Source organism: Histomonas meleagridis, assembly GCF_020186115.1.
Source record: "Histomonas meleagridis strain 2922-C6/04-10x chromosome Unknown contig_30, whole genome shotgun sequence".
Taxonomy (NCBI): Eukaryota; Parabasalia; order Tritrichomonadida; family Dientamoebidae; genus Histomonas; species Histomonas meleagridis.
In genome coordinates this window covers 24,241-85,188 of record NW_027150858.1, presented here as the reverse complement: position 1 = coordinate 85,188, position 60,948 = coordinate 24,241, and the positions used below count along the sequence as shown (strand labels likewise).

The 60,948-nt window shown below is 28.5% G+C and overlaps 10 protein-coding genes across 10 annotated transcripts in view; 6 read left to right on the top strand and 4 right to left on the bottom strand.

Annotated features, from left to right (window-relative positions):
- Window positions 1-17,701: 17,701 nt before the first annotated feature.
- GO595_004821 (histone-lysine N-methyltransferase SETMAR-like protein) lies at window positions 17,702-18,046 on the bottom strand (the record flags this gene model as incomplete). The annotated part of the gene is made up of 1 exon (XM_067917995.1): window positions 17,702-18,046. One exon carries the CDS (start codon window positions 18,044-18,046, stop codon window positions 17,702-17,704), a length of 345 nt encoding a protein of 114 aa, XP_067774839.1.
- Window positions 18,047-19,246: 1,200 nt separating this feature from the next.
- GO595_004820 (Cap protein) lies at window positions 19,247-19,663 on the top strand (the record flags this gene model as incomplete). Its single annotated transcript, XM_067917994.1, has 1 exon — window positions 19,247-19,663. One exon carries the CDS (start codon window positions 19,247-19,249, stop codon window positions 19,661-19,663), a length of 417 nt encoding a protein of 138 aa, XP_067774838.1.
- Window positions 19,664-26,721: 7,058 nt separating this feature from the next.
- Window positions 26,722-27,630, top strand: GO595_004819 (uncharacterized protein; the record flags this gene model as incomplete). Its single annotated transcript, XM_067917993.1, has 1 exon — window positions 26,722-27,630. The coding sequence occupies one exon, from the start codon at window positions 26,722-26,724 to the stop codon at window positions 27,628-27,630; it is 909 nt and encodes a 302-aa protein (XP_067774837.1).
- A 7,593-nt stretch (window positions 27,631-35,223) lies between these two features.
- Window positions 35,224-38,430, top strand: GO595_004818 (isoleucine--tRNA ligase, cytoplasmic; the record flags this gene model as incomplete). Its single annotated transcript, XM_067917992.1, has 1 exon — window positions 35,224-38,430. One exon carries the CDS (start codon window positions 35,224-35,226, stop codon window positions 38,428-38,430), a length of 3,207 nt encoding a protein of 1,068 aa, XP_067774836.1.
- A 1,653-nt stretch (window positions 38,431-40,083) lies between these two features.
- On the top strand, window positions 40,084-41,667 carry GO595_004817 (uncharacterized protein; the record flags this gene model as incomplete). The annotated part of the gene is made up of 1 exon (XM_067917991.1): window positions 40,084-41,667. The coding sequence occupies one exon, from the start codon at window positions 40,084-40,086 to the stop codon at window positions 41,665-41,667; it is 1,584 nt and encodes a 527-aa protein (XP_067774835.1).
- A 440-nt stretch (window positions 41,668-42,107) lies between these two features.
- Window positions 42,108-45,632, top strand: GO595_004816 (Kelch motif family protein; the record flags this gene model as incomplete). The annotated part of the gene is made up of 1 exon (XM_067917990.1): window positions 42,108-45,632. The coding sequence occupies one exon, from the start codon at window positions 42,108-42,110 to the stop codon at window positions 45,630-45,632; it is 3,525 nt and encodes a 1,174-aa protein (XP_067774834.1).
- A 516-nt stretch (window positions 45,633-46,148) lies between these two features.
- On the bottom strand, window positions 46,149-46,820 carry GO595_004815 (ubiquitin ligase; the record flags this gene model as incomplete). The annotated part of the gene is made up of 1 exon (XM_067917989.1): window positions 46,149-46,820. The coding sequence occupies one exon, from the start codon at window positions 46,818-46,820 to the stop codon at window positions 46,149-46,151; it is 672 nt and encodes a 223-aa protein (XP_067774833.1).
- Window positions 46,821-48,444: 1,624 nt separating this feature from the next.
- On the bottom strand, window positions 48,445-50,919 carry GO595_004814 (uncharacterized protein; the record flags this gene model as incomplete). Its single annotated transcript, XM_067917987.1, has 1 exon — window positions 48,445-50,919. One exon carries the CDS (start codon window positions 50,917-50,919, stop codon window positions 48,445-48,447), a length of 2,475 nt encoding a protein of 824 aa, XP_067774832.1.
- Window positions 50,920-51,526: 607 nt separating this feature from the next.
- Window positions 51,527-52,693, top strand: GO595_004813 (cysteine proteinase; the record flags this gene model as incomplete). The annotated part of the gene is made up of 1 exon (XM_067917986.1): window positions 51,527-52,693. The coding sequence occupies one exon, from the start codon at window positions 51,527-51,529 to the stop codon at window positions 52,691-52,693; it is 1,167 nt and encodes a 388-aa protein (XP_067774831.1).
- A 7,083-nt stretch (window positions 52,694-59,776) lies between these two features.
- GO595_004812 (GNAT family N-acetyltransferase) overlaps window positions 59,777-60,948 on the bottom strand; it is a gene marked incomplete at both ends in the record, with an annotated part of 1,731 nt that continues 559 nt past the window's right edge. Inside the window, one exon of the mRNA XM_067917985.1 lies at window positions 59,777-60,948. This exon is cut by the window's right edge and continues 559 nt beyond it. Coding sequence (XP_067774830.1) covers window positions 59,777-60,948 — 1,172 coding nt within the window.

The window sequence follows — 60,948 nt, the reverse complement described above, 5'->3', positions numbered from 1 at the left end:
TCTTAATGTTAATATCCCAATCCCAGATTATAAAGTACAGAACGAAGAGAAAAATGTTATTATACCTAAATTTAACCTTACAGAAAATGAAACAAATATCTCAATACCAAAATATTTTAGACAAGATCTTAATATTAATATCCCAATCCCAGACTTTAAAGTTCAAAATGAAGTAAAGAATGTTATTATTCCAAAAATATAATCATGCTGAAGAAACAATTGATATTCCAAATCTTAAAATAAATCAAGTGAATGAAAATATTAATGTCCCTATACCAAACTTTTGTTATTCAGAAAATAAAATTAATATTCCAAAACCCGAAATTAATGTTACGAGTGAAAATATTTATATTAAAACACCAAACTTCAATTATATCGATGAAAATAAAACAATAACTATTCCAAATATCAAAGTTAATGAATCGCAAACAAATATTAACATTACAATCCCAAAAATCAATTATATTTATAAAGATATTGATATTATTGTACCAAGTGGAAATTATAATTTCATTCAAAGCAAAAATGAAGAAACTAATAAAACATTGAATAATAACAAAGTAACTAACTTCAAGGATGATGATGTTAAACAAACAGTAGAAGAATCACAACAAGTAAATCAAAATATCGAAAGCAATAATGAACAGAAGAACTTTATCTCAACCTTAAAAATATTAAAACAACATTAGAGTTAAAACAAACAATTGATAAATGGAGAAGTTATGAAATTGATAAAGATCTATTCTTAAATAAAACAGATGAAACGAGAATACCCATCATAAATCTAATGTTAGTTTTCGATAAATTCCCAGGTATTGGCCCATTTATTTGCCATAAATGTGATTATCAAGCTTTCAATGCAGTCACCGACTTAAAGAGGCATGAAAATTCAGCCCATAATGGAAAAAGAAGAAATGGGAATATTATTTATGATTGTTTAGGATCGATATTAAGGAAAAAAACATATTGGATGCAATTTGATAAAGGTAATAAACAACTTTCAACTTATCGGAAAACTCTTTATGCATGTCCTTTACATAATTGTAATTATATTACAGATTGTGAAGACACATTTAATAACCATATAGTGAAAAGACACTCCAATTATAATGAAGATAAAAGAGATTTTGGATGGATGTGGGCTTTAATTTTAAACTATATTCAAAGATATGATATAAATCCAACAGCAAATATATTATTAAGAAAAAGGAAAGCATATATTTGTGATTTTTGTAAAAAAGCATTAGCAGAAACACATAAAAATATAATTTTACATAATAGTCATGCGCATAATATTTCAAGAAAAGAAAATATTAAGATCCCTATACATCAAGTTAAATTTAAATCAATTGTTTTTTAATTATCCTGATAAAGATGAAATTAAAGAGATTGAAGAAAAGATTAAAAGAAATGAAGAAGAAACTAAAGAAAACTTAAACAAATTAGCAAAAGGTGAAATTGAAATTGAATTTAAAAATAAAGATGATGTAATAAAAAGGAAGAAACAGGAGAATAGAAAACAAGAAAAACGAATCAAAAAAGCAAATATTAACAACGTAGAAGTATTAGAAATCAACCAAGATAATGATACAAATAAAAAGTGAAATTAATAACACTAACTCATTAACAGCAGACAAGATAGTCACAAGGAACCAACCAATTAATGATAGAGAAACTTTACTTAATAAATGCAAAAAATGGATATTTGCGAATGAATTCCAAGAATCACATATAATCAGATTACCAAGAATTAATAAAAATATTAAAAATAAAAATTATAAAGAAATTAGTAATGTTTTTGAAAACAAAATTTTACCTTTGCTTAAGAAATGTAAAAAAAAAGAAAAAACAGAAGAAGAATGGATTATATTTCAAGGTTGTTTATGCAAAATTAATAAAAAAAAAAAAAAAACTATTAGGAAAACTCTCAAAATCCCATTAAATCATATGTTAGGCTTAAGCAACAATAAAAAGAAAGATAATAATGATAATATTCATAATACAAATTTAAGAAGAAAATATATTCAAGAAAACCAATTATTTAAAATAATATCGCATATGGAAAAAAAAAAAAAAAAAAAAAAACTTCAAGAATCAGATACAAGAAATAATTCCATCTCTTATTTAGAAGAGGCAATAAAAGAAGCATTAAATAAGATTGACAAAGAAATTTTAATGACTACATTTGGAGGTGATAATATAGATAATATCAGAAATATCATAGATGAAGAACCAAATCATCGAGAGCAAAGAATGAAGTATATTGAAAATTCATTAATCAAATATCAAAACGAAATTTCAAAAGAAAGGAATAAGAAATATACACAATTGGTGCAAGATATGTACGCAGAAGACCCAAAAAGAGCCATGAGATGGTTCATTACAAATGAACCAACACCAGAATGCAACATTGAATTTGAGAAAATAGAAAAGCATTTTAAAGATGAATGGGAATTCCTCCCAAATTACCAAGAAAACAATATTCCAGATATATTTTGTTTGAATAAAAACTTAGATAACAAAGATGAAGAATTACTTAAGCTAATGTTACTAGACAAAGACAGAATCAAACAAGCAATTATTACAAGACCAAATTTATCAGCTACAGGTCCAGATGGTATTTCTAATACCATTTGGAAAATCAAAATTAATATTACAGTCAAATTAATCAGAAACATAATTAAACAAATAATGAGATTCAAGAAAATTCCAGAATTATGGAAAATATCAAGAACTATATTGTTATTTAAGAAGAATAATCCAGATGAAATCACCAATTGGAGACCAATTTCAATATCACCAACTTTATACAGAATTATGATGTGCCACTTTGCACGATGCATTCAAGATTTAAATGTTTCTTCGCCATTCATAAGTTCAGTACAAAAAGGTTTTAAAACCAATATCAATGGGATAACTGAACACATTACGAATATAAATGAAATAATTGCACAATCAGTGAGGTCAAAAGATTCGATTTATATTACAACATTAGATTTCAAAAAAGCCTTCGATTCAGTACCTCACAAGCTTATTACTTGGTCATTAAATCAATTAGGATTCCCGAATTATTTTATCAAATTAATAAAAGACTTATATACAGATACCAAAACAAGAATAGAACTAAGAAATAAACCTTCAGATTGGATTAACATCAATAGAGGTGTCAGACAAGGTTGTCCTCTATCACCAACACTATTTAATTTATGTCTTGAACCTTTAATTAAAGCAATACAAAATTATAATAAAAAAGATGGAGTAATTATAGAAGATCCAATGAGAGAAAATGAATTTTTCTTTTTTAATATTCAAGCTTATGCAGATGATGTTATATTAATTTCTAATACACAAGATGGAATGCAAAATATGATTAAAACAGTAGAAAAATTTTTGTAAAATATTTAAACTTTAAAATAGCTTCACAAAAATGTAAGACTCTATCTTATATATATTTTAATAATACAAGACCAACTTTAAATGAATGTTTTACTATTAATAATGAAGAAATACCAAATCATCCATTAATGGAATATATAGAATATTTAGGTGCACCAATAGCAATAAATCGTGAAAGTAAAAAACAACATTCTCAAACTAAAATCAATAAAAATTAAACAAGAAATCATACAAGTAATTAATTCTCCTTTAGAAGTTAGTCAAATAATAGATGCAATTAATAGAATAATTACTTTTCAATTAGACTTTGAAATGTTAAATGGTTTATGCTCTATTAAAGAACTTAAAAAAACTTGATGAATTTATTAGAGGTTCAATAAATCAAATATTAAATACAAAAGGTTTACCAAAAGATTTATTTTATACACATTATAAAGAAGGAGGTTTAAGTTTAATGTCTTTTAAAGAAAGAAATTATGTGTTACAATTAAGAACATTTATAGGTTTATTATTATCAAAGGATTTAAATATCAGGAATTTTATTAGAATGACAATGTACAAAGAATTAGACTATAGGAAAATACAAGTAGATGAAAACTCACCTTATTTTGGAATTCCTTTTGATAATAAAGGTAAAATTATACAAAAAAAAAAAAAAAAAACAAATAGTACATTTTGTAGAGCAACAAAATCATTATATAACTTAAAAGTAGGTTCTAAGCCAAATTTAGAAGAAAACAATCGTATTATTTATCAAATTAAAAACAAAGAAAATGAAGAAGAATAAGAAGAAACAGAAGAATGTATTAATGAAAAAGATATCACAAAATATCCAAATAAAATGATACGAAAAAAACACCTAGACAACCTTAAGAAATTACCATTTAAAGCACATACTTTCTGTACAATGGATAAATCAACTGATTCAAACTTCTTTTTATCTAATTTTAGAGCACCAACAAGTAATAATATTATTAAGTTCGCTATTTTAGCAAGATGTAACAATTTACCAACAAATGAAATCTTAAATAAGAAAAACCCAAATATAAATCCTAAATGCAATAGATGTAATTTAAATCAAAATGATTCATTAATGCATAGAATTAATGGTTGCTTAAAAATTAGAAATTTAACTACTAAAAGACATAATGCAATAGTAGAAGAAATAATTAAAGGAATTAAAGAAAATAATTATGAAGGTAATAATATAATATTTAATAGGAACACCAAAGTAATAGACAAAGATTACAAAACAATTGGAACATTAAAACCAGACATATGGTATATTAATAACAATAGATTAACTTTAATTGAAGTCAATTCTCCGTATGGTACGATCAGAAATCTCGATAACAACTCTGAATCAACTCTTATTATTAGAAGAAAAAGAAAAAAGAAGAAAAAATATAGAGATTATATAGAATTATGCAAAAATAGACTTAATATAGAAGTAGATTTTTTATATAATTATTATTTCATCATTAGGAATTATCCCGAATCAAACTACTAAAGACTTAAAGAAATTATTTAATGGAAACAAAAGATTAATACATTTAGTTTCAAGAAGATGTGTTATTGCAGCATTGAGAGAATCTATGTTAATATTTTACAGAATTTATGAGAAAGATAAAAATCAAAATAAGAATAATAACAATAATATAAACAATATAGAAAGAGAAGAAGAAGACTTTAATGTTATTGATGAAGATAATTATAATCCTGAAGAAGAAGAAGAAGATAAAGATGAAGATGAAGAATTAGAAGAAGTACCTTTTTCAGATATTTTTTCAAACTCAGAACCATCAGATACCAATGAAGAAGAACAAAAGGAATACATGAAATTCGCATTAAATGAAGCAGAGAGGAAGTACAATAAACCGATCAAAGAAGATAATATACAAAAATCTATAATAAAAGGAAAGATCTTCATTATAGACAAGAACAAAAAGAAGAAGAAAGAAGATAACTTGACGAAGATGAACTCAATACTTAAAGGAAAAAGTATTAACGAGTTAAAAAGACGAACAAGAGTTGTACGATCATCTAGACTTTTGCAATACGCGATCAATACAAAAAAGAAAGAAGAAATAGTTAAAGATTCTACTATTAAAAAGAATAAGAAGAAAACAAAAGTGACACGTTCTATTAAAACGGTTTCGACCACCCCCAAAGAACAGTTCTAACATTGATCATAACAGTAGGGTTAACCTACAATAAATTAAGACGGACGCGTCATTATACAACACATACTCATTCCAAATGAGCACTAACACACGTAAATAAACACCAAATTCCAGCAGCGCGGATTTTTTTTATTTTTTATCACCTGAGCAACTTAGTAAGGGGAAAAGTGCACCACTAGAGCGCCCTGAGAGGAGCAGAATCATAATATAAGTTCCGATGATTTTCGGAGAATCTCGGAACATATCAGATTATCTCTCCGAAATATGCAACAAAACTCAAAACAAGAAACATCAGGAGACTCAAGACCCAGAATAGAACACAGTGATACCTTTTTTAAAGTACAAAGACCATTTTTTGAGTCCGGCCATCCTCGACCGAATGCAGAAGAAAGTTCAACGGAGGACACAACAATTTGGTACCAAAATTCCAAACACACCCATAATCAGCACCAATTGTACCCCTCAATACGGATAACATCAGAAATTCAATTGTTGTGTACGGAAATTCTAAAAAATCATTCAATTTTCGAGTAAACTACTCAAAAAGTGAAAAATAAGAGATAATTGATCGTCGTTAAAGCGATAGGAAAGTGACGGATGCATTTATGGGATTTTTTGTACACCAGCTGTACGGAAATTCTCAAAAATTATTCAATTTATGAGTAAACTATTCAAGCCAAAATTTTCACTTTATCGTACTAGCGACCGTTAGAGGCTGAAGAAGGACCTTTGTTGAAGCAGCAAATGCAAATCAAATTTAATTTGGCAACTCAGCGCTGAATCTCATAAATACAATGAAGAATATTTCTTATGTATTATAAATGATAATTTTATATAATACAATACAATTTTTAATAAATCAGAATTCTCTCTAGAGAGTTTGTAACAAAATATTATAATACAAAGTAAAATTTATGAATTCCTCGAAAAAGTGAAATTCAAAATATTTTATTCAAAGTTAAATACATACAGTGACACAAAAAATGTGAAAATTTGGTGAAAAGAACTGAAGATTTGTGTGGGCCACCCCGAAACCGTTAACGATCGGAATACACATGAAACTTTTATACAAAGGTGTAAAATAGAATGCAACAATATCTTACACACAAAAAGTTAAAGGGGTCATTAATCCATTTGTTTCATATGAGACAAAACGAGTATACAACTCTACAACGAATTTTTTCATGCGAGCGCCTACGGCGCGAGCGGTTGTGATCGTATTTCATTGAAAAAGCCCCGCTTTTTCAATGAAATACGATCACAACCGCAGGGTGGGTTGGAATGTGATTGAACAGTTTACATCGAAATTGAATGATTTTTGAGAATTTCCGTACAGCTGGCGTACAAAAAATTCCAAAAATGATTTGAATGATTATCTATTCAAACATACTACACAATTATTTTATAACGTGAACGAAAATCAGTTCAATTTCCACTTTTTGAGTGGTACTCGAAAATTGAATGATTTTTGAGAATTTTCGTACAAGACACATTAGAAATTCAATGAAGATAATAAATGAACAAGAATATTATGCATAATATGATGAAGAAACCAGTACTGAAACAGAAGTTGAAGATGCAGCATTCAGACCTAGAACACTCACAGCAGATGAAATAAACTTAATGAGAAACGAAATAAGATTCACGTTCTATAACTTACCGATAGCTATACAAAATAATATGAAAAATAATATTATTATTTTGTCCATGGTTTCCTCTTTGTACTTGACAGAGTGACAATAAAGAAGAATTATTTATACATTTAAACAAATTTCACAAAGGAAAACGAATTGAATTAGCACCATACATGAATTTTAGAAATATAGACATTGTTAATCTACTTGACATCAATAATAATAAAATAGAAGAAAGTGAGGAACCCGGGACAATTCATAATATAATATGTCCATCTTGTGGAAAAATAAAATTAAACAATTCTGATGATTATGGATTACACCTTGCTGATCAAGCAAATTCAAACGTCTACTATAGCAATATGCTCGGAAAATGCTGTTTTCTTGATGGTTTCTATTTTTTTTTATCGAAAAACAATAAATTCCCAACGTTAGGAACTATTATAGGAGATAATGAAGAAAGACACTTAAACAACAACCAAAATTTATAATACATAAACTCACAAGATGTATATTCAAAGATATGATATAAATCCAACAGCAGAAATATCATTAGAAAAAAGGAAAGCATATATTTGTGATTTTCGTAAAAAAGCTCTTGCAGAAACACATTACAATATGATCTTACATAACAGTCATGCACATAATATTTCAAAAAAAGAAAATATTAAGTCAACCAATTAATGATAGAGAAATTTTTTTTAACAAATGTAAAAAATGGATATTCGCAAATGATTTTCAAGAATCACAACATATAATTAGACTACCAAGGTCAAATAAAAATATAAAAAAAAATATAAACAAATAAGTAATGCATTCGAAAATAAAATATTACCCCGCATTAAAAAATGTGAAACTAAAGATAAAACAGAAGAAGAATGGATTATATTCCAAGGTTGTGAATGTAAAATTAATTCAATATTAAGAAAAACAACCAGAGAAGCTTTAAAAATTTTAATAAATCATATGTCAGATTTAAATAATAACAAAAATAAAGGTAATAATGATAATATTCGAAATATAAATCTAAGGAGAAAATATATTCAAAAAAATCAATCATCTAAAATAATATCACACATGGAAAAATAATTAAACTTAAAAAACTACAAGAATCAGATACAAGAATTAATCATATTATTTATATAGTAGAAGCAATTAAAATAGCTTTAAACAAGATTGATAATGAGATATTAATTAATACATTTGGAGATAATAATATTAATAATATTAGGAATATTATAGATGAAGAACCAAATCATTGTGAACAAAGAATTAAATATATGAAAAATACATTAATCAAATATCAAGATGAAATATCGATATAAATAAATAAAAAATATTGGAGATTTGTATTTTTACGGCAAATAAACGGTCTTCATTCAAAATCAATCAACATATGTTAATAAATTGTTTTGGCGCCAAAGTCATTCGATATATGAGCAAAGTAGAGAATCAAAGAGCTGCAATAATATCTGAACATCCAAATTTTTTTTCTTTTGATCATCCAAGTTCTTCTTCTTCTTAATATCAATTAGATTCAAAATTTCTAATTTATGCCGAATATCAAAGATGAATCGTTCTGGGTTTCAGCAATTTTATATTCAATCTATACGTAAATTTCACACAAACAAAAAAACTGGTTGTAATTCGAAATTCAAAATTTATATCAAAAATGGTATTATTTACGCATGAATTCTCGAAACATTTATCACAATCATAGCATGAATGGATTATATATTGAAAGTCATATTCCACTTATTACAAGTGAAGAAAAAGATATTTTAAGACAAGGTGTATTGAAAGAAATTTATTTCACGAGTTTGAGGAAAATGATTAGCGCAAATTTGGTGCAAAAGCAAATGTATATTGTTAGGAGAAATAATAAAAAAGAATATCTATCAAATAAAATTCATAATTTACAACATTATGTTGAGCAGATTATAGGTAAATTTGATTTTTTTTGGAAATTTGATTCTGACAATAAATTTCATAATCTATTATTAATTAATTTTAGAATTAGATTATGTTCATATGCTCAAGATATTATATTGGCAATATAAGAGTATTTTTAGTCAATAGGCTAAAATTTGCCTATTGCTAAAAAAAATATAATTAATAAGATTTTTCCATTTTTATCAATAGTTTACTGTAGATTACATATTGAGAGAAATATTCAAAAACAAATTGATGTTGTTAAGTCAGGGAAAGAAATTCTTCAATATTTTTTAAACTATGTTCATGTAAAAAATAAATAGGGATCAATATATTCGATATTTGCAAAGTATCAATTGCATTTACTCGAAAACTAATAAGCTTATTACCAATTTAATTAATGATATTGATCATTATGATCCAAAAATTTTCAATACCCTGATTCTTAGTGGGCATACGACAACTAATTCAATTGAGGTGCTTTTCGGAAATATTAAAAAGCAAACAGAACATAAAAGATTATCTTCGGAAGAAATTACATGTTCATCAGTAAAGCAATGCGAATATCTAATCAAACAAATTATATCTTTTGAACAATCAAAAATAACTAATATAAATAAAATGATTCAGGTGAATATGCAATTTCATATCTCAACAAAAGATATGAAGTATGTATAAAAATAACCCAAATGTTACAAAACGAAAATCCTTTAATTCGTCAAAAAGCTCATGAAAAAATTGATATATGCAATTGCATCAAAAATGATCTACCATGTGTACATATTTTATATAAAAGAATGATAGATTAAAAGAGATGAAATTCCAGAAAAATATTATTCACATTCATTAACTAATAAAAATTAAACAAAGGCACTTATTGAAAAGGTATATTTACCAACAGATGAAAATCGGTTTTATAATAATTTGATGGATCGATTAACTCTATATATTTCAATTGCTACTAAATCGAAGAGAAATAAAGAACAGTTTCATTAATTGCCGTACGATAGGGAAAGAAATTTAACGGCCCCTAAATCGTCTAATATGGCCACTTTTTGAGTAGCTTCTATCGTCAAAAGTGGAGTAATTTTTATGTAGTGTAATTATATGACATAATAACGTGAGAAAATAAATATCGTTAATAAATCTATAGCCAAAGAACGTCCAAAATTACCGTTTAAATGTCTGATGTACTTTTCACAGCAGGATGAAAAAATACGTATTTTGATACAAAGACATCTAAATGAACCTTCCATCGCAAAACAATTAAACAAACCTCCATCTACAATTAAATCGTTCGTGAAATCATATTCCATAAAAAAAAAGTTATTTCCGAAAAGAGGAAGAAAATTAGTTGTTTGTAAGGTTTTCAGAAAACCTTAGAGCATCAATTAATACTGAATTCAGATCATGATCGATGAAAATCCATTTTTAACATTGAAAGATATAAATCAGAAACAGAAATGATTTCTCAATACATGTATGAAAAAGGTGATTGTTATATATTCGAAAATAAAAACGTCTACATTGTACATATTTATACTGTTACACACGAAGAGAAAAAGAATTCAATCAAATATTGTGATTCTTTAGTCATCGATGGTACATCAATTTTCAATTTTATTGATCGGACAATAATATAACTTTCACTCCAGATAAATAATATGGAATCGATGTCAGGCGGAGTTGCTTTTTCTTCATCGAAGAATTTTGAATTTTATTTTTAATTGATTTGTATTATATTATCAATAGCACCCAACTTAAAATGCATAATAAGTGATGAAGATCCTGGTATTTGTTCAGCAATGGATGAATATCCGAATTTATGTCATCTTTCATGCTTAAAACACGAAATTGCCACTGTCCAAAAATTGAATATCGAAAAATCATCGAAATAACAACCGATTTTTAATGTTAGTTAATTTATTTTTATTCACGTTATTCTGCTCAGTTAAATCAAGCCTTAAATAATTTTTATGAGGAATTCCCTGAAATTATTCACTATTTTGATACCAATATATATCCAATTATATCAAAACTTTTGGTTTCATTAAGACCTAATGTATTTTATTTTAATCATACTTCTTCACAACTTGGTGAAACATATAATAGTATGATTAAAAGAGATTTGACAAATTCTCTATAGCATCTCTATGAAATCCGTGATCACATATCTATTAAATTATATCAAAAAAAAAAATTGAAGAAAATATTTGAAGAAACGCTTACTTTTCATCATCCATAAACAGAAGATTATAAACTTGATATTTCTAAAAAATTATGTTCAATCATAGATGCTGAAATCCAGAATGTATTACAAATTGATATTAACGCATTGATGATCTATATATTGCTATTGGTAACAATTATAATGAATTTAATATAAATTTTCTTGATTGTGAATGCCATTATCCTGCACATGCTGGATTACCTTGTTGTCATTTGAATAGCTTAATTTAAAATAACAGGTAATACATTCTTTATTCATTTAATAGATTCAAGATCCATAGAAAATTTAGATGAAATGTAAATAGCATAACATGAAATTGAAGAAAAGCCTGAATTTATACAACCCTTAGGAACATACGAAATGCCTGAAGACGAACATTTTCCAGAATATCCAGAAAGAACAGAAGAATATGAAATATTGAAAGATAAATTTTCTGATTATTTATACGAAGAAAAAGACCATCAGAAGTTTGGTTCAAAATAAGGAGAAAAGAAAGAAGAGGATTTTTGTGATTTAATCGAATTTATTGATGATGAATTTGATTTTTCGTTTGGATGAAATGACGAATCTGCACAAAAAATGCCAAAAAATAAAGTCAATAAATTTATATCAAAAACTAATGAGTATTTCGAAAAAAATTTAATCAATAGGATCACGATATTTAAATGTTTTTCATTAAGTTTAAAAGAATCTAAATAAAGAACATGATAAGTATAAACAAAAAACACAATTTGGAGAAGGTAAGATAAAAATAAGAAGGAACGAGGGAAGACCTATAATGAAAAGATTATCTAAAAATTCACAAATTACCCTGGTATTCCTCCAATTGGTGGTATCGAAAAACGTTTAAACTATTAAAAAAAAATAGTAAACGGTATTATAAATCAGATGTCAAATCCATTGTTCAGAGAAAGACCCCATAATAATTATTCTAATTATACAAAAAGACAAAAGATATCGATGATTTTGGATCAGATTTCAAGGGGAGTGCCCTCAATTTACAAAATCTCAGCTTCAACCAGAATTCCAGAATCAACATTAAGGAACTGGGAGAGGTGTTTGGTTAAAAACCCTGAATGGAGGCCATGGCAAACATGCCATGGACAAGGGCACAGAATCTTTACCAATACAGAAGAGAAAGCAATTAAGGATTATATCATTGATTGTTTCCTGAAACCAGGGTATGTCTTTACCAACGATGATTTTATCGAAATGCTAATGAATGCTTATTTGACCAAGTATCAAGACGAAATTAACATCGATGAAAAAAAACAATTCATGGCATCGTCACATTTAATCACTGACTTTAAGAAACGAAATCACATCTCATCAAGGTCCCTCCATGCGAAGCGAAGGCCAATAGTCTCACAAGATAGTATAAATACATTTGTCGTAAAAATCAGGCAACTTCTGTCAACTGTTGACCACGGAAGGATCATTAACTGTGACGAAACAAGTTGGAGAGCATTCCCAAATAAGATTCTTACATGGGCAGAGACGGATCAGATTCGATCAATATCAATGTTATGTCAAATGAAAAGTAATTTTTGACTGTCATAGCGAGCATTAAAGCCGATGGTACCAAAATTCCTCTTTATTTTATAGCCAAGGGCAAAACGCAGGCTTGTGAAGCATCCCAAATTGGTAATGTTTCACCTCACATGTCAGCTCATTCGGAAAACGGTTGGACAACCGCTGATACATTCTCTGAATATCTCATCTTCCTTCGTCAGCATTTCAACGATGATGATGAAATTCATTTGATTTTGGATTTACACAAAGCTCATATTTGTGAAACAGTTCGAAATTTAGCAAATGCGCTTAAGATCAAATTATATTATATCCCTCCTGGGATGACTGATATGTTCCAACCCTTGGATAAAAGGGTCTTTGGCAGCTTAAAGGTAACGGCAAAGTATCTATTTCGAAAACGTTACAACGAGGATCGAAATGTAAAATCTACAAAATCAATTGCAGCACAACATTTGATCTGGGCTTGGGAACATCTCCAGAGCCATGTTATCCAGGATTCTTGGTCATTATGCTTTCCAGATCAGTAAACACCTAAATCTTTAAAATATTTAAAAAATTGATAAATAAATTCATCATATAAATATCATTTTAGCTTCTTATCATTAAGCACATGGACCCGACTTTACACAAAATCATGTAAACCAGTTTATATTTATCTTTTGAAGTTTTCTTCCTTTTTATTTGAAATGACATCTCCTTAACGGTCACCTATACCACCAATTGGAGGAATACCAGGGTATATAAAACCATAAAACAAATAAGTTCTTACTGTAATCCATGAGTTTCTTGTTATTTTTTTATTCAATTTTTGATCGAATAATAACAAAGAATCACACAAAATCTTGTAATTTTTTTTTTGTGATTTATCAACACATAATGAAATTTCATAGTGCATTTTACTAAAATATGAAAAAAAACTCATATTTTTACATTTGTTGATGCAAGTTTTTTTGAGATTAATTTTTAGATAGGAATATTCAAAAGTGCATATTGGATTCAAAAAGATACTTGGAAGCAATTATATTATATTAACTTAATTAAGCAATTTTTCAACCCCTGTAAAGTGAGGTGCATAATTTAATTTTCTATACCGTATATATTGTAATATCTTAGTCTTAATTTTCGAGTTAAAATAAAAGTTTGAAAATTTACCATAAATAGCATGGGTGTGGGGATCAATTTGTTAATTTTGAATTCGGTTTAATCGTATTTTTGAGTTTTCGTATTACCGATGTATTCAATTTTTACTTATTTTTCAAAAATTATAAAAAATGCAATTAAAAACATCATGAATTTTCACAGTGTGTATTCGAAAATTGAACATATGCGGACATGTCCCTGGGGTACATTTGATTATATATTTATTTTCATTTTATTAATACTGAGGGGGCAAAAAGTAATGAGTACTTACCCTAATTTTGATGAATAAAAAATAAAAATTATTTTTGTTTATTTATATGGATAGTATTCCCCTTCGTGTTCAATAATCCATATACAACTTTTTTCTTATTCCCTATAGACCGCTTGAATTTTTTTTAAAGAGATCCCATTTCATATGTCAATTAAATTATACACAAGCATCTCAGAATCCGTTATTTCCACATCCTCTAAGAGTTTTTAGATTTTCCAAAATACCAGAAAAGACAATGACTCATGTTTGGACTATATAGTCGGTGTGGAATTCGATTAATTTTTGTTATTGGCCAGAAATTGAGTTACTTTTGATCCATTGTGGCATTTTGAATTGTTCATATGAATTCTAAAATTTAGACATTTTTCTTTTCGCAGAAATCTCTTATTTGCATTGGATATCATGTTTCCTATATCATTAATAGAATAATCTTGAGTGGACCTTCTTCCTTTTGGTAGGCCGTCAATAGCAATTAAATTTGTACCTGTAAAAAAAATTGTGATCAAAGTTTTTTATGATGAAATTGTCTGACGAATTCTCAAATCCACTTTTTCTCGAGATTGTGCAAACATTGAACTTGACTGATTTAACCATATATACCAGGATTCATCTCCTGTACATATATGTTCATAATTATGTTGTGCATCATTCCTAAGTTCTTCTAGACTCATTTGCACATTCGACGCAACACTTTTTGTTTTCATCTGACAATTCATACGGCACCCACTTCTCTAGACAATATTTTCTCATCTGCAGACATTTTTGAAGAATTTCTTTCACATTGTGATGTGAGATGTCGAAGTACTGTACTATTTTTTTGGCAGAAGAATATGGAAACTTTTGAAAGTAATTTGAAATTAAAGGTGCAAGATCCGAAGAAGGTCATCCCGCACGTTTGTCATCCATACATGGAAAAATTACCATTTTTTTTGAACCTTTGAAGCCATATTTTGATCTGGTATTTTGAATAGGCTTCTTTGCCACATATCAAAGATAAATTTTCATATATTTTTCTATTGCTTTGTCCTAAGAGAAAGCAATATTTGATGATAATTCGCTGTTCCCACTTTTCGATCGGATACATGAAATGTGACATTCTAACTTTTTTTTGACATATTTGATGAATATGTGGCTTCAATTTATTACATTTTATCATTAGATCGTTCTAATTCCATAAGCGCGGAGTTTTTTATTTTTTTCAATGAATGATTTCAGCTTGAAAAGCGCAATGGTATATATTTTAAAGAAATTAAGAAGCGCAACAAATAACTTTATTAGAATCAGGTTACCGAGAGAAACATAATGGTGTTTTCAATGAAGACAAAAATGATTCTGCCTGCGCTCCATGAATCATGAAAAACTCCAAGCATTCCATTCTGTTTTTGGAAAAGCAAAAGTGTAGAACAATTATGTTGTTTTAAAAGTCATAGAATGTAAAAAACATATAGATAAGTGATGGAATCATTAGCTCTAAATAAAAATGATATAGCTAGTGATTTTTTTTCTTCTCTTTTTTTTTAGGCCAGGCTAAATTTTTTCATACGGTATCTCAAAAAGAAAAAGTGAAGAACAACTCAACGAATGAAACAAAATGTAATATAAGAAAAATGGTATTAAGAATATGATAAATTTTGAATCCCATACATTTCTCATACCAGATTTTTTTTAATAAAAAAAAATCTGATCATAATTATTATAGAATGAAGAGCAACAACATACAAGTAAGGATGATAGATTATTTATTTTTACATTGTATGAACTCAAAGAAGGGAAAACCGCATCACTGAAAAGAGCTTCAGGAGAGGAGCAAAACCATATAAGTTGCGACGATTTTTCTGAAAATCTCCGAATATATCAGATAATCATCTCATAAAATGCTTCAAAATTTAAAATAGAGGGCACCACAAGACTCAGAGCTCGGAGCGGAGCACAGTAATAACTTCTTTGGAGGAGAAATAACATTTTTTGAGTCCAGCCATCCTGGATCAGACGCAGAAGAAAGTTCCACGGAGCACACAACAAGTAGCATATAAATGACTTATACAAGCCCAGAACCCTTTAGAGAGAATATAAATTCAAATTTAAATTCAGAAGAACAAATCAGATTTCTGTCATATCGAACACCAAATTCTCTAATACCTCCACAACCAATACCTGTTCCATATCTTGAACAGAACAATATGAGACAACAAACTAGGAACACTAATGAACAAGAATTAATAGCCGATGATGAAGAAGATAAAATTTATATAAACTAGCAACATACACAGGTGATTAAAGCAATCTCATGATAAATGTAATTAGATTTACATCCTATAATTTACCCAAAAGGTCACAAGAAAATATGCGCGAAGATCTATTATTTGGAAATCAGATTTCTATCAGATCAAACAACAAGTTACCAAACATCCAACCAACCTACACTCATAATACCCCATGAGATAAACAATACAAGATATCCAATGAAGATCGTATATGAGATATAATAATATTAATATTGTTAACTTACTTAATATAAAAAATGACGAGATAAAATAAGGGGAAGACCAGGAATAATCTATAATGAAATTATTCTCATTAACGTTTGCCATGATAGATCTTTTTCAAAACTATACATCACGACACTCAAGGCTCAAGAGGAGCATAATGATCCTCTTTTTTGAAATAAAATAGCATTTTCAGAGGGGGTGACTATCGACTTTGAATTGAGAACGATGATTCTCACTTCTAATATATATGTCAATTTCATTGATATATTTGACATTTTTTTTCTGATGTTTCCTATTCATCAGCAAAAAAACAAGATTCTAAACATATACAAATCTCAAATCGAGCATTTAGAAATCAAAGTTCGTCAGTTAGAATAAGAAACGATTCATGAAAGAAAAGATAATTCTGATTTGAATATAATCATTCAAAATCTAAAATACGAAAATTTGGGTTTATTAAGAAATATTATTTCATTGGAAAATAAAAATCAGAATATTATCAATAATTACTGTTTATAAATGGAAAATAACTATTTGAAAATCGAAAAAAGTCAGTATTGTGAAAGTCTACAATGCATTCAAATTGAAAACACAAAACTTATCAGAATTCAAAGGGATTTAAAAGATTATAAAGGCAATTACAGGAAATATACACAATTATTAGTTATGTGGGAAGTAGTTGGTATTCAATTTCGAAACAAATATTTGACTTACCTGAATATCGTACGGTTCAAGGCTACAGAAAAAAACATTTACAAATATTTGGATTATCATCAAGAGATATTTTTGATGGGAAAAAATCTCATATGGTTAAGTTATTGGGTGTCCGGATAAATTTTAGTATCTTAATATCAGAAAATGCTACAAACAAAATTTCTATAGTAAAGTGAACTTTACTCAATGTAATCACCCCCATTATCAATACAGGCTTGGAGTCTCCTTTCCCATTCTCTAAAGAAGGATTCAAGTTCATCTATTGTGATCTTCTCCAATATTGACTTAATTGCCTCAAAAAGTTCATCTTCTGAGACGAACCCTGAACCTTTTAATTCATTTTTAATCTTACCAAAAGGATAAAAGTCTGATGGTGTTAAATCTTGCGAAAATGCTGGATGAGGGCATAAAAATAACCCATTTTTGGTGGCAAACTTCTTGATTTCATTTGACCGATGAGGTGTCGCATTGTCCATATGCACCACAACTTTTCTTTTCGGCCGCCTTTCCTTTTGCTGAGGCATTGTTTTCACAATTTTATTTAGGATAGATTCAGTAAAGTAAGAGCTATTAAATTTATTACCATAAGGTAACATTTCAACTATTCTAAATCCCAAAGGAGACCAAAAAACCGTTAGCATTCTTTTTGGTGTTGAAATAATTCTTCTGATTCTTGTAAAAGGTTTTTGATCAGGCTGGAGCCATTGAATTTCAAAATCTTCTGTAAAATAAAACCAGCTCTCATCACCTGTTAGAAAGGACTCTCAAAGATTGGTGACGTGCCTGTTGAATAATTTTCAAAAATTGTTTTGACTATTCAATACGTTGTAATTTTTGTTTATAAGAGAGTGTGTGGGGAACGAACCTTAAATGCTTCACAAAAAATCCCATTTTGCGGAGATGATCATGGATTGTACTTTTTAAGATTTTTAAAGTTGTGCTCAATGTTCTGACGATGTGAAATGGCATTTGTTCTAATTGATCACAAATTAAAGGGTCAATAAAATTATTTGTAGATAAACCGCTGCCAGTTTTTTTTACCAGAATGTTTTGGCCTAATTACAATTTTCTACACCAATCTGTTATCGTGCTATAGTGAACATTAACTTCATAGAAGTTTTCACAACATTTAATCAAAATCATCCGACAAATATCAATGAGGTCAAGTTTTTTTGTGCTGAGTACTGAAATAATGATTTAACATACGAAACAATTAATAAACTCTGTGAAGGTTTTAAGCTCAGAATCAATGAAATACTATATGGAGATGGAAGTAATATAAACGATTTCATCCGTAATCATTTTAATAACAATACAAATGATTTAACAATTATTCCGCCAAGACCAGATGATTTGATATTGTATCAGAACATAGTTTCATATAAAGATCCTTCTCTTGATGATCCGCCTGATTTTCATCCAGGTATGAGAGCTGTATTAGAAAATCATTGTTCTCCGACCAAAAATGTTCCATGGACACAGGAAGAAGATGAAAAGTTAATATTATTAATGATTATGAAAAGTCAAATCTATTTATTTTAGTAATGTTGGCTTATTTAAGGGCTTTATTAAAGAGAATTATCAATTAGTTGGAAATTGGGTCATTGTTCTTCCTCTTGTTTCAATTGGTGCCATACAATATGATCGCCGCCGTAAGGATGTTCCCTCTTATCTAATTCACCCACAATTGATAAATTTCCCACAACATTAAATTTTTTATTGTGATGCCTCGTAGGTTACGTAAACGAAGTTATTCACGTGGACGTCCATTGAAGACTGTTAAGTATTCTAATGAGACATATAATAGTTCTGGTCCTGTTAGTTTTTTTAATGTAGGTATTCCTGGTGAGCCAGGATCATCTGGTGATCATATAGCAGCTACCTTGATTAGTGCCGTTGCATCTCAAAATATGCGTAAAGTAAAGAATTTTTCTTTAAAGATGATTACAGATATTTCAGTTCCCTTACTTTGGGCCTTGGTATATGTACCTGACGGTACTGCTATTCAAAACATTAGTTTAGGTACTCCTTCTGCCCCTGTTTCATTATATGAACCCAATCAAAATGTTATAATGTCAGGGTACGTTACTCCTAATGCACAACAAACTCAAGTATTCCGTACTAGATTAGCACGTAATTAGAATTCAGGTGATAGTATTGCATTAGTACTTCGATTAGCAATACACGGTACTGTTATTGATCAAAAGTTCTTGAGTGTTCAGTTAAATTATGCGATTACATATTTATAAAAAATTTTGTCCCATTTTTATTTTTATGTTTGATCCCCATTGTATTGGACCTGTTAGTGAATTTTATTATTCACGCAATAAGGGACGAGTCTTACAACGTAAGTTAGTTGGCCCTATTAATTCCCCATTTACTAAATATGATTTAGATCGTGCATATGAAGTATTAAGGAATAATGTAAGTTTTCCTGATTATACTTCAAAATCATTTAGTATTTCTTATCCTGGACAGAATAGTACTACCCGTCTAGCATTGAAAAGAGGTTCTACTATTAATGTTAATATACCAATTTATTTCATTGCGATTTCAGGTAATTCTACTATTGTTTCTTTGACACAGTTTTTATTGAATACCTCTACTTCATTATAGAATATTCGGTTATTTCGCGCAATTTTTATGAATATGAGATTTTAATTAAAATTAGTGATTTTTTATTAATCACTGATGGAATAGGATCCATCATGTTCGAAAACCCATTTGCAACGATTTGCCCATTCATCAAACTTTAACTTTCATTTCGTGTGGAATGACTTGAACAATTTCATTGATTGCTTCATAAAGTTCAAATCTTGTCTTAAATCTTTGACCTCTGAGTTTTTCTTTCACGTAGCCAAAAAGAAAGAAATCAGATGGTGCAACATCAGGTGAAAACGGGGGATGAGGTGCTCTCTTGAAGCAGGTATTTTGGATTTTTTCTTTGGTCATGTTTGAGTTGTGCACACTTGCATTGTCAATATGCAACCATATCTTTTTGAGGCCGGAATTAGGCCAAATATTGTCTTTTTGTTCATGCAATGGAATTATAATATTATTAATTAAATAAATTCTATCCATTGTTGTGTTTTTTGGAAGTTCATTTATTATATATATTCCCCAAACTCCCCAAACAATTGTAATCATCATTTTTTCACGACAAATGAGTCCGGACTCAAAAAGTGGATGAGTTTCACTATCTATTGTCCATGCTCCTCTTGGTGCATAATTATAAAGGAACCATGACTCATCCCCAGTTATCAAATCACGATAATAATCCTTCTTACTCTAAATGATAACTTGATAAAGCTCTTGGCATAAACGGATCCTTTTCACTTTCTGATCGTCAGATAAAATGTGCGGAACCCACTTTGTATAACGAAATACTAAACCAAAATAATCTGTCATATAATTATAGACAGTAGAAATTGGGACATTTAGAGTGTGCGCAATGCTTCGGACAGAAGAAAATTGATTTTTTTGGTATTCTGCTTGAATACGGAACAAAAGTTGTTCATCTATAGGTCTACCAGGTCTATATGGTTTCTCATCAACTCTAAAATTTAATTTGACCATTCTGATCCATTTATACATTGCTGAGTCCTTTAACGCACTTTCGCCGAACTTCTTGTTTAATTTTTTTCTTATTTTCTTTGTAGGAAGCCCTTTTTTAACAAGTTCTTCAATGAAGAGAAGCTGTTCCATATGCTTAACGTACAATTTTTAACATACAAAAAAATATTGTTATGGTTAAATTTCGATTTCTTAATGGATAATTTCAACATTAACCATATCAGTAAAAAGCTATTTAAAAATACTTTTAAATTTTAAATAGTGTTTAGTGATTTAATATCTATATATTTTTTTTGCACGAATTAACCGAACACCCTATACCTATTATAGATAGTACTCATTATTATGCATTTATTGTTATTGAACCCAATTCTCCCTATTCTAATTATACAGAAATAACTGTCAATTTTCTACATCAATCTTCACTTTCAAGATCAAGTACTTTTAATTATTATTTATATTATTTTGGCACTACAAAACCTTCAAATGATAAATGTAATATTGGATTTTTAACATCAACTAATTATGTTATATTTTATATCGAAGAAACCAATTTTGAAGTAACAGCACCAAGTACGTTAATTGTTTTTAATACACATTATTCATTTAATTTACCATTGTAAAAAGTAAACCATTCAATTGATTTTGGAGATATTTTTTTTTTTTTTTTGGTTTTGCTGATTAATATTCTTTTTTTCTTTTCGACTTTGCTCATTAGTGATAAAAACAAAGTTTGTTCACTTAATGGGCAATTGAGAACTTTTTTCTTTTTTTCTTTTTCTTTTAACCAAGGTACCCTCTCCCCCAAAGAGAGCCCTAATGGCGAATGAGTGTATTTATCACAAACCTGCCGAAGCCCGAGACGGCGGAGCATATTTTTTATATAAGGGCGTAGACAGGTGATCAGTATAAAGTGTACTAGGGATGGGGGTCAGGTTGAAATTTTTATATAAAATGACCGTTATTTGAGGACCTTCAAATATGAAAATAATTGAACTTAAGCTTGTGGAGGACGTTAGTGGTACCTCCAGTCAAGATACCCTTAAAAAAGGTAGGGTTTGCGAGCTAGCGACTTTTGAATGTACTTCGAAAATTGAATATTATTGAAAAAAAATTTGAAATTATTTTGTCGCCACTTCGTCACAACAAAATTTATCTAATGGCGATGGTGAAATTGACAGAAAATTTGTAATGTCTGTTTGTATATTAAATGCCAGTTTGCAAAAAAAAATTGTAAAGACTCGTAAAATGACATGTTCATTGTCATTGTTTTTGTCGATATGTGATATGTTAGAATTGTCATTTTTATTTTTGTTGTCTCGGAAATGTATCTATCATTGCATTAAAAACTTCTCCTTCATTACATAAAGCATCAAAGACTTCTCCTTCATTGTATAGAAGTTTTATATTTTTTGTATCATTTGTCATTTATTCGATTATTTTAAAATTGTTGATTATTTTTTCGTTCCATTTTTACCTTTTTTGAAATTTTTGTTTTTATTTTGTCGTGGTTTTTGTTCTGTCATTTGTTTTATATTCTTTGTTTAGATTGTTTTTATTTTATATTAACAAATAATGAAAAAAAAAGAAGGAATCAAAGCAAAAAAAAACAATAAGAAATCATATCAAAACATAGAAGAACAAGAAGAAATCAAATCGAATAATAAATAATTAAAAAATTAATTTTAATTCTCGTTTTTAATGAAAATAACTTAAATTATATATATAATACACAATAAATACAAAAATTTTTCATATTACCATGAAATAAAAGCAATTATCTTAATTAATAAACGATAATTTCTTATTTTTTATATTTTTTTTAAATTGTTTATAATAAATCGTTTATATTTTTTTATGTTAAACGTATTAGCACTCATTATTTCATTTTTTTGAAATGCAAACACAGCAAGATCTTCTGTTATCATTCAATCCACTTTCTTATTAAATGTTTCACTTTATTGCATTCATAAAGCAAATGTACCCAAAAAGAAATTGGAAGAAAATAAAAAGTGTTATTGATGACTTGATGGATTAACATTATGGAATGTTAAAAAAATAATACAAGATTTTTATTGGAAGCCAATTAATCTTGCACTTAGAGCCACAAGAACACTTGCATCGCTTAAAGGAATAAATCAATATGATGAAGAAGGTTTTCGCACAAATGAATTTTTAAATCTCTATCGTGAAACTCTACGATTAGCCAAGGAAGAACCGCAGATAGTAGATGAGATGACAAAATGTCCACCCTTAGAAGCATCAATAACATATGTTAGAGAATATTTGGAACGTAACCATTTTTCTCTTAAATAAGCCCATATTGCAAAAAGAGGTGCTATATGCAATGATGCTGTTCAAAGCTATATTGAAAAGGTTGATGCTGTTTTTATAAAATTTGATGAAGATCATGTTTTTAACATGTATGAAACATCTGTTAGAATCGCTTATTAACTTAAAAAGGTAGTGGGTATTGTTGGATCAGATAGTGTTCCGGTGTACAGTACATTAAATACAAAAGAGTGCTTTACCGTCGTTATGACTTGCACAAAAAACAGGACTTACCCTGCCATTATCCTTGCAAAAAGCAAAACCGAGATTTCTACCAAAAAATAAATGATAGAAAAATGTCCTTTTGAATATCAGGTCTGGACATGCAAAAATGGATGGACTGATGAAGAAGTTATGAAGCGTTATATTGATAATTCGAAAATAATTCATCCAGGTCCTTGTGCTCTTATTGTTGACACCATATGGTGCGCATATTACAGCAACAGTCAACAGATATGCAATGGAGAGAAGTATTACAATTATACAAGTGCCATTTAATAAAACAGCACTTTACCAACCCCTGGATAGAAAAATTTTTGGAATCGTCAAACAAAAATTGAGATCCAAGCTTGGGACTAAAAGTGATGATGACGGTGAAAATAGATACAGGATAGCGTTGGAATATTTTTTTGGAGGCATGTAGCAAAATTACTCAAAAGCATCTAAATTCAGCATGGAATATACCAGGAGTGCTATTGACTGATAATGATGAAAAACAATTATCAAATTGAATAAAAATTTGATTTCTAAGGAATTAATCTTGAGTTTAAGTAAATCGAGATTTGATGTGTTCGTGACATGACCAAATAGCATCTCAATTTATGTATTGAAATGCTGTACATTTTTTAAACAAAACCGTTTTATGTTTGTGAAGTGACCATATAATATCAGAATGGGGTCGCAACCAAAAGAGTAAAAAACCGTTCGAAATTGAATAAGTAGGAGGAATAGATGAATCACCTTAATCGTTTTTAAAATAAAAATTTCTAAAATTTTTAAAGTAAATTCTATATTGAGCATACATTCGAATGATACAATTTTCGAAGCTATATGACTCTCGTATGTCGAGATAAATTATCTGAAAGTTGCACTTTTTTGGAGTCATTTTTTTAGAAATGCATTTCAGGTGTCCTGCATTGTTGCAAAGATATACAATAGCATATTTTTGAGAAAAAATTTTTGAAAAAAGCTAAAAAGGGAAAATTAGAAAAAGATTAATTTAGAAAAAGAAATTAACCCCATCTATTTTATATATAATAATATTATATAATCAAAATAAATTTTTAATCCGCTGAAAATTTTGTTCTTCCTGCTAAACTTAGCAAGATATTTTTATTTTGAATTGAATGCTGAATTTTGGCGCGGCAAAAACGGTGAAAAATTGTTTCCGCGGGAAAATTTCAATTAAAGATTGAGTGAGAGTGGTTATAGATTAAAAAAATTACAATAGTTTATGTAAAATCGTATTTGTAAACTAGTCAAAAGTCGCTAGCTCGCAAACCCTATTTTTTTTAAAGGTATTTTTATTTTTGTCCCAATTGAATGGATAACCGTAATTCGAAATTGAATACTTTACGTAGAACAGTCCAACTAAATTAGGCCCAAGTTTGTTGCCCCGAAAGTTGATATTATTAAAAATATCCATGAAAAATTATTATTAAAATATAATGAATAACAGATATATTATCAGAAGTATATAGATTCTTTGATATCGCTTTTTTTAAGTCTGATAATGCATAATCTAGAGAATAAAGCTTTATCATTACTATTTAACATACCATATAAATCAGGATGATTAGAATTTAGCATTTCGATGGCATAATCTGATTCTTGCTTACTATCTTTACACATTGCTCTAACAGCAAGTTTACTATTAGTTAAATGCTTAACTACATTATCCATAATTTTAGTTTTATAATTATCTGTGCTAAATTCATCATAAGATCTATATAATTTATTAGCTAAAACTCCATTGTGTTTTTCTAATAAAGTTTGTTCTCCGATACCAACTAAAGCATATTCTTTGTATACTTCTCAAATGAATTATCTATATAATTCTTTCCTGTATTACCTGCTTCACTATATTTAACAAAGAATACTGGTTCTTTTTTATGATATTGTAATAAATAAGCATTAACATATAATAAATGATTAAATGCTTTAATAGATTCTTCATCATATAATTGATCGTGTATAATATTTAACCATGTATCAACTAAGTCTTGATTTATGGCTATATTTATATATGATAATTCTTGAGTAGGAGGTCTAAATAAACCAAATATATTAATATCATCTCCTAATATATCATATTTATTAAAACTTTTGAATTTTGGTCTAATATTTTTAATATCATCTAATAACTTAATTAATTTAATATTTTTAGTATCAGAAACCTTTTTATGTTGTTTCTTCATTTTTTCTTTTTCTTCTTCTGTGGTATTAACATTTATTGTTATACTACCTATAGTTTCTAATAGTTCTTTTTTAGAAGATTTAATATTAAAAACTAAATGGTCATTATCCCATTCTTTTAATATATATTTACCGTTATTAATAATAAATGCAAAACATTTAGTTAAATTATTAATATAATCATCTATATTAATGTATTTATAAGCATCATTTAAATAATCAGTAAAAGTATATTTTGATGTTAAAAAAATCTTCTTTATAAGTATTTTCAACAGTAGTAATTATTGGTTTAACATATTTAATATAATATTCTGGATCATAAATTTTTAACATTTTAAGTAAGGTACCATAATTTTTATTCTTTTTCTCTATATATCTATTTATTTGGCTTTCCCAGTTAATTTTTAAATTATCAGATAATATAGAATGCTTTTTTATATATTCTAATGCATATAATAATTCTTGTCTAGTTATAATATTATTAACCTCAAACCATCTAAAACTTTTAATAATAGGCATTATTATAGCTATTTCAGTATCTATATTAGTATTACAATCGTTATGAATACAGTTGTTCTGGTCCATATTGCTGAACGGTCTATCCTCAAAATTCAAAGAATTAAATTTCAACCATTTTTGATACCACTATATATATTTTTTTTGCACGAATTAACGGAACACCCAATATTGATAAAGATTTTTCTTTACCATAAAAAATCGAATTGATAACCTTATACATTTGTTAATTGAAAAATTTAGTTGTTAATCAATTTTAAGCATCATACATATATAATCAGGATGAAACACTATTTTTCTTAGAATGACTTAGCAATTTTTTTCTTCGGATTACAAAAAAGTGACAAATAATAAATTTTGCTTTATGAACAATTTGCTTTGCTCAGCTTGTATCGAACATTTTAACCAAGCACTTCGATCACCAATTGGGCAAGCCTTAACTTCCTATTTTAATTCTTTGGAAAATCAGCCTCCAGATGAAATTAATATTTTTATTGTCAAATTAAAATTAGATGAAAATAAATATAAAACACCAGAGGAGTGGCTCAATGAGCTTCATTGTGTGGTTCAAAGAGCTATCAATTTTTTTGGAACAGATTCAGAGATTACTTTAGCACTTCTTTCGATACAAAAATCTATCATTAAATCAGTAAAACCATACCTACAACCAACAGAAACAACATGGCACGAATCACTTTTAACTTTCAAAGATATATTTTCTCAATATATTTCAATTTGTCCAAATGATATTCAATCTTTTAATGATTTTACAGCACTTATTCCTCCTCCTCATCCCGTACCGTTGAAAGCACCAGCAGCACCTGTCAAACAACAGTCAAGTTCAATTGATATTTACGAGCTCAAAGATCTCATACAGCGTCAAATCACGGACAAGGACTTAGAGTACCTCGGAAGTATTGTTTCGCGCTACGAACATGAATTTAGTAAAGCAAAAGGGCTTGTTGATTGCGATCTAAAAAAATTAAGATCAATCACCCAAAAGCTACTATATGAATATGCGTCCAAACATGCAGCTCCAAAGCGCGTACCAAACAGCATGCCACCACGAATCAAATCTACTCCGCTTCCTCCTTCAATAGTTGCAAATTTAGCTTTACAAAAAACAAAAAACATAACCGAAACTTCTCCATTTTTGACAATGGGAAATAAAGGTAAGAGCAACGATACCTCTGCCAATGAAAATGAAAAAGGTGAGTCCCAAATCGCAAATTCCATTCCGAATAAAAGTGAAGAAAAAACAGATGTTAAATAAAAATAGATGTTAATGAAATGTTTTAAATGCATATTTTAAATTAGAAAAGTGAAGTTTAGTGAGGCATTTAGTTGTCATATGGAAAAAAAATGATGGCTTTTTGATCGGCATGTGAGCTTAAACAAACACAAATATCTTGGACAAAAATAGGAATTCAGAAATAAAACGTTTTAATAAGTCCTTTAATAAGTACATTAATATTATATATAATAGAAAAAATCAGAACCTTGTAAAAACCTTTAACATCATTTTTATAGAGGTTTATTAAAAAATGACGCCCAAAAAACGATGCACATAAATTTTTGTGTATTTTCATTTTAAAAAATAACTAATTTATTTTACTCATCTAACATATTTATTTCCTTCATTAAAACAGTTATTTTACCATTTTTTGTCATAATTAAGAACAAAGCTTTCGATGCGTTATACATTACTATTGAAACTTCTTCATGAGCTTCTATGACTCTATTTAATTTTTCTGGTTTCATAGGGTCGAAATATTTTATAACATGAGATTCATTTTCGAAAGCCACTAAATCGAATGCTTCTTTTGAGCAGAACGTGAAATAATTAATAATTTTCTCTGATGTTTGAAAACGTTTAATTAGTTTTCCATTTACATTAAACACGAAAATATCATTATTCGGACTAACAGTGAAAGCTATTATCATTCCCCATTTTGGGGTTATTAAAATCTTTTTCGTTTCGAATCCAAGTTTAATTTTATTAACGATTTCACCATTAATTAAATTATGAACTTGTAAAACGCCATCAATAGTTACAACGACGAAAATCTTAAAAACAGAATTCGCTTCAAGATTTGTTATACGATTATTTGTATAACATAAAATTTTTGTTGTTGAGTTTTTAGATTTAATTGCAACTGTAGAAGAATCAGGACAAAACAAAATGCTTTTATCGAAAATAGAAATTAATTCAAGTTCGGCGAATATTTCGATATTCGAAACAATATTTGAGTTTTCGACTATTTTTGCGTTATGTTTTTCTTTTGAAAATATTCCGATTTTTTTAGTTTCAACACAAAAAACATTAAAATTATGATCAAAATCATTAATTTGTGAAACTTTTGATGTGATAAGTCCAGCATTATCATCATATGATATTTTAATTATTGAACCATCGCTAATTAAAGCTTGTAGAGAATTTCCCACTAAACGCGTTGAAGAAATAATTTTTCTATCTTCAAGTTTAATTTCATATTTTTTAAAGCATTTATTATAATTACTTACCACATTTTTCTTAGGAATTTGTTTATCGAATAATGGAATATGTTTCATAAATGTATTAATCGAAAAAACATTTTGTAACCATAAATGTAATTGTTGTGTAATAATTTTCGGTTCAAGAATTCTTCGAAGTTTATATATAAAATCGAATGAATTATTTGCCCAATTTGGTATATTCGTAATACATTCACAAGTTGTATAAAAGTCGACAGGTAAAATCGAATGATTATTAATGGCATCACGTGTATTAACATTCGGTAAAATATTTGTTTCAGTAACAGTTATCTCAGAACGTATAGAATTAATATCATCAAATGAATATAAAACATTCGGAAATATTAAATACATTGACGAATCATGATAACTTCGACCAGAAATTATATTTAATAACATTATAGTTTCGAAATTTGATAATTGATTTGTTTGCCACATTTCAATTACATTGTTTTTAGTTTCATTTATTGATACTGGATGTAATATTAATCGATTAATCGATTTATTATTTTCAAAATCAATTAGATATGATTTTCCTGTATATAATATTATTTCGATTGCTGTATATTTACGTTTGATAAATAAACTTTGAATTTCATTAAATTTTATAATTCTTTGTTTAACATTTGATGTTATTATAAATTTCTTAGTATGTACTTCAAAAACAATTTTAGTAATTTTGGTATATTGGATTAATGTTGCTGTTGTTTTATATGTTACAGTTGCTATATCATTATAAAATGGTTTATAAGTTTTAGGCTTAAATTGTTTTTTAATTTTAAGTTTAGGTGAACAATAACAATTATTACATACACAAAAATCACGAACATAAATAATTTTATTGTTGATATTATTAGGAATTCTATTTTGATATAATTGATATTCATTATTTATATTATTAATGTTCTTTTGATCATAAGTTAAAGAATTTTCTTTAATTATTTGATATATATATTTAAATTCATTTTTAATTGTATTAAATATTTGATTTAAAGAACTTTTTAGTAAATTTTCACTTTTGCTTTTATTAATTTGGAAGAAAAATTCCGAATTTTGGATTAAATTATTACGAACATTTTCATTAATTTGACTTTTATCAATGAAATTTAAAAACATATTATAATATTTTAAGAATTCGTTTTTCAAATTTGAATTTTTAATTAATGAAATTCCAATATTTGCTACTTCAAGATTATTCCAATTACCAGAATCGTCTAAATTTAATGAAAATATTTGGTGTAATAAATCTGTTTCAATTCTTAATGAAATGTCATAAATAAAATTATCATCTTCAATTTGTATATCATAATTTTTTAATATTGGATAAGTTATTATATTAAAATCATTTTCATAAAAAATCGAACTTTTATATAAATCTATTAATTCTTTATGATGTGTTTTAGTAGAAAATGAATAAAAACAAAAATAAAATGCGTTTTGTATAACGAAATCGAAAAATTTATTTGAAAAATTATTATTAGTTAAATAAGTTTGAATATTTTGTAATAATATAAAGTAATGATTAATTTCTGTTTTATAATAATTACAAACGACAAAAATTAATGAACAAATTTGATTAAATTCATTAATTCTTTTGTTTTCATCTTGTTCCAAAAACAAAACATATGAAATAAAATCATAAATTTCTTGTGTATTTTCTAAATTAGTTTTAAATGATAATAAAATTGGATAAATATACCAAAGTGAATTTAATTTCATTAATAATTTTAATTGTTTAATTTCTTTAAATATTTGACAAACAATTCCATGTGTTTGATTACCTAAATGTAATGATAAAATACAAATTAATATAAATATTTCAGGAATTTCTTTAATGTATTTTCTCATTCTATTTAATATTTCAAGTTGATTGGAATTCGATTTAAATTGAAATCCAGAACTTATTAAATGTATAATGAAACTATTAGTGTTTTGATAAGTTAATTTTATTATTGTTAATAAACAATTTTCGATGATATCAATATCTTCATTATTTAATAATGAATGAAGATTTAACAAATATTTATTTAATAATTTTGTTTCTTTTAAGATCGGAATTGATATATTTTGAGTTAGTTTAAACATTTGAATTAAATTTTGTTTATTTTTCCAATTATTAATTTGTAGAAATAAATTTTCTATATCTTTTTCAGTTAATATAATAAATGAAATTCTTGAAAGTAAATTTATAAACAAATCCGAACATTTATTTATCATTTCTTTCGTATAAGTTTCATTTAATAAATTCTTCTTTTCAGTTATAAATTCTGATGAATAATCTTCTTTCAAACAGAATAATAACATATATTGATTTAATAAACTTGAAAAATATGATTCAACATCAGAATTAAAATCATTAAAAATATATTCATAAGTTTCAACTAAATTAGAATTCCAATGTTTTAATATTATATAAAAATGTGATGAAGAACATTGTATCCAAAACAAAGGATTTAATATAAATGTATCAAACCATTGTTTTTGAAGATCTTTATAAGTTATATTACCAAACACATAAAAAAATGAAAAGTATAAATCAGATGAAAGTTTTTCAGGTGATTTAGATAAATTATAAAGAATTAAATCAACACCATTAAATTCTTTTTGTGGCGTTATACTTCTCTTAAATAACTGACTTATCATACCTAAAATCATTGAAGTATAAGTAAATGAAGATGTATTAAAATGATTAAAGAATTTAACTAATGTATTACATTCATTACAATTTACCATCGCATCTAAAATAGGTAAAGGTGAAGGATATTTATCATATACATTAATAATTAATTTACTTTTAGGTTTATTTCGTTGAAATGTATTATTTCTTTCGACATTAAAAGTTCCTTTAATTGAAGGATTTGTGATAATATTTGTAGAGAATAAACATTTATCAATGATTTTCCAAGGTGATTTAATTAAAGTTTTAACATTTTTATTATCAAAAGCAAATGGAAATATTTGAAAATCACCAATTTTACCAAATTGATGATCTTTCCATTCAGGACTTATAGGGTCTTGATCATCAATTCCTCCAAATATTAATTGAAGTGGTCCTTCTGTAAATCTAAAATTACATAATTCACTATCGTTATATTGTATCAAATTTTTATAATTATTTAATGAAAGAGCTTTTTCTTGAAACTTAAAAACAATTGAAATATGATTCCATACATTCGAATCTTGGAATTTCATTAAAACAACAGTTGTTCGAGTTGTAACTGATTCATATTTAGCATAAAGAACCATTTGATTAAGAAATATTATTAATTGATTATTCAAGGTATCAGTTATTGTTAAAATTTTTATATGGACATTACTTTCCATTAATAATTGTGTATCAAGATTTAACATAAAATGTACAGTAAAGTTATTATTTAAATCAAATGAATTTACACCATTTACATCAAATAATGCATCAGAATAACTTAATGAAAAAATTGCAGATGGAATACTTTGGCATTTTGTGATTAATTTACCTAATAAATCACAAATTTGATGATTTTCCTCTTTAACTATACTTTCGACTAAATAATGTGAATTGATTTTACTTGATTTAGAAATCATAATTGTTGTTAATAAAGGTACAACATATTTTTGAGTTATTTCTTCATCAATATGTAATGAGAATTGACATCCACGATAATTTATAATTGTTTCATTTGTTTTAGAACATATAAAAATCGAGAAAATTAAATATAAATCACCATCATGACAAAGTCTTCGATTATAATCAGAATATTCACATAAATCGTTAATATATTTAATTATCGGAACAATTCTTTTTGATTTACCAAAAATCGCTATAATTAAAGGTAAAACAGAAGGCACCGAAATTAAAAACATTGAACCTAAATTTATTGATATATTTTTACATAATAAGCAAAATAATTTTTGTTCGATTAATATCGTGGGTTCATTATTATAAACAGATTTAATACATTTATACAATTTATTAAAAATGATTTCATTAATTTCAAATTGCTTTTTTATCGAAGCTATATATGAATAAAATGTTAATATATCTAAAAGCATTTGTTCATTTGGTTGTTTTATTATATAATCTGAAAATGGATCAATTAATGATTCAAACATTAATGAGATTTTTGGATTATGCTTAAAAGAATACATTAAACTATTTAATAAGTCTTTACATAAATTTTGATATATTAAATCATCAAAATTAACTGTGCATGAAATAATTGTATTTTTAATATTTGAAATTAATGATTTTAATTTAATTTCTTTTGATTTAATTTGGATTTGTGAAATCGAATTTCGTAATGTTTTTATAACTGAAAAAGTTAAAGGTTGTTCAAATATATATCGATAATAACCATAAATAAATTTACTACTTGAAATTGCTGAGTATAAAGATAATGGATTTAAAGCAAGTTCAGACATAATTATAAAAATGGAGTTTCTTGTTTTTAATATAATTTGTGAATTATCATTTAAGTTAAATTGTTGAAGTTTTAAAGAATTTAACGAAATTGCATATAAGAATTCTTTGTTATTTAAAATTGTTAAATTAAATTTTGAAGATTTTAAAACTCTTAATAATAATTCAGTAAAAATAAAAACTTCTTCTTTAAGTAATAAAATTAATTTAAGTATTAAATCGGATGAAATATCAATTAAAATATCAATAAATTTATTTCGAATACAATTAATACAAATGTTCAGTTTTTCGTCTTGGAATACATGATTTGTTAAATCAGGAAATATTAATTTTATTAAATTTTCCATATTATTAATAAAGAATTCTTTATTTTTAAAGTATTGCAATATATATAAAAAACATGAACAAGTTTGGAAATAAAAATTCTTTGATAATACCATTATATGCATCATAAATGTTTCGAAAAATGCTTTATGAACTTTTGTTCCTTTTATATCATTTTCCGATGTTTTAAATGCTGCTGAAATCAATTGTGAATATTTAAGTATTTCCGAAGACATTAATTTTTCGAATTCAATTGAATCAATCAAACATTCATACGGTGGTTCATCATTATCTTTAATATCTCCATTTAAAGCAGTTAAGAATTGATATGTAAGACTTTTTAATGTATATTCATTATTTATTTGAGGATTAGTATTTGTGTTATTTGGATACTCATATGGTTGTGTTGCATATTGTATTTGTTCTATCAATGCTAATATTATCATCATATATGAATCTTGTATTAAAATTAAATCATTTTCAGTGATACAATGGAAGATAAATCGTTCGAGTAAAACTATTCCGCCATAGTCTAATTTTTGTATATAAGGGGAAATAATTAAGGAAAGTGTTTGAATGTCTTCTGTTTGTAAAATTGGGGCATTACAAGCATCAAGATCAGTTAAGACTTTAATCATATAATTGGATAAATCTTTATTAACACTCGTGGAAATGCGCTTAAGAAAAGGAGAAAACCTATAAAAGTCGGGAGCTGTAAGGTACTTATTGTTGGACATGAATTTTAAAATGCTTTCATAAAACGAATCATTCCATGTGTTTGATGGTTCGGAAAAAATTACTTGAAGTAAGGACCTGGTAATATGGTTGACAATGTTTCTAATTGGAGTATCACCAATTAAGTTTAAACAATCAATAAGAATTGAATAATCACCTGGATTTTTTTCAGTTTCATTAAAAATCCATTGGAGTAACTGAAAACATACAATTACCACATATCCTTCTGAAACTTTTTGCTGAGATGAGTAAAAACGCAAAAATTCTTTTAAAAAGTCATGGGAATACTTATAGTTAGGGCAAAACTTATTTAAAACATCTTGAGGACTTACTACTTTAATAAGATTCTGAGCACTTTGTTTATCCATGCTTGTGATATCATATTTGATGATATGTATTTCACTGGGATAATAATTTTTATCATCGGTAATTTTAGAACTAATTTCATAATAATAATTTATTAAAGGAAACATTGATGATTGTATTAGAGATTTTGTTTTTTCAAGTGTGCTCATTTTTTCAACAGATATTTTTGGTAACTCGATATGGGGCCCCCTGAATTTAACGTTTTTTATTACCCTCGGTGGATTAAAAACCAATTATAGTATTGCATATTAAATATAGTTTATTTAAAAATAATTCACCAAACATATTGAAAATTAATTATTAATCAAATTCTGTGTATTGTTGATAAATACATAAAACATGAAATTTGAAATTTAAAAAATAGAAAAAAAAAATGAAATGGAGAAATTTTTGAATACTTTACTTAGACTCAGAAGTGACAGCATTTTGACTTTTTCAGAATGAATATGATCATTTATCATACAATTTTCCAATGTGGCCAATGAATTTTAAGTTTTCAATTTTCAGTTATGTCGGACCATTTTTTTTATGTTCAAACAAGTAGATGATCGCAGCCTATTAGGCGACATCGAAAAAGAAATTCTTGAATATTGGAACAAAATTGATGCTTTTCATCGATCTCTCGAGTTAAACAAAGACAAACCTGATTTCGTATTCTATGATGGTCCTCCTTTTGCTACTGGTTTACCACATTATGGTCACATTCTTGCAGGTACTATTAAAGATGTTGTTACACGTTATGCACATCAAACTGGTCACAATGTTGAAAGAAGATTTGGTTGGGATACCCACGGATTACCAGTAGAACACGAAGTTGATAGTGATCTTAAAATTACAGATCGTCGTCAAATAGAAGAAATGGGTATTGATGTTTATAATGAAAAGTGTCGATCAATTGTTCTTCGTTACCAAGCAGAGTGGGAACGTATCATTGGTCGTACAGGACGTTGGATAGATTTCAAAAATTGTTATAAGACAATGGATCCTTCATTCATGGAATCTGAATGGTGGGTATTTAAGCAACTTTGGGACAAAGATCTTGTTTACCGTGGTGTAAAAGTTATGCCATATTCCACTGGCTGTAAGACACCACTTTCCAATTTTGAAGCTGGTGAGAATTATCAAAAAGTTAGTGATCCATGTCTTTCAGTTTCATTCACTGTTCCTGGAAAAGATTACAGATTCGTAGCTTGGACAACAACACCATGGACTCTTCCATCCAATCTTGCACTTGCAGTTAATCCAAAACTCACTTATTGCCGCGTAGTTGACAACAAGACACAAAAGAAATATGTCCTTATGAAAGACAGACTTTGTGAAATTTTCAATCTTAAGGATAAGAAGTCATATACAATTGAAGAAGAATTCTTAGGAAAAGAACTTGTTGGTATTAAATATGAGCCTCTTTTCCCATACTTCAAAGAATGGAGTGACAAAGGTTGCTTCCAAGTCATTGATGCTGATTATGTATCTAATGAAGATGGTACAGGTATTGTTCACATCGCTCCAGGATTTGGTGAGGAAGACTTTAACGCTTGTATGAAGAAAGGTCTTATTAAGAAAGGCGAAAAAATCGTTTGTCCAATTGATGATAATGGTTGTTTCACTAATGAAGTAACTGATTATGCAGGAATGTATGTCAAAGATGCTGACGCCAAAATCATTGCAGATCTTAAAGCAAATGGTCATCTTGTCCAAACTGGTAAAATTGTCCACAGCTATCCATTCTGCTGGAGATCGGATACCCCACTTATCTATCGTGCAGTTCCATCATGGTTTGTTCGTGTTGAAGCCAATCGTGAAAAGTTAATCGAAAACACACGTAACACTGATTGGGTGCCCCGTTCTATTCGTGATGGCAGATTCATTGAATGGCTTAAGGGTGCCCGAGATTGGGCCATCTCACGTAACCGTTATTGGGGTACCCCAATTCCAATATGGACCGATGATGAATATAGTGAATATGTAGTTGTAGGTTCAATAGCTGAATTAGAAGAACTTTCAGGTGTCAAAGGAATCACTGATATCCACAAGCATAAGATTGATAACATTTTAATCAAGTCACCAAAGACAGGTAAAATGTTACATCGTATTCCAGAAGTCTTTGACTGTTGGTTTGAATCAGGTTCAATGCCATTTTCACAAAATCATATTCCATTCTCAGGTAAAAAGTTCATCCAAGCAGACTTTATCGCCGAAGGTTTAGATCAAACAAGAGGCTGGTTCTATACCCTTACAGTTTTATCCACTCTTTTAGGATACACATCACCATTCAAGCACGTTATTGTCAATGGTTTAATCTTAGCTGAAGATGGCAAGAAGATGTCCAAACGTCTTAAGAACTATCCAGATCCAATGAAAATTATGGAAGAAATTGGTGCTGATTCATTACGTTTATACTTAGTTAACTCACCAGCAGTACATGCAGATCCAATGCGCTTTAAGGAAGCAGGTGTTCGCCAAGTTACACGCGATGTAATGTTACCATGGCTTAATTCAATCAAGTTCTTCATCCAACAAGTTTTACGTCATGGAAATAACTTCAAGCGTAACAAGAAATTAGCCGAAGAATCAACAAACATTTTGGATAGATGGATTCTTTCTCGCTTAAATAGAATCATCAAGTTTGTACATCAAGAAATGAAGCAATATCATCTTTATAGCGTTCTCCCAGAACTTGTTAAGTTCATTGATGAAATGACCAATTGGTATGTTAGACTTAATCGTGAAAGACTTAAGTCTGGAAAAGATTACCAAACAGGAATTGCAGTTTTATATGAATTATTATTCAACTTATCAGTATTAATGGCGCCATTCACTCCATTCTTCTCTGAATATTCTTATCAAAACCTTAAGCCAGGTCTTGAAGATAGTGAAAAGGTTGACTCAGTACACTTCTTAATGTTACCACAATCAAATCAGGACTTAATTGATACCAGCATAGAAAGACAAGTCGGATTTATGCAATCTGCAATCCGTATCGCACGAGCTGTCCGTGATAAGAAGAGAATCCAAATCCGAAGACCGTTAAAGGAGTTAATTATCGTATGCTCTGAAAAAGTTAAAGCTGCGATCGAACCACTCACAAATTACATCACAAGTGAAATTCACGTTCTTAATATATCTTATGATGTTAATGAAAGTAAATATGTTCAATTCACTGCGCAAGCTGATGGTAAAATATTAGGACGTAAGTATGGAAAGAAATTAAAGGATATAAATCAAGCATTGAAACAACTTTCATATGATAAAATGGCTGAACTTTACAACAAAAGTGTCCAAGCACAAGTTAATGGAGAACCTGCTCCACAATTTGATGTGTTACCTGATACACCTGTCACTACTGAAGAAATTAATATCATGAGAGCATTCGTTTCACCTGATGAAAAGAAATACGCAGGTGGTGTTGATGGCGAAATCACAGCATTTTGTGACTTGCAAGTTACTGATCAAATACTTGACATCTCATACGCAAGAGAAATTAGAAACAGAATTCAACAGTCACGAAAGAAGCTCGGGCTACAGCCAACTGATAAAATTAATATATTCGTCGAAACTGATGATGAAAAACTTTTGGAAATATTGAAGTCTGAAAACGAGGCAGTGAAGTCTGCGTTAGGCATCAAGTACACAATTGGAAATCCTTCTGGAGAAGTAATCGGAGAACCAATTGATGAAAAGATTCAAATTGTTAACAATGAGGCACCAATTAAAATTACAATAACTAAGCAATAAAAAAATAATATAAAACCTGAATTTTGACTGAAACTTCATTGTTCATTCTTCTGTTCGATTGCGATTAACAAATTTTTTATCGTATTAAATCCGATGAATTTTTTGATGTATGCAGCTGATTAATATGTTCGATCTAATACTGAATGTTTTTGTCATCTTAATAAAGTTAAATCAGAACGGTGTGTCGTACACATTTTTTCTTTGTTGATTTTTCCAGCGGAAAAAAAGTATTATAATAAGAGTATGGAATTATCATTTTTTAAAAATTTATTATAATACTTGATATTTAAGATTACCTTGATATTTGTTTTTATTTGACATAATATAAAATCATATATAAAACACATTTCTAATAAATGAATATTTTTTTCACTTCACATGGGGCGCCTCTTTTATTTGGTGTATGGCTCTGAATTTTTGATCGGCAGCTTTAATGAAAGCATGAAATTTCTACATAAAACCCTAATTCCATCCCAATGTCTCGTATTTTGCACAGACTATTTACGCAAATCTCAATCCAATTTCGAATCGGTATTTTGTTATACTGATAGAATTGAAATTGTTTCACTCAAAAATGAGAATGATCATATTTTTTATAAAACTTTAAAAACGCATCATGTTGAAACTCCAGTCAAATGGTGCGCAGTGTGCAAGAACCTAATTTTTTATTTGACAAATTATAATGTAATAATATCAGATTTAAAAAACCCTTTCCAACAGAGAGAAAATATAATGCTTCCACAAACAATGGGTAATTTATGTTATTTTTCTGTATGCCTCAATCTCAAATATATTTGTTTTAGTGCAGAAAATTCACAAATATTTTTCATTCAAACAGATAATCAAAATTTCTTTCCACGAATGATAGACGTTCATGACGGCTTTATTACAGGAATTTCACCAGGGGCTGAAGAAAATTCTTTTTTCGTATTAATTAAACATGATGAAAACAAAAATGTCTATATATTCAATCCGTCCACAGAAGAAATTACTCTTATATGCGAAGTTTCAAATGATGCACTTGGATTAATTCCGTACAAAAATGATGAATTTTCATCTCCAATTTTTTATTCTTCTAATTCCATTTTTACGAATGATAAACTCATATTCCAAACCAAAGGTGACATTGTTTCTGAACCGAAGCAAATAGATTTATTTATTTGTTTTTTTACCAGCGATAATTTTTTTATTATTATCAATCCTCTTGATTGTAACGTAATTACACTTTCCAGTTCTCCGTCTTTTACAACATTCTTCAAAATTTTTTCGTCTGCGATTGTTTGTGCTGGTGCAAATCTTCCTCTAACTTTGGTAAAATTTAACCCCCAAGAAACCGAAAATTCTGAATTTTCTGAACTTTACTCGATCGAACTTAATACAATTCCGAAATCAATTTTTTATGATAATAAAAACCTTTTTATCTCCAGCAAAAACAAGCTTTATAAGGTTACATGTGAATTAGCTCGTGACAATGAACCATTAGCTGAAATTGATCCACAACTGGGAGAAGGTCGATTATATTCAATTTCAAGTAAAGTCCTATTTTCTAATTCAACACAAGCAAAAATTGTTTACGGTAAAAGTAATCCTAATATTCACGAAGATGGTTGCACAATCAAAACGTTATATTTTCGAAAAAAACATTATCAAATAATGAAAAACGTTATATATTGTAATGGCAAAGAAGAAGCGCAAATGAAGAATGACATCAAATATGTAACTTCGTGCAGTTCAGCAATAGTCATAGTAACAACTAATAATGAGATAAGTTTATTTCAACGTAGTTTTAAAGATGTATCTTCATTTGAAATCGATCTCGATGGAGCTGATATCACAGCAATAACAGTAACACCAAAATATATTATTGTTGCTGCATTCGATGAAAAGATTCAATCTTCAGGTCAACTTTTTGTTCTTGATTATGACTTTAATGGCTTTGGTGAAGAATATTCTTTCCCTTCTCCAATAACTGAGTTAATTACTCTTGAAAAATTTGGTCATTTATTTGGCGCATGTAAAAACGGATCAATTTTTAAGCTGATGATTTCGAAAGAAAAAGGTTTACTTGGCGAAATTTCGTATATATACTTCGGAGATCATATTTCAGAAATGTTACAGATAAATGAAAATGAGTTCACTTTCATTGATAACAATGAAATTTTCTTATACACAAACAAGAAAATATGTTCAACTGGAATTAAAGATGTAATGTCAATGTGTGAATTAGATTCAAAATTAGTTTACGTATCAAATTATAAATTATATATACAAGAAATCAAGAAGGCGAAAATTGAACATCGCCTTAGTTCTGTATATGATTTTGATCAAAACGTAATACAAGTTTTGACTTTTAATAATTACAAATTTGTTCTTCTTGAAAATTCAATTGTTTTGTTTGATGGCACACAAATAATTCAATCGCTCCAACTCAATGGCCGTTGTAAATCATTCAATATACACCAAAAGAAAAATGGCACTTTTGTGATTGCCGTTCTAAATGAAAACCTCAAAGACATATTAATTGCTACATATGCAGTCAATGAAGAAATAACTCCTCAATTTTCTCATTCATTTGATTTCTGTGTCCAACAAATTTGCTTCTATAACAATCGACTTCTGATAAATTCAGGAGATTTACTCAGAATTGCTAAAATCAAAAACAACGAGCTCATGTTAAGCAAAACAATTCTCAAGGCAAACAGTAGAATCACAGGTATGGCCTTCTTTTCTCAAAATCTTTGGATCACATTTGATTCTGCAGTTTCTGTATTAAGATACAATTACTCAAGCGAAAAGTTCGAATATGTTTCTACTAGTGACGTTAGTACTAATGTGTCCGCTTTAACACCAATTGATAGGTTAACGGCTGTTTGTGAATCGAATGGACAAATCACATTTCTCGAAATTCCTAACAATGCATCACATGGGTTTATTAGACAATTTTCTGGCCGCACTCCATTGCTTAATGAGACGCAAGCTTTCATTTGCTCATCTCCAATTTTGGATTTTTTGTCTTCAGAAAATTCACTTTTTTATGTGACTGTTGATGGTTGTGTGGGCGCATTCATACCGCTGAAACTTAAAAAGAGATACGAAACACTGCGGGAAGTGTGGGAAAGATGCGGTGGAACAGAAGAAATAATAGATATGGATCGAATTGAAACAACGGATGACCTAAAGATTTCCTTTTATGAAGAGTCAGTAATTACTAAGACATTAATTCCAATTTCTTTTTAACTAAATAATAATTTGTTAAAAAGGAAACTCAAATTACAATACATTTTGTAAAACAAATCTGAATACTTTTTTTTTAAAGAACTTAATATACTTTTTAAATATGCATACATCTATTAAAAGAACAATTTTTGTTGTTTGGCGCCAATTATTTATTCGAACAAAATATAACGATAACGCATTTTCAGAATTTTCAATGCATAACCTCTACGATAAATAATGAAATCACTTAAAATTTGAAGATTTTTTTATTTATATAATTTTATTGTTATTTATAACATATTTTCAGCATCATCTTATATTATCAAATCAAATAGTCAAATTTTTATGTTTATCTTAATGACTTTAAATGATAATTTTTTAGCGTCGTTTGCGATTTTTGAGCTCCATTCAAAACTGTGCACTGAATTGTGAAACTACTTTTTGATTACTTTATCCAGCAGATGGAAGAAAGGGGAAAAGTTGCGGTTATTTCATTAGATGGAATCCACTCAACAATGTTTCACGCAGCGAGCGTGAATGGACGAACATCAGAACAAATTATTAAAGATAATAAATTAAAAACAAATATTATTGGAATTACCACTCCTTACATTCAAAGAGCTCTTGGACCAAATGAAGTCCCGTCTTCTCTATATCCTAAGATTATTCGAACAGATGATTGTGGAAGGTATAGACTTCCTGCATATTATTTAACAGTAATGAATGAAAATCAAAAAAACAAAATAACATTTTATGTCAACGTCAGGTCAACACAAAAATTTAAATTTCCAAAATTTCCAGTTACTATAGATCCACAACAATTTTCCGATAAAACACTCAAGGATTTGTTAGAATTCATTGATCACTCATTTACATTTTCACACTCTGATTCATCTTTGCAAATTGGAAGTTTTGTTCCACCAGATGATTATCCCGCCAATGAATTATTAAACCAAGCACGGACCAAAAACCTAACTTTAAAGTGCACATTAAATAAAGAGTACTTAGCCATTATAAATCGTCGGACAGATCTACTTAAAGAACTACATCAAACTGAAAAGCAATTTATCAAATCTCTCAAAGACTTCATTTCATACTGGCCATCATGTCTAATGAATGAACATCTTATAACTTTTGATGAAATCATTTATATTTTTAAATTCTACAAAAAATTAATTGAAGTCCATTCAATTCTTGAACTTGCTTTTGAAGAAAGAGGCACCTTTTTTGACTCAGAATATTCAGATATCTTTTGTGACTTTTCTGAAAACTTTAAAGAGTCAGTAGACTTTTGCAAAAGTTTAACTAGTGTTGAATCGATGTTTGAAATCAAAAGTCAAAACAAAGCGTGGAATGAGAAACTTGAAGAGATATATAATTCCACGCTTAATCCATCCAGTAAGACACTTCTTGAATTTCTTGATTTACCAATTGAGCAATACAATAAATATTTGACATTTTTGTTACAACTTCGTACAGTTACTCCTCCAACTCATCCAGATTCAAGACTCCTTACTGAGGTCATTGAGAAGTATCAAGTGCATTACGACTCGTTAAAAGACATCAAACGCCTAAACGAACAGAGTCCTCAAATTACTTCACTCCAAGATTCACTTCACGGGTTTGTTATTATATCGCCAAATCGTGAATTACTCAAATCTTATAATGTTAAAATCATCGAACCCATACCACAAAAAGGCACATTACATTTATTTAATAACTTAATATTACTTACTACCACTAAAATGAGGAAAGAGCAAGTTTTATTTGAACGAAAGTTATGTGAATTCCGATATAATATTAATGATTCAGTATTAACATTTTCTAAGTCACAACGTCGTTTATTTGATTTTAAGATTGAACTATCGAATAAAGAAGAAACAAATGAATTAACTAAAATGATTGAAGATTCACAAATCGAAAGTTATAAAGCGAATGGACATTATGATAAAATAATGATATACACGTTATTAAATCTTGATCAACAACTTCCAAATCTTTCATATCATCAATGTGTTATATATAACAAACATATATATTATTTCGGTGGTAAAAACAACAATGAATATTCACATAATATTATTGATATTAACTTAAACACAATGAAACATCAACAAATGGAATGTCCAATTGGAGATTTAATCTATCATTCAGTCGTATCTAACAAAGACAAAATTTATATTTTTGGTGGATTAAATTCAAATGAACAAATTAGTGAAAAGTTTTGGCAATATACTCCTGCAACTAATGATTGGGAAGAACTTGAATTACCGAGTGAAGGCGGTAGATATGGTCATACATTAGTGTCGTATGCAAATGATCTTTACTTATTCGGTGGGAGGAATTCAACAAAAGTTTTTGCTGATTTACAGAAATTTGACACCATCTCTAAAAAGTGGACAAAAATAGATGTGCCTGGTTCACCTAAACCAAGATACTTCCATACTGCGACAACGAGATCCAACTATATGCTAATATTCGGAGGAAAAGATAAGGCTAACGTTAGTTTATCGACATTATTTTTATTTGATATCAATACACATCAATGGAAACGTTCAGAAGTTATTGGAGAGCCAATCCAAGGACGATACCTGTGTCAGTCATTTGCAATACATAAGTGGTTCTTCTGTATGGGCGGCACAAATGGAACGGAAATATTTGAACCATTTTGTGTCTGCTTTTCCAATACAAGAACAACATCGTACAACTTAAGGTCTGGTGGTAATGACAGGCAAGCTTTACTTAACTTCTCATTATCTGCATATCGCTCATCGATTTATATATATGGCGGAATATTAACTGGATCAGAGAATTCATCGAATATGTTATTCAAAGTTGAATTGCCAAACCTTCTGAAGCAATTTGAAGAAAAATCGCGTAATACAATAGCTGTAAAACCAATCGAAAACTTTGGCTCTTCAATGATCAAAGGAAGCAAACAATCAAGTGGCGAACATCGAAAGAGGCATTCGCGTGTAATGCGTCGAAGGTCACATATTGTCACCAATAATCATCCGAAAATTAATTTGGATGATAATGAAACCAATTTACAACTTATGATCAAAAAGGTACCATCACCCAAACGACTAGTCGACATGCCAGCACCTTTGGACTCACTGAACCCTGGCAGCATCATCAGCGAGCCAAACCTCAAAGAAAAACGCAAGAAAAAACCGCCGCTACCTCCTCGAAGGAAAAGTGACGAAACATTGTCGCAAAACATTGGTGAAGAAAAACGTAAGAAACAACTTATGTCGGATATTTCAGGCGTTCCTCCATTGGATATGATCGAAGATTCATATTCAACCGAAAATTCATCAGAAATTAAGTTCGTAAGAATGGCTAAAAGAGGCATTAGAACAATGAGCTCTCAGCCGATAATACCTTTGGTATCATCTGATTCGAATGGAATGTTCCCTCCACCTTTAAGCTCATCTGACGATGAACAACCGCCGCTTTCTGAAAATCCCAAACAGAGTCTGCCAATATCTATACCACCCCCATTGGGGTCCTCCGACGATGAGGAGAACGTTACGAAAGAGGCCAAAAGCAAAATCTCAAAACCGCCAAAACCGCCGTCAAGAAAGAGAACTAAAAAGAACAAAGAGAGCACAGGAAAGGGAAAAATTGAGCCCGCAAAATCGTTTAGTAGAGTTACAACATTGCAACAACCGATTCCAAGAATTTCAGGCCCTGGTAAAGGAAATGTAGGTCGGATTTCTTTGCCAAGAGGTGGAGCTATACCTGCATTCTCCCCAGGGCGCTTCCCAAATGCTAGAACTAACTCAGTTGCTTCGTTGGCAAGAGGAACACAATTACCATCATTCGCTAATGTTAAAACCATCGCTAGAAACTCAAGCTTTACGCTCCCAAGCAATCAAGGATTTGGTGGAAATGATGATAACCCAGTCATCCCTGCACCAAGAAAAAGAAATTCATCTTCAATACCAAGAAAACAAAATTCACTTGAAATCGGAGCTCTGTGAAGCAAAACAACAAAAATAATTTTAGTTTTTTTAATAAATTGTAAACCACCATGGTTACTTTTTTTGCAAAATGTTCAATTCCAATTTTGGAATTTTGGTAACTTCAAAGCAAATTGTCGTTTTTTAATTTTTAGCCCTTTACAAGTCACCGAAGAATAATAGTACTTAAATTAGTTTTTAAATATTTCAAAAGAATGAAAAAGATAATACATAATTTTCATATAAAATTTTATTTGAAAGCTATTTATAAAAAAAATAGTACATTACAATATTTTTATAATAAGTTGTATGTTTTTTTTCAATTTTAAATCTCTAAATGAAATGATATTGTTTTTTGTTTCTTGTTACTTTTGTAATACCAAAGAAACTGGAAATGAGAATTGTGCATTCATATATATTAAAACATAATAATCCATTAAAATTAATATTTATTTTATAAGTTCTATTTTAAAAGTATGTGAATTTTTTGTTTTTATCAATTTCACCTTCGACAAATTTAAATCAAACAAATAGCAATTACACAAGTCCAAAGCCTTCGCAGTTCTGCAGTGCGAACAACATTTTGTCTCGAAGGATTTTTTCGCTTCTATAGTCCGGCAGCTGCAGAATATGGAAGCACGTGTGCGCGACAGGAAGCGCATCTGTGCTTGCCGCCTTCTGTATTGTGATCACCATGTTCTTCAGTCCGCCCAATGGCGCTCTGTCTGTTCCCGTCACAAAGAATAAGAACTTTTTCTTTTCGTCATTTGTCAATGTGCTAAACAATTTCCAAAACCATTTAACACACCTCGAATTCCTGTTAAACCCATCAGAGTACTTTGCATTCTTTTCTAATTCTTCCCAATCGAATACTTCTTCACCACTTACCAATATATCCATTTCTTCGGGTGAAAATATACTTAAATATTTTTGTTTTAGAACTGTTAATAACCCATTTTTAAAACTATTGAATTGGTTTTTAATCGATTCATTGCAATACCATTCGATGTATGACAAGATAAACCTGTCTAAATTTTCATTGGTAACCGCTATTTCAGACCCCCCCGGAACGATATCCTTTTCGACTTTTTGACCGAAGTTATCGACAACCGCCGTGAACGTTAAACATAAATCTTCAACGTTTTCCATTTCTTTCATTTGTTTAAAAGAATTCGCGACTTCAGGTTCAATTTCTTCGAAGTCAATCATTTTGATATCCCATCCCAGAATTTTTTTATATAATAATAAAGGGAATCTAATTGGCAGAACGATATGATTATAAATTGCTAATGAAATAATGACTCCGATCATATTAAATAAGTTTAAATCTTCGACGCAAATTTGTTTAAACCAATAATATTTGTTCTTAATAATTACAAACATTCCATAATCAGGTGAAAATATTTTGTGTATTAATAAATGAAAAAATTCTCTTGATACACCGCCTTGATCAATTCCTTCCTCGCCAATAAATTGCACAGAAATTCGACTTAAAAAATCTTCTTGTGACATTTGCGATATTATACGAATTGTATCTCGTACAATATTTTGTCTTGAAATTCGTATCATTTTACTTCGCCCATTATTCCCTTGTAAACCATCCGAATATGCGTGACGTTTAAATTCGATTGGCAAAATTGCTGGAAAACAAAACACTGAAAGTTTTGATGCTTCAAATATTAAAAGCTCTTTAAGTGGGTCAAAATATGATGCGAAGATTTCATTGCTAAAATCTAGTTGCAATGGTGATTCAGAAGTTAAATTGGTGTCCTTAAGAAATTGAATAAATTGAATCGAAGTTTGAATGGATTTATCCAAAAGTGAACATGTTGAAGTGCTAATTAAAAATAATGAAAATGAGTTTAATACTGTAGTTGTAATGTGACGGAATAGATTTGGCATTGCTGTGATGTTATTAACAAAATATGATTTAGAATTCGTGGGTAACATCATGATATGATCCATAAGTGGAACAAGTGTTGACTGGAAATTTGTAGGGGTAATAAAAATTTCAAAAATAAAGGAGAAAATAAGTGTACGAATATGATGGAACGAATCAACACATGGGGAGTGTATAAGAGAACTGATCATAAGTTCATAAGATGTATGAAAATTACTCGATAAAAATTGGCCATGCTGAGGTATCGCCGAAATAAGTGAAAAAAGCTTGGCGTCATCAAGTGAAATATTAGTAAGAGATAAGGGTAAAGAATTACTATGAAATGAAAGACCAAATATATCGGGATTTGAAAAGGCTTCATAAGCAAAAACAAAATCTTTGCTGAGGTCAATTTTGTTCTGTACAAGGTCATCGAGAAATTGATCAAATAAAACAATAGTAGAAATATATTGTGGATGAATTAAAGTTGGATTAACCCCATAACAAAGGTGATTTGCAGCCACATGATTCCTCGTAAGTAGAAGAGCTTCATATGCAGCATCTGTCTCTGTTTGGATATTATCGGAGAAATTTGGGCATGAACGACATTTTGATTCTGTACAAAGAATACGATTGCAACCATGTAAAAGTTGATTGAAGTATCCAATAGTTATCTCTTCAATTTCTCCTAAACTCATGAGTTTTTGGAAAAAAGAAGAGAGATTTGAAATAAAGTTCACAAAAATAAACTCTTGAACTTCACATTTGAATGTTTAAATGGTCACATGAAATAAAGTCAATTTTTTGTTATTTTTTTTTATTATAAATGCCTTTGTTCTCATATTCTTTTTTAAACAAAACAATTTCGAAATGGCTCTTCCAAGTCAAACACTTGTTTGATCAGCTGAAAGAATTTTTATAAAAATTGTTTATTTCAATCAAATAAAAACAAATTTAACTTTTAAGTTCATTGGGTTTTGCGTTTGCAGGGAATCCATACAGTTGTCTCAGCGCCATTTTCCCGTTAAATTGTTCGGCAGCCTTTTGCGGCATTTCGAAGATCGGCTCTAGCTCTTCAAATGTGAATGACTTCTTTGCGAGTTTAATCTGTGCGAACAATCTCTCAGAAGACAAGAAAGCGTTTGTTGTGAACCAGAATGCCTTTCTGAAGTCTTCTTGGTACAAGTCCTGGAACAGCAAAATGAATGCTTGATTCAAAAGTGTCACGTCATTTGTCAAAACCTTTGAACCGTTTTCGTTAATTTCTGTAATTTTCGGTATAAATCTCACGAACAAATTAAATACCAATTTTGGCAAGTTAACAAAAGCGAACAAATATAATGATTGCGTTAACTTATGTGACAGTAATTCAGACATTAATTTATACGTCTTTAAGAACGACACAATGTTTTCCTCTTGCGGCGATGCGTTGTTTGAGAATTTATACGACGCGCCAGTAAATGTTGTTGCGATTGCGTTGTAACATTTGCATCGCATTTCAATGTGTATGAAACAAATACATTTAACGGCAATTGAATTCGCGTTCTTTAATTCGTTTTGTATTTGTTCATGCAACGTTTTATGGAATAAATTTTTATGCTCGTTAATAATTTTACGTGTTTCAGAAGTGAAATATAATAACGACTCAGCAATCGTAGCAAGTAATGGAAGTTGGAAACTTTCGCGAATTGTCTCTTCGATTTCGATCAGTTTCGTACCATTCCATAAATCTTTTTCGTTCTCTAATTCGAAGTGTTCAAACTGATTTAAGAGTGTTGGCGCTAATGTCGTTTTGCCATCGAAAATCATCGATTGAACAAGTGGATGTCTTTCATAACGCGAAATATCATTTAAAAGTTTCGCCGAATAAAAGTTATTCGGCTGATTTAATACGTATGTGTTCAATTGTTTTTCACATTCGGTACAAAACAAATGGATAAGTTCTAATACAATTGTTAACAAAGTGTTTTTGATGAAGTCAAATTGTTCTGATGCATTTGTAAAATGATATATGTTCTTAATATACGTTGGAGTGTTCATAAAGATAGGCGCCGAAAAACCGTCGACGTTGATCGTCCGTTGAGTGATTGACACTTTTGTCAGCGGTTCTTTTAAGTCCTGTTTGATCAGCTTTTCGGTTAGGAGGAGGTCGAACGATAGCTTGTTTTTGAGTTCATCGATTTCACTTCGAAAGTTAAATACTTTGATGACTAAATCACGGAACTTATTCACAAGAGGATATATAAGAAGAAAATTAAACTTGGAATGACGTACACCAAGTTTTTGTCGAATATAATTATGGATTTTTCCTTCGGCACCTGAATCATCTTCGGAAACTAATTTATAGATTAATTTGTGTGATGATAAATGCTTGTCACCTAATGTTACAGTAAATGCAGTTATTAATGATTTGATTTCAATCGAAAAATTGTTCCATATCGGTACAAGTGTCACTTTTTCCTGCCCTGGCAAAAAATGATCGATTTTGTCGCACCGGACGAAAAGAACCCAAATTTTGCAAAGAAGCGCATCGAAGTAAGCAATAATTGGATTGTTGACTGAGTTGTTTTGATATATATCAACAAATTCGGAAAATAAATCTTTGCTTTCGGCTTTAGATCGAGTGGGCTTGACTTTGATCTCTTTAAGGGTATCAACCATGAGCTGAGAAAACAAGGAAGCCATTTTCATGATTAGATCTTCGATAAACTGATTTTGCTCTTGAAGAACAAAAAGAGCTTGACAACTTTGTTCCATCAAAGGATCAACGCCTATTTGGCTGATTTCGTCTGGTGTTAGTTCAGTGTTGAAAAATGATAGATTAGGTGGCCGTTCAGTAAAGAACAGTTTTTTGAAGAGATTCTCAAAAATGGTATTAGTGATCTTCCTCTTGCAAGACTCAAGCTTCTTTTTGACATCGTTTAAAGCTGCAAAATTCATTTTATCGTTATCTTTAAATATTTGTAAAGCGGTCTGAAGTCTGTTAACTGACTCAAGAATGTTACCATTTTCGAGAAGTTGAATTGAAATTGATGGGGTTTGAACCAAATATTTGATGACATCGAGAATTTCGATCTCTTTTTGATATTTAAGACTCTTCTTCCAAGGTTGAAGTAATGCTTTGGGATCAATGGTAAAACGTTCTTTGGTGAGGTTTACTCTTTTCTCTGATAGTCTTAAAGTTTTTTCAATGTTTTCTGTAATTTGTGCTTTTTGGACAAATGAACTTGCAATTTTATTGAGATTTTCACCGTATACAGTGGCAACTTGTTTTGAAATATTTCGTGCTTGGTTAAGGCTTTCTTCAAAATCATTAAGATTATCTTTCCTTTCCCAAAGTTCGATTGCTTCAATATATTGATTAAAAGTTGGACTTTTGACTTTAGAGTTTTTGTCAATGAATACTTCTATTTGTCTCCAAAGTTTCATTCTATCACTCGTAGAAGGTTCATTGCTTGACATTAAATTATGAAATGTGATATGAAAATAAAAAATTCTATGATAACGATAGAGACTGCTGTTCAAATTAATAAAGTTTTTGCTTTATCAACTTATTAGGTTTTTTATCCCGCAAATAATTATCTAGAATTAATGATAGTTATCTAAAATTTTGCTATACTTCTGATATATAAAAATCATGTTTTTGAATGCCGCGTCTATCTTTATTGACGGCAGTTGTCTTGGTTTAAAGAAAAAAAAATGGATATTCAATATTTTCTATGAGACAATTTGAATTGTAAAACGTTCTTATTCGATTTGACATATGATATGAAATTATTTTTGGGAAATGGGAGTGGGATATTCTGTAACTAACGAGTTTCTCTCAAATCTCCCAGAAGATTTCCCCAAGGAAAGAAAGTTTTTTCACTTTTACAACATCGGAAGTACATGTTATTGTAATGCAATTCTTCAATCACTTTTAGCTTCCAAATATGTCATGAATTATTTTGCTAAATATAGTTCTACCATATCAAAAGAAGCAAAGCTTATTCGAAAAACTCCACTGTATAAGTTTTACAAAATTTATGCAAAAACAATGGATCTTGAAAAGCAAAGTTTCAAGATATCACCTAGAAGCATTCTCAGTGGAGTAAGGAGAGAAACAAGTAGGTTTAAAATTGGCACTCAATATGATGCCCAAGAATTTTTTATTTATTTAGTAGACTCATTTGACTCAACAATTGACAAAATCAATAAAAATAATCCAGATCAAGACCCTATCCCTCGTTTTTCACAAATTTTCGAAATTCAAAAATCACAAATATTCCAATGCTCAAAATGCAAATACAAGCAACAAGTTGACGACTCCTTTACCACTTTTTATGTCAGTTTTGAAGAGAAAGTTTATAACAAATCTCTCAGTGATTTAATCAAAGATTCATTCAAGAAAGAAGTTCTTAATGGTAAAGACAAATGGAATTGTACCCAATGCAAGAAAGATCGCGACGCCACTATTTATTCCAAATTTAAGGTAATTCCCGATAATTTTGTTGTACAGATCCAACGATTTTTTTATGATCGAAACGCAAAAACATTTGCTAAAGCCTTTAACTATATACAAATCCCATTAAGCCTTGTCCTTGGTGATTATAACTACAAGCTTCGAAGCATCGTCGTCCACATCGGAAGAAACCTTCAGCTTGGGCATTATATAACCGTTAACCGTTTATATGAAAGCCGTTTATGGATTTTGGCGAATGACTCGAAACTCTTTGTGTCAAATATTACAGAGATAAAAAACTTAATTGGATCTTCTTCAGTAAGCTCAAAGAGAAAACCGGTACCATATTTGTTGTTTTATGAAAGAACAGATCCGATTAAAAAAAACAATCCCAAAAAAAGCGGAAAGAAAAAGCTTAAAAGAAAGAAAACCAAAAAGGAATTCAAAAGCGAAAGCATTATAAGATCTAAAAGTGATGAATCAAGCTCATTTGATATCAATACAGAATCTTCTATAATTTCATATGGTTTCCAAAGTGAAGAAGAAAGCCAAAATACTACATACGAATCTTTGTCAGAAGAAACAGAGGTCAAAAATGTTTCTTCAAGCAGTTCTTCAAATAGTTCTTATGAGGAAGAAGAAGAAGAAGAAGAAAAATCGGACACTGAAACATCAAGTAGCGAAGAAGAAGAAGAAGAGGAGGAAGAAGAATCAATGAGTCAAACAAGTGAAAGTTCGGAATCAACAAATAGTGAAAGTTGAAAATTATGTATAAACTTACTATGTGCTGTAAAATTATTTCAATGGTTAATTTTTATAAACTTGTGAAAAACATCTTCAAACTGCCTGGGGAATCAAAAGTGACTTTTGGATGAAGGATCCTTTTTAAACCTGGTTTCGCAACTTTCTAAAAAAAAATGAAGATTATAGCTTGTCCTTAAGCCCAGAAGAAATTTTTTTTCACATACTATTTTTAAAACCAAACAATTTTTCAATATGAAATTCATAAGAAGTAAATAGTAGCACTTTTGTGTTTGTAGTATGAATTGTGATGTGAAAAGTGTTCTCCGCCACGCGTTTACGATAGATTTTTGAATAAACCGATATCGGTTTAATAAATTTGAATTCTCCTCTCAACTGAGAAAGACTCATATGAGTATAAGGTTTGCAACAAATGCCTGATGTCTGCAGTGAAACGCCAAATTATAAAAATTCCAAACATTCAATCATAGCTGTCCCAAAATTGATTGAACTTGAAAGGCTTATATTCGGTTTAACGGAAGAAAATTTTCTTTCAACGATTCAAGGCACAATGAAAATATTCGACTCAAATTCTCCTCATACATTGAATATTATTGTATGCAAATTAGTATATAATGCATTTTCATCACAAAGAAATACATTTGATATCTACTTAAATTTTATAAAAACACTTCAAAAAAAAGATGATGAAATTAATCAAAATATCGGGAATCTAATATCAATTTTTATTAAGTATATATCTGGAATCAATACACAAGAATCTTATTATGTGATAGCACAAATGATTGAACAAAATTTAATTGATTTAAATATCACTAAAAAAATTCAATCATTATATTTTGCACATTATAAAGAAGAAAACAAAAAACAAACTAATAGAAATCAATATGGCTTTGAAGATACTTTTTTCAAAAATTATGAAGGATTATCAAAGAATGATTGGGAGCTTCATAAGCAATTAATCAAAGAAGGAGTTAATCCAAATGAAATTACAAAAATTATTAGAAATGATGAAATCGAAAAACTTTAAGAAATATCATCACAAACAAATTTTAATTTTAATCAAACAATTGACCCATCACTTTATGAAAGATGTTCATTCATTAATAAAGAAAATGTTACATTAATTGATTATGCAGCATTTTTTGGCTCAATTGAATGTTTTAAATATTTACTTATGAATGGTGCAAATGTAAATAATGCAGGTAAATATGCAATTGCAGGCGGAAATGAAGAAATTATTCATTTATGTGAACAAAATCATTCGACATTTGAAAATGCATTTGAAACACCAATTAAATTTCACCGAAATGATATCTTTAAATATCTTTATGAAAATGGAAATATATCAAATGCTGATGAAAAAATCAATGATTTAGCATGTATTAATGAGGATAATTATGAAATTTTAACATTTTTAGAAGAAAAAGGTATAAAAGTCAACAGCAATGTTGTAAATACATCAGCAAGAAATGGAAATTTATATATAATTAAATATTTCCTTCAAAATAATCAAATTCCAAAAAATATTTTGCCATTTGCTTCAGAAACAGGAAATATTGAACTTGTGAAATATGTTTTAGAGCAAAAAGGAATTGATGTTAATGCAAGAAATATTCATTTTAATAATTTAATATATGTTTTAATAATTTGAAATATGTTTTAATAATTTGAAATATGTTTTAATAATTTGAAACAGCACTTCAAATTGCACAACAAAAAGGTTACACCATAATAGGAAATTCACTGAGTGAAAAACGACCAAGTAAAAAGGTGCAAAAGAAAATTCTAATTCAGAATTTTCTTCTCTGAATGCTACTTCTTGGCTTTCGATAAATACTGAAAATAGTTTTACAGATGAACAAAATCAACTCGAATTTCAAGTGTATAAAGAAGACAATAAAAAGGAAAATATCAAAACAAAAGTTAACATCAGCACACAAACTACTGAAAGTCATCAAATTCACAAAATACATTCTAGTATTTTACTTTTGAAGACATATACTCATGGAAGTACTTGTAAAAAATGTCATCCACAATAGAAAATAACAACATAACTCTGGATAATTTTCTTTTTTATAGTGTCAGTTATAATTACTGTAATTATGTTCGATATATTGCAAACATTCTAAAGACGTTTCTTGTTTAATAATAACTTGATAATTTACATCATCTGCTAGAAGAAAAAGAAATCAATGAGATCCATCACAATTTATAAAAGTTAAATTTAATAACATATGGCTCATTTAATGCTTTAGAAAACGAAGCATAATATCTAGAATAAATTTTTCTTTATATATATATATATATATATATATATAAAATCATGAATATCATTTTTATTTGTTATATTTCTATTATTCTCTTTGTCTTGTTATACATATTGATCAGTTAGCAAATTATTGCATATAAAGAATTTACATCATTATCAATTAAAGAAATATTATCCTTTTGATTTTATACGATACATAAAAGAATATATTTTGTAATACGACACATTAATATGCCAACAATATTGTTTGATTAAAATTATAACCATTTTGTGATGAATTTTCTTGTAATTCTTTTACATCATCATTTTGAAGAAAATTCAATACTACTCATGAATTATTCTCCAAATTTTTTTTATGTAATTTACATTACATTCGCTAACACATTGTCATTATCAAAAATTGAAGCATTATCAAATTCATCAATAGGTTCCACATTTTCATATTTTTCTTCATATTCTTGTTCTTTTTTATCTTGATCTGTAATTAAAGGTTTTCCATCATCTTAAATTGCATTTTTATATATAAAATTATTATATTGAGGTATTTCTGCTCTTTCATTTGTTTTCGTATATTCAACAAATTTTCAATTATATGTTTTTCAACATCACGAATATCACATTTCGATGGAGCTCTATGAAGTAATCTATGTGAAGCATGCATTTTAACAGCTTTTGGATACGATCAATCATTGATATATAATTATCTAATGAATGATTATTAATAAAGATTTTATTAATTTTCTTTTAGTTTAATTTTATTTTGTTGGATGATGCTTTACTATATGCAACTACTTTAGACATCAAAACTGTTTCTTTATAATTACTTTTCACATATTGATCTTGAATATATACGAAGCTACCTGGGATCATATATGTATTCATAAATTTATGTTTTGCATGAAGACCTGATATTATATCTGTTAATGTTTCAAATGAAACCTTTCCTCCACTTTAATTACCGAGATACTAAGATCCTTAATTAAAATCCAAAAGAAATTTGCGATATTAACACCAATAGTATGACCTTTGATGCAACAATATCATCAGTATTACATACTGTAATAATAAATTTTTCCTTTAAATTTTCATATCTAATTCTTGTGGCTAATGCACTACAAACACATGGAGGTGTTCCAATCGTAAATGCTTTATCATTAATATGATCTTTAAAACGTAAAATTGATGCAGAAATAGCAGCAATTGCTCCTCCAATTGAATGTCCAAAAAATATTATTTCTTTGAGCTGGTTCTCTTTTATTTTTTCTTCATGAACTCCTTTGAAATGTGGAATAATTTCTTCAATATATGAAACCGTTTATTTCGTAGATATCATTATTACAAAAGACGGTACGAACTATCAAAAATCTTCTTTTACGTATTTCAATTCAATATGTAAACTATTCAATTTTGGAGAAACTAGTTTTCAAATCGATCACAAATGATTTCACTTTTGAAGTTGGTGACCAGATGACATGTGATATGAATTAAAATTCAAATTCCATGGAAGGAAAACAAGAACCAAATTGTTCAAATGAAAAATTTAATTCTAACATACAACTTTCGTATCCAGAGATGCTTAATATATTATATCACCTTGTGTTTAATTTAACACAAGATAATCTCGAAACATCTATTGAACAGACCATTAAATTATTTGATTCAAACGATTACACATATTCATTTAATGTAATTACAAGTAAATTAATATACTTCGCGTTATGTTCACATAAAAATCCCATTGATTTATATTTAAAGTATTTGCAACTCATTCAAACAAAAGAAGAAGAAATTAATGAAAACAATAAAATCATTGAAATCTTTAGTAATTATATAAGCAAAATATATCAACAAGAAACATATTACTTAATAGAAAAAATGATTGAACTAAACTTAGTTGATAAAAGTATCATCAAAAACTTTAAGACGAAATATTTTGCACATTATATGACATCCAAAGAAATGGATGAAATTGATAAATTTCTATCAATGGGCTATGACTTAAATTGTTTAGGACTTGATACACCTGAAATAACATTTTATGAAAATTATAAAGAACTATCAAAGAATGATTGGGAATTACATAAGAAATATGTTAAAGAAAGCATAAATGAAAATGAAATTGCGAAAATCATTCGAAATGATGACGTCGAAAAACTTCAAGAAATATCAACGCAAACAAACTTTGATTATAATCAAAATATACCAAAATCATTATATGAACGATGTTCATTTGTGAACAAATATGGTGTTGCATTAATTGATTATTCAGCATATTTTGGCTCGATTAAATGTTTTAAATATTTGTTACTGAATGAAGCAAAGCTAAATAACACATTAAAGTATGCAATTGCTGGAGGAAATTTAGAGATAATTCATTTATGCCAACAAACCAATCCTTCATTTGAAGGATCATATGAAACAGCAATTGAATATCATAATAATGATGTCTTTAGATATATCTATGAAAATAAAATTGCTGAAATTAATAATATGGAAGAATTAGGATTGAAATGCATTAAATATCATAACTATGATATATTATCATTTTTATTTAATGAAGGAATGAAAGTTAATAAAGATATCATTCTTGAATCAGCAAGAAATGGTAATATATTTCTTGTGAAACATTTCCTACAAAATAATGAAATTCCTTCGGATATATTATATTATTCTTCTGAATCAGGGAATATTGAACTTGTTAAGTATATTTTGGAACAGAAAGGAATTGATATCAATATTGAAAATGAAATTTGTTTTCGTAATTTAATTTTTAAAGGAAAATTTTAATAATTATTTAAATTAATTAAAACAGCACTTACTATTGCAACTGAAAAAGGTAATACAGAAATAGTTAAATTACTTCTTGAACAAGAAGGATTAGATATTAATAATAAAAATAAAATTTGTTTATAAAATTTCCTATTTTAAAAAAATATATAGAAATCATTAAAAATATTTGAAAAAGCACTTAAAATCGCATCTCAAAATGGATATACAGAAATAGTTAAAATACTTCTTCAACAAAAAGGAATTAATATTAATGAAAAATTTGGAAATTATTTCAAACATTTGAAACAGCACTTATGTGTGCTTCTGAGAAAGGTTATACAGAAATAGTTAAATTACTTCTTGAACAAGAAGGAATTGATATTAATGCTAAAAATATTATTTATTTGTTTTATTTATGATTTATTTTAATAATTTTGGATTTCGAAATAATATTTGGAAATTATTTAAATTATTTGATACAGCATTTATTTATGCTGCTAAATATGGGCACGTAGAAATAGTTAAATTACTTCTAGAAAAAGGGGTTGATATTAATTATAAAAATATTTTTTTGCTTTGTATAAAATTTATATTAATAATTTCAAATTTTTTTAAAATATTTGGAAATAATATAAAATTTTTAACACAGCACTTATGTATGCTTCTGTAAGTAATAATATAGAAGTAGTTAAATTACTTCTTGAACAAAAAGGAATTGATATTAATGCTAAAAGTATTTATTTATTTTATTTAATATATATTTTAATAATTTCATATTTTGAAATAATATTTGGAAATTATTTAAATTATTTCGAACAGTACTTATGATGGTTTCGAATAGTAAAAACCAAGAAATAGTTAAATTACTTCTTGAACATGAAGGAATTGAAATTAATGCTAAAGATATTTATTTGTTTTATTTGATATTTATTTTAATAATTTATTATTTCAAAATAATATTAGGAAATTATTTAAATTATTTGAAACAGCACTTATGATAGCATCTTTCTATGGTCGAACAGAATTAGTTAAATTACTTCTTGAGCAAAAAGAAATTGAAGTTAATGCTAAAAATAATAAATATTTTATTATTATGATATTTCAAAATTATTTTTGGAAATCGTTAAAAACTCTTAAAACTGCACTTAACTTAGCATCTGAAAAAGGTAATACGGAAATTGTTAATTTGCTTCATGAAGCAAATGGGGATTGATACTAATTCTAAGAATATTCTCTAAAATTAATAAAAGAGATTTTCAAGTTCCAATTTATGAAAAATTGTTTTTATAATTTTTGTAGTTTTCGCTACGATCATGACACATTCAAAAAGTGAATATTGAGACAAATCATCTGAAAAAGTTATGTTTGAACTTGAAACAGTTAAAAAACCGTTCTTAATTTGATGGAAACAAGTGAAAGCAATGTTGAACCATTAAACAATAATTATGTGTTGATTCATTAAGCCTAATGATGCTAAATAATTGATGCATTAAGTTTTATTCTGTTAAATAAAAATTCATTAAGTGGAATGTGTGGATGGAATGTTCCAAACAAAACGAAAATGTTTTTGTTGTTCTTTTTGTTTCTCTTCTTAATATGTTTGCTATTTCATTCACTCTGATTCATCACTTTCGTCGTATTCTTTTTTCATTTTATGATTTTTCTTCAACACTTCTTTCAATACATTTTGCATCTTTTGTCTAATTCGAGTCCTTCGTTATCTAAATTCTGGGTTTGTTTCATTATTTGCTGTACATTTTCACTTAGATCATTTAAATCGTGTACATCTTCATCATATCTATTATCCAATATGATATCATCATCGAAAATTTTCGTTTCATCTGTATAATTATTTCTACATCTTAAAATCTTATTAACTTCTTTACGTAAAGTTTCTCTTCATTAGGTGGAAAACATTCTGTAACTTTCTCAATGCAAAACATTGAAACACATTTATATATTAATTTATGGTTTTTGTTTAATTTCTCAATTTGTTTTTATTTACTAAAGCTAATTCCAAAGTATTATCATATCTCACCAAATTATTTCATTTCAGCGCACACGAATAAGTATGGAACGGGCACTAATTTCACTCCATCATTTGACATATTTGGAGTTAAGAACGCGTTTTCACATTTTTCCATGCTCAACACAACGAATCCGTTATTCTCCAGCACTTCCTTAGTTTTATCCTCTGTCAAGCAAACTGTTCCCTGATGTTGTGTCGGGCTTATCTTTCCATTATCCCATTGGAACGATGCCCAAAGTTTCCCATTATTTTTTAATATTTTCTTGCAACATTTAATTACGTTCTCAATGTTCAATAATTCCAATGCGCCAGTAATGATAATTATGTCAATTGAATCTTCAAATACATTTATTCCTTTATCTACATCTTGAACAAAAAGATCATTATAACAGTTTCTAATCAAAGCCTTTTCTAACATTTTTTCCGATATGTCGCAACCAATTAACATACCATTAAATCCAAGCATTCTTAAGGTTTGGCCTATTAAACCTATTCCACAACATACGTCAAGTATTACATTGTTATTATTATTAATTTCATATAATTTAGATAACTTTATAACCCAATCAAATACATATTCATATCGAAGATATGTTACTCCGTCTTCCCATAGTTCTGAAAGTTGATCATATTTTGCGGCGATTTTGTTATTTCCCTTTAATTCATTAATATTAAATCCTTTTCCCATTTGATTTGAATATTTTTGGAATTTTTCACCCGTAAATTGACTTTTAATATCAGTAATTCCTAACGCTTTTAATTGATATGGGATTGCATATTCAAATATGTTATTCGTAACTTTAACATTCGAGATAAATGGTGAATGATATTCGCGAATGAACTTATTGTCAAGACATAAAAATTCACATTGCTTAAAGCCCCTTCGTACATAGATACGACGACCTTCTTCAGATGCATACACAAGACGAATACTTTTGCACCCGATTTCTTTGAAATAGCGTTGGATTTCAATCGCAATACGTGTACCAATGCCATGTCGTCGATGTTCGGGTAATACAAAGATCGCCCATCCACCGCCAACACCTGAACATGGTTCAACGCCAAAGAATAAGTTCGCGCTTGCAGATGCAACAAGTTTCCCATCCTTAAATGCGGCGATTGTTTGATAATGATATTTCTCGCGTGCCTCATGAACAAGATTTAATGTAATGTCGCGGTAGTCGG